Consider the following 72,089-nt stretch of genomic DNA (forward strand, 5'->3'; position numbering starts at 1 on the left):
AGATTCATATTTGTCACTTTTTTTTACCATTCGAATCATTCTACATGAAGTACAAATTGCGTGCCATACTTGTCCGGAAATATCATCGACACGTACGATGGGGATGAAACTTCTTCGGAGGGCATTCCTCCAACGATAATGGCACTGCATACCCGCGAGTGTGCATGGGATGGCATTTCGGTTCGTCCCATCGGCGCTAACACATGTAAGCGTCACTGGTACGAAAACAATCGCAGAGCGCAAATTGGCAGTGTAGAATATGTCAGCCGTGCAGAGACAGTGGCAGATATGATCGGGAGACTAAATTTCTCGCGTAGTAAGGCACGGGTGCATCGTTGTCGCTGTCCCAGAAAACATCGGCGAGGTGAAAAACTGTGAAACTTTGTCCCCACGAGATACGACGCATAACTATTGAAGCACTTAACGACGCAGCACCGACAGCACTTCATGCTGTGAACCCAGCGCAACCGCACCGCTCCGACTTCAATGCGTACCGACATATATGGCGTGGTTTCGGTTTCGTTTTCTCTGAGGTTCTCACTGCCTACTTTCGGTAACAGCCGCGCGGCGGCGCGCCAGTCGCGTCGCCCGGAGTGTATAGGCGCTTCTGACGTCGTGTATCTAGATAATTTTGCGTCGTGTCGGCTACTCTGGCAGCTACGCTGCCATATAGAGTGGCTCTAGTCGCCCCTAATAAAGCCGGTCGTGCTTTTCAGTATGATACCTCCGAAGTATAAATTGGGTTGTGTGTGTGTTTATACAGCCTAGAACTTGGTCTGCCTCACAGGGGCGACGAGTCTCCCAGCTGTAGATGAGAAATTTAGCCAGTGCGGTACAGCCGCTAGCCTGGGGTCTTTAACGTGCATCACGCAGTAGTGACACACGACCGCACGCCTGTACGATGCTCATCCAGATCGAAACGGGCAGGGGTGGGGCTCGAACCCAGGATACCTGGGTTCTGCAGCGCGAGCTTTCGCTCCACGTGCTCCGAGCTGGTGTGCGGTAGACCACTCGGTCACCGATCCCCCTCCGAAGTATACAAAGCACGACAGCGGTGCCAGAATGACGTCAGCCGACCCCACCTCACACATTGGATACGAGAACTGCGTCACTCGCTCGGTCGTATGCGCTTGTTGACAATCAATTCGTCGACGAATATTTGAATTCCTGCTCGTGGTCAAGGAGTGCCCTGACGGAACTCATTATCACTTGCGAATGTCAAGTTCTATGGTGTGCTTAAAGAACACGGTGGAAGCTTGTGGTCATCGCACCGGTGCCTTAGGATGTCACGACCGCGTGATTTCGCAGTTCGCTTTTGAGTTGAGGATTGCAGCTAAGGAAGAAAAAGTTGAAAAATCGTTTAATCGCCCCTTTAACGCAGATTTGTGTGCTACACCAGATAAAAATATTGCGACTTTTTGCAGGCCAGTAAACTTCTCGACGACCACTTGGCCTTTCGGCAAGAGCACCTCATATTCGGCATCCGTCTCTTTTGATGGCGTTATCAACCATCTGGAGACCACCATGCTGTCCTTCTTGGTCGAAACCCGTTCGCTGTTCATCGCCCAAACGAGGGTGACGTCACCCCAAACGAGGGTCGTCGACCTCGCTCCTCGCCAGTCGGTGAAGCAATATCATCTTGAATGGGTGATTGGGTTTTAAAGACTTATGATGCTAAGCACACATTCGCTGACTACTGGGCAGTCGAGCAGCAGTCATGTCCCGAGGAAATCGTCCTGTCGTGGCTGGCTTAACCGAATTTTGTTCCATGGGAGTCAAGTCCGAAAGTACAAGGACGGTACGTATGCCACACGAAGCGGCCCCCATGCCGCGGCGACGCGGAAAGCCGCTCACTTTGTCCGTGCACCTATGATACCTAGCACCTCTCACCGCCCGAAAGTCCCCTGGCTGCAAATCCTCTCACTTCACAGAAGAAACAGGCACCGTTCCTCCAGAGGCCCGTGCCGTACCGCCATGCCAAGCGTCTTTTGCCACTTTTCAATGAACGAATAGAGATATCAACGAAACTAGACTAAAAAAGTTGCCGCCGTGTGTCGCTAGCAGCACGGTTACCCTGGCAACCTTCCAGGCCCAAAATGGAGATCACTACCGGCGCTTCTGACGTCATGCATCTAGATATTATTGCGTCATGTCCAACGAGGAAGAGGGAAAATAAGCGCCAAAAAAACACGGACAAAGAGTAGATTGACAACGACACAGGGCGCACTCTCAACTGAATTTATTAGGAAAAAACACAAACTTATATACCAATGGGAGCACACTATCAGACACCACACGTCACGTTAGTCTCCGCCCAGACCACGTTTCAAATATTCAAACTCATTCGTAGACAGAGCCAATGATGTATCGCTAGTGCATTTTTTACCCCTTCTCCTAATCTCAAATGCCTCGTGAAGCTCGCGTGACACTTTGTTTCTGTACCTCGCCAAGATTTTAGTGCTGTCAAATGATGGGTCGCAAGTGCATCTTTTGCAATGTACAGCCAAATGCCCTGACGGTGTAGTTCTAGTTGAAGCGGCGTGCTCGCGGACCCGATCATTAATACACCTTCCAGTCTGCCCTACATAGCTTAAACCACACGTCATTGGTATTTCATAAACGACGGCGGTTGCGCAATCAGTGTACTTATTCCTGTGCTTGGTATGGCACGGGTCAGTTATCGGTTGTGGATCATTAATTCTCCTGCATAATCGCGACATTTTGTTGGGCGCTGAAAATACGACCGGGACATCATAGCGCCCAGCCACCTTCTTAAGGTTATGGGAGACACCGTGCATATATGGTATCACCACAGGCCGTACGTTGCTCTTTTCGCGCGGTGGTTTCTGCGTCCCCTTGAACTTCTTTATCAAGCTCCCAGCCACTTCGACCAATGAGCTCATTGGGAAACCCCCTTTTCGCAGACGATCTACTTGTCTGACAAAGCCATCGTGGGCGCTAGGCAGGCAAGACTTTCTGAGAGACGCCTCCAGGAAGAGGGGCTTCGAGCGATAAACCGGGGTTCCGGTCTGCACTCGAAAGTGACCCCCATATAGCCGCTGCCATTGTACGCAAATTTGACCACTCGTCACGTGACCAAACCAAATACATGACGTCACAGGAAAGATGGCAGCGCCCAGGCAGCGGCTGGCCCCAGCTGGGCCTTAGCTGGCCCGGAGGTTGTCGGATGCTTTGTTCGTTGTCGGTCGCCTCGGCGAGTTGACTTCAGACGCGGAAGACGTCATATGAGGCCGGTCGAAAGCGACTTCAGAGTTCAGCGTGGTGTCCGACGTAGGTATAACGTGAAAATACGGAGGAACGGTCTGCATTTCGCTGGTGACTGACGGGGATGTTGCCACGAAAGAGAAAATCGGCCCTACGTTGCTCGGACCTCGGATTGATTCGGATACCGATAGCATAAATTTTAAGGCGACGTTTCTGGGCTCTCGTTGACCATCGGAATGTTCGAGGTCTGCACTGAAGCTTGGGCAATATATTTGAATACACAGTTCAGCGGCGGAAATTCTGTGAGTCGTGCTTGGCAGTGTGCAATCGTGGTGCAGCTTCGTTCAAATGACCGAAGGCTCACTTTTGGTTGTGCGATGCACCGGAGACCTGCCTTGAAGCTGGTAGTTCCTGTGCCGTGCTTTAAGTGATGCTGTGCTGCTTCCTAAATTGTTCTGGCGTGGACGTGCACTTTCGCGGAGTACAGGTGTGCGGCGCACCGAAGAGCTGCTTTCAAGCTGGTAGTTCCTGTGCCATGCTCTCTGTGATGCTGTGCTGCTTCCCCAATTGCTCCGGCGTAGACGTGCACTTCCACGGAGTACAGGTGTAGCAGTTGGTGTTGAATCCGCTGGTCTTTCGCACGTTTCGTCGACACAAAGTTTTCATCAAAAATCGTTACGCGAATTGCAAGCTGTATGGGCATTTCATGGTGCGTGTTACCTACCCAGTCCACCCATTCACGCTGCTTTGCAACGACAGCCCGCAGCGGCTCATTACGAGAAAAGTTCTCCAACATCTATTTCAGTTCAGCTCGTCCACGGCAGTCGGCAAACCCTGAAGGAGAGGATTTATTCAGACAGAATGCCACTAAAGCAATGCAGCTTCTTTAGTGGTCAGGATAGGCTCTCTGCTGTCTGTTTTGTTATATTGTCACGGATGCTTGCTGCAGTCCTATTTTTTATCAATATTTACTATTCTGAAAAGTTCCAGGCCATGCTCAGCTCTCATCGTATGTTCTGATGGAGGTGTTGCGCACTTTACCCATAGATCTTCACTCTGTGGGGACCCTGGCGGCTCCGCAGCCGAGTTGCCCAATGACAAGACACGGGTGGCAGATTATCCCGCGTCTTAAACCACCAGCGAGCCGTGATCCAAGCCCTATCCTGAGCCCGGCAGAAAAACCGTGAGACGAGCGAGTACCACAAGGACGAACCTCGGAAATACACATCTAAGAACCTGAAATCCGAGCCAGTCGCTGCTACCAGCAACAACCACCAGAATTCTGTCGTTTGCTTGAAAACCCGCAGCTGACTAAGCATACAATGACAAACCTGTAGCAGCAAACCGCGTCCGCTCCCCCCATCGTTCGCATGCCCGTCGCACCTCGCTCTCCGACGCTATTTCACGCAAGGTGTATGAAGATGTCGAGGGCTGGATTGAACAACATGACCGTGGGTGGACAGACAACCAGCTCCTGCAGAACCTATAATTCTTGTGGAAGAAACCGCCAGACACTGGTTTGAGAACCACGGATCCTCCTTAACGGCATGGGAAGTTTGCAAGGTCGAGCTGAAGAGCACGTTCATCAGCCAACGTTGACGAAAGAGAGCTGAATTCCTGATTCTGTCCAGGACATGGCACCAACGAGTGCCTCACCGCCTTCGAGGAGGATGTTTTGCCCCTGATCGCGCACCCACGCCGACCCTGATGCTACAGAAGACAAGAAGCTAAGAATCCCATGCCCCTCATGTGAGGGACAACACCTTCGGCAGCCTTGTCCGCAACCCCACGAAAACAGTCGAAGGATTAATATCACCGAGGCTTCCAACATTGAATGTACACTGCAGGCCCGAGCCTGTCACTGTCAACAAGTTCCCGGCTTCTCGACACTCAAGTCGTCCAGCTGCAACTTCGACGCCAACCCCCCAGGCATCGCGACATCATCCTCAACGGTGTCCGGGAGGAGATAAGGAAGCTAGTTCCTGCCATCAATTACCCAACTTTTATTTTTGATTGCCGAGATTGTTTTGGAACAAGTTCGACAGGCATTTTCAACTGGAGATTTCTTTAAGCGAAGCGGCATCTGACGAACAGAGGGCGACTTATGGCACAAAGTCACAACGACGACCACCGGCTACCTGTTTCTATTCAATGCCAATTCAATGAGACACCCCAACGCCGAAGCATTCCCGACATCGGGAAGAACCAGTGTAGATCCGCGCTGAACAAAGTACTCCGAGGAAAACGGAGGTGCTGCGAATGGCCAACCGAAAACCACTCTGCTACCACTGCATGAGGCCGACCATGTCTACTGGAGGTGCCCGTGCTAATGATTTGGCCTGCAAGAGTTTGTGCCGAACGAAACTTGACCACCTCTCGACGAGCGTCCGCGAAAGATTGAGGATTATCTTCGGCGGTCTTTGTCTCTGGTGCCAACATTATCCCGAAACTCGTGATCCCCTTCATCTGGACGGGAGGTAAGCACGACAAAGCAGGGGAGATGCAATGCAAGGACAGTTGATTTGGTGTCGCTTGTCGTCCAAGGACAATACCTAATAATATGCTGACACTAATTATCTGTGTCCATGCCACGAATCACACAATTTCCAACTTTGAGAGAGAATGCTGTTGAGTGGCTTGAAGGAATAGAATGGTTGGTTGCTCTCAAACGTGGACTGCAGGCATCACCAAAGTTCACTTTGCCACACGAGACTTACACAAGTTGCAGTGGTCGCGGGATGCAGAATAAATCACCATTACGAAATGGAAGTGAAATGGCTTGGATAGCAAACAAATATTGTTGCCAGCAATCAAGTCAAAGGTACAAAAAAAGGCACAATCACGAAAGCAATACATGCCCGAGCTTGCTGCATTGATGCAGAAGCTACTAGGAAATTTTGCGGATTTGTGCACTGAGGCAGCTCTGCAGCTTCAGTGCATAAGATGTCAGTGGCTGCACATGACGTATGATTACAAGATGGCATCAGTCGGTCAAAGCTGCCACCCGACCAAACTGAACACTGACGTGCCTGGAGCGTCATCCGACAACAAGGTCCACAGGTACTACGACTGAACGCCTGACACGAGGCTGTCGCAGAAAGATCTCGTTATGGAACCATTTACTAAAAATCAATAACTATGTAATCAAGTGGAAATAAACATATTTGATACGCTCACCAGACAAACATTTCCGCTTGCCTTTAGGCTTTGAGAATCTATACACCAAGAATTGTGTTCACGGCACGAGCAGGTTTTTATGAGGACACTCGCATCTGTGACCGTTCAATATCAATTAATAGTACATGCCAGACTGGCAGACATGTTGCACGGAGCTGCACTCGTTCCACCTCTCCTGAACACGTGGTGCATCCGAAAACCAACTCCCGTAATGTGAAAATGTTATTTACTAATTTATTCCCTCCAGGGTCCTTCGTAGGCATCGCAGAGAGGATACTTACAACTACACAGACGATAATAACATTAAAGCACACTGCTATAACTTGCTAATTGCATAAACAAACACACCTCTGAGCATAGAGTTTAATACTATCTGTTGATGCATTGTTACATAGCAGGACACTTCCTATACGTATGACACAATAGGCCCTTTGCAGAACCCCATCAAGCAACACAACTGTCACCATTTTTTTTCGGCGTAAAGTACATGAATGGGCCCCAGTTCACGTCAAACGCCAATGCAGCATTCGAGTCCAATAGGCGCTGGGTCGAGTTCACAGGGATGGCGGACATAACATTCTTGTCGAACAAATTCCCAAAGTATGAAAGCCTGAGGCAATTAGAGTAGTCGCTAGTGTAATTCGTTTTCGTTAAAATTTGGCAGACGATAAAGGCTACAGTCTCGGTGAGTAAATATGAACATTGAAGAGATTAACATGACAACATATCATCAGAGTGCTCGTCTGGACAGATTTGTCACACACCTTTGCTCCGTCTTTCTGATTGGCTCGAGGGGGCTGTGGCGGTTGCCCTTTTCCAAGTTACAATGACACGAAATATAGGCAGCCCACACTTTTCAAAAAAGACTTAAAAAAAAGGAATAAATCCTACGAAAGAGAAAAATGTGCAGTTAATTTATGCCTACACCAAAACAGTTGTTCTTATAGCAAGTCGAATAGCTTTGAAGTAGCTGCCTGCAACGATTTATTCATCCCCACACTCAATAAAACGTCATCCTCGTAGCTGAAAGCAAGTGTGCTCTTCGCACTCACAAAAAAGGAAGAAAGGCGATCGATCGTAAAATCGTCGATTAGCACAACAGGTTAAAGATCGCAGGAGCTTCCTCGCTAAAAGTTGCTATGGTTATTCGGTGACGCAGGGCTGAAACAACTTCCCCTAGGCCCTAACGCGACGTATACCTTTCGCTTTAATTCTCAGACATTTCAACGCTCATTGAAGCTATAAAAATGCGAATGTTTTATGCTTGAAGTTATATCGTAAAATTGTTGATAATTGCAAGACATAAAGATCGCAGGAGCGCCCTCGCTAAACATTGCTGTGATTATGCAGTTTCCTAGGGCTGAAATAAATTACCCTAGGCCTTACATCCGACGCATACATTTCGCGTCGATTCTCAGACACTTATACGTTCAAACAAAGCTAAGATAATGCGAAAATCTTATGATAAAAGTACTCAAAGTTCTATCGATCCTCGAATACATCCCGGAATCCGAGCACCGGTACGGCGATACGGTTGATGCTGTCTCGCAGGTGTTAATATCCAGTTGATCCAGAGCGATCTTGCACAAAGAGGGTATAAAGTCTCATTTATTTCATATCTTCAGCGAGCACGAAGAAGCCCGAAGTCGTCGGAAAGCAGCTGCACATCACGGCTACCGCGCACCGAACAAACTCGCATCCGCCAGCTCTGGGCGCTGCCATCTTACGTTTGACGTCACGGCTCTTGGGGGGTCACGTGACGAGTGGTCACATTTGCTTACAACATTGCGGCCACCGGGGGGCAGGGGGTGCCACTTCCGAACCTCCGGTTAATCACTCTACCCCTCTACCTCGTTGGTCGTGTCGCTACTCTGACAGCTCCGCTGCCATATACAGTGGCTCTAGCGCACACCAGTTCGGAGCACGTGGAGCGAAAGCTCGTGCTGCGGGGCCCAGGATCCTCAACTCAATCCCCACCCCTGCCTGTTTCGATCTGGATGAGCATCGTACCGGCGTGCGGTCGTGAATCACTACTGCGTGATGCACGTTAAAGACCCCAGGTTAGCGGCTGTACTGCACTGGATATATTGCTCATCTACTGCGAGTGGTTCGTCGCACTTTGAAATGGCTGATAAACTACACGCTGTACAAATATCCACACAACCCAAATATTAGTTCAGGTGCAGCTCCTCTCATGTATTTCCAATTTAGCAAAGCGACCGCGGAGGTCGCCTCGTCTCTATCGGTGAACTCTTAACCGGTCAACCACTATAGTTTCCCGAATTTATGACATCTGGCGCCTTTGAACTGATTCTTTTGAGATACTTGCAGCTTGCAGTAACAAAAACATGTTGTTTGCGTGATATTTTTGGACAGTTTTTATAATGAAGCAAGTTTTTTTCTGGCATGCCACTAACAAAGTATATTAATGGCCTTTAACGTGCCTCGCAAATGGAAGAAATAATATGTTGTACAATGCGTACTGATGTGCTAGTATGTGTATGCCCGTTCCTATAGTGTAGACTACAGTAAGAAATTATTTTATTTATGTAATAAAAATTATCTTTATTTTTTTCCTCTGCAGGTGGCGGTAAAGGGGCGACGTTGATTGCAGTGCATACAGTCTTGCTGGCTTATTTTGACAAGTACAGAGGAGTCGCAAGTGGTATTCGGTACGCGGGGGCAACCTGCTCTGGCTTAATTTTCCCGAAGCTCGTGGTCTTCTTAGAGAGAGAATACGGTTTTCGAGGGATGCTTTTGATCGTAGGAGCAATATTAATAAACGCGACTGCTTTCATTTTTCTGTTTGAAGAACCGCCCTGTTTTAGACAACCACAACTAAATAAAGACAACGCTATCTCGAACAACGAGGGCGATTCCGGTCAGTCTCAAGGTCAACGTCAGCCTACACCGAAGGGCACTGAAGGGGTGTTACAGGAATCACACTCCGTATTCCAGATCATCGCTGTTTTCCGTAGACCCATGTTCTTTATTGTCGTTCTGGCAGGGCTGAGTGTTACTTACACGCAGAACATATTTCTTTCAACCATAGTAGACTATGCCATGGCCAGAGGAATGTCTCTGGATGCCGCCTCCTCCATCATTGTCTACACTTCCCTTACTGATTTTCTCGGAGCCATGGGACTTCCTTTACTGGCCGACAGAAAGTTTTTGCGACGCAGTACGCTGGTCATGTTTTGCTACGCAATGCTCGGACTTTCCGCGATTCTTTATCCCATTGTCACCCCGGTTCCACTTTTTGTGCTGGTGTCGCTCCTCCTGGCAATGGTCGAAGCTACGCTCATGACCATGAGTACTGTGATTGCGGCGGATTATCTCGGCGTGGAAAAGGTTCCAATTTTTATCGCAGCAACTGGACTTGCAGTGATCCCGTTTTATTTTTGGAACCCTCGGATTGTGGGTAAGTGGTGACAACTGAAACATTCATATGTGAGAGTTTATTGATTAGCCAAATATTGAAACAACACCGAAGGCTAGATTAAGCGGCGTCGGGCTGCGGCTTAGATACATCTAAGGGCCGGTTGCACCAACGCCGCTTATCTTAACCCAAAGCGGCGCTTTCCTAAGCCGGCTTAGCGCCCTAAACCGAGCTTAGGTAAGCACGGGTTTAAATTCCAGTTGCACCAACGTTAAGCCGGCTTTACAGACGCGCCCCTAGCTAAACGCTGGATTTGCGTAGGGAATGTAGGGACAAACAGAGCAAACTAGGGAACGCTCAGAGCGACGAATACGATTGGCGGAGAGGAATCACGTGATGTAAACAAAAAAAAAAGAAAGAAAAACTGCCGTAGTAGTCGTCGTCGTCGTCTGCTTTTCGCTGTATTTCTTCGGTGAGTAACAAATTAAAGGTCTCCAAATTCAATCATTTTTTCGTTTAACTTTCAATAACAGAAGTCAAAGCTTCAAATAAACACGAATGCTCTTTACATCTGTGATTGTGTGTTTAATATCGGTTGATAACAGGATATTTTGACAGTGGTAGTAGTTTTCGTGCTCACATTTTGAGGCGAAGGAGCCATTGGGGGCGCCAAAACTCACCGAACGCGAGAAGGACACTCTACTCACTACATCGCTGAAGACAAAACATCATGGATATAAGTAGGCAGGTAAGATGACTACTAAAACCAAGTCAAGCCTGAGACCGATGAAGTTCAAAACAGTGACGAACTCGCCACGGCAGCTGCGAAAATGCCCGGAAATCGTCGAATAGAAGTCGTCGAGAGGTCAGGTCACGAGACCTTGCATCGACGGTACTCGTTGCTATCAGCAAGGTGAAAGAACAGCACTGTACCGTCGTTGAACATCCGCTGCAGCCTCAAACGGACTTCAGTTTCACACTGTCGAGTTCAGAAAAAAAAACAAAAAAAACTTCCACTAGTACATCACATCGCGCCGATAAGAACGGTCATCTCTTCGCATCACCTGCCCCAGCCTGCCCCGATACAGCAATGAACGAATCTAACATAGTAGTCGTTACGATTTGTCGTCGCCACGAATGAAAGATATAAAGCAAAATATTCCTAAAAAATCGCGATCACCAAAAAAGTTACGGAGGACAGAACAAGGCGCAACTTTCAACTGAATTTTATTGAAAACGTGTTCCGGTATATAGTCTCAACCATCGTCACAATGACAACAAACGACAAAAGTAAAAGGAAAACACCATCACAGAGCACAACTCGGAAACAACAGTATCTCGTTCTCGGGAAACGAATGAAAGATATAAAGCAAAGTATATATAAAAAAAAATGCGATCACCAAAAAAGTTACAGTTACGGAACGATACAGTTTTCTGAAGCCAAGATTCTACTCGCGAGATAAGGAAAATTCACTGAAGATTGTCTCAAAACTCAGAAAACGAAAGAAATTGAATTTTCGCTGTTTTATTACTTAAAAGCGCCGCAATCTAATGCAAACGGCAGAGGTGTCGACAATCAGCTGATCGCCGAGATCATGTACTGCCACTATTCAACGCGCTGATCAGATTGAAGGATATGCGCTGCAAGTGTAAATAAACAAGGTGGTAAATAACAATACGTTACAGCTATGCGAAAATTAGTAAGTACATACGAATAAGCTCGTTGACAGAAGAACCAACGGGAATACAGACGTGAGCCCCACAGCTCCGTACGTTTCTCGGTTAGGGCTAACACGCCCTGAAAGTGGAGAGCCAACTTGAAAACAGGGGTCGATAAACACTTCACGCGACAATATTTTGAATCCTTGTCACAATCGAAAGTCATTTTGTCGAGACTTTCACGCTGATGTAGCCTAAAACACTTTGCACAACCAATTTCGTCCACCGCGTCGACCGTGACAAACCAGCCGCCATGTTTTTAATCCAGGATTAAGAAACAACCAGAAGCAAAGCGCCCAATGTTGGGCGCTTAAGTTAAGCGTAGTTTAGTGCTAGGTTTAGCGATAAGCGAGTTTGGTGCAACCGAACGAAACCGAAACTAAGCTTAAGTTCCCGGCTAAGCTCCGCTTTGCGCTAAGCGACGTTGGTGCAACCGGCCCTAAGGAGATTAGTGGTTGCACATATATTTGAACAATCCTTTGCGTACTATTTTTATGCCACCAACTGACGGGGGCGACATGATGATGATCCGGTTTAGGTGCCCACGATTTGACAGATGTCTTTACTCCGTTTTATCTGAGGTTCCGAGCGGGGCCATAAGGAATAATTGCAACACAAGTACAAACTCACAGACTAAAAAACGTCATGTCACGACAGATTTTTTCTGCTTCATGTTATCATTTGGCGGTAACACACGCCCATAAACACAAAAAAATGCCGTGATCTAGCGCGTTCCATGCAGGTCGATTGGTCCCTTTGTCTAGAAGCGCTGAGCGCTTGAACTTTAGATAAAACGGAGTATCGTGCCGTGTTTTTGCTGTATAATCTAAATATAAAACGAGTGCCTCGAAACGGCTCGGATCGAGTGAAGATGTAGACAAACGAAAAGAAAGATTCACGCGAGCGACACAGGTTATGTTCGAACGGAATAGAATTCATCGTAGCATTGCCATTTTCAAAGGCGCGCGGACAATGAGCTGTGGTTGGCTGCATTCGTGCACGCGCGCTGCTTTGGCATCACCATGGTGCGCGCGTAATTCGAACGTGCGCGTGCTTTCACCGAAGCGGTTATCTGTAGCCAGTAGGACAAACGAAGAATGTGGAAAGTTTGTTTTGTCGACGTTCACGAAGCTTTTCGTGACATTTAGAACTAATTCACTTAACGTTTCGACTTAACGGGCCTCCCGCGACCAATCAACGATTGTGGCATTACCATAATTCGAATATTGCCATCTTAATATATCGATATAAGCATAATGCAAATTGAATAACATCCTTGGTAACCGGATTTCCCTGTTCGGAAGCGAACATATCACATCACATTCGCTTCGCGCATTACGGCATGCTTAATTATGGTATGCACAACTGATGTAGGTATATAACAGACGCGTGCTGCGTGCTTCCCTGGCTACCAGGAAAGTCTCGTACCCGGAAGGGCGTAGGGTTTACTCAGAAATGATATGTGTAGCATTATATTTCCCGCATTATACTTCTGTGCCCTTTAAGACCTAGCGCAGCCACTCAAGCTGCACCAAAAATGCATCGTCACCGCGCTCGTGCTTTTGTGCATTTTCTAGCACCGGCTCAATAAATAAAACAAAAAAAAAAAAACTAGGATTACGCCCTATTCCCTGCGCGTGAATGGTTTAGCAGGTGATAGCAAAGGAACAAGGGCGAGGAGCGCCGTGGCGATTCACTCATGGCGCTGTTTGATTTTCTACATCGGTTCGTAGCGTTGACTACGGTCGGACTTAATAGGGAGTTTTAGGGAACCGTTCTTGCACATCCGATACGGTCCGATGGGCCCTCCGGTGCGAACATCGTGCATACGAGTCTTCTTTTGTAGCGCATAAGCAGTTCGTTCCGGATTTCCTATCGTATCGTATCGGATGGGCAAAAACAGGTCCCTAAAACTCCCTACTGAGAAATGGAGAGTACCAGTAGCATGGCTCACGCATGGTCAGTATAAAACCGGACGCATCAAGTAGCATATTTTGTTTTCCTTGCAAGTCATCGTGCAAGGCGATGTAAATGAAAGAAGAGAGGGTTGCATGAAGCATCAAGTCCAGTTCTTCGGCCTGAAATTTAAAATAATGTTATCATTACTTCAAAGTGCCACAGCAGTTTGGCGCACACGAATATGACACATACTATATTATAAATAGAAGATTTGAAAGGAACTTATTAAGGTAACGTAAAAGGAAAGTAGGCCGAAGAATGTCAATCGCACTAATTTTTTAAAGCTTAATTATATCGAAACTTGATTACAGACACGTATTGGCGACTCCAGCAAAATCGAGGCCGCTTGGCGGCAACGCCGAGGAGCTCAGGAGAGTGGTTCGTTTCGACTTTGTGGTCTGCTATCGCTGCTTGGTTCTCGTAGGCAGCATAAAAACAAACATCGTTTCCAGTAATTATTTTTACGCTTCGGCCGTGTCATTCCTGCGCACTGACTACAAGGAGTTTTCTACCATCGGAAAATCGCTATGCTTTCTTATGTAACACCGATTTTACGTTACAGTGCAAAAAATGTATGGTGGTACGCGTGCTGAATGACGAAAACCACCTCTTCTTGTTCGCCATTTTGCCTGACACTCGCGTCCTCTATAGCTCGCTGGAGTCGCAAATAGTCCTGTCTGTGCTTTCTTCGTTGTCGGAGTCTCGTTCAAATACGGGAGGAAAAAAAAGTCTCGTCCGAATCGGTCGTGTTAATATCGACAATAGTGGGAAAATCGCGGAGTCGGTATACGGAGGAAGGGGAATGTCGCCGTATAAAAACCTGACGTTTTGTTTTATTATTTCAACTTTTGCTCATTAGCCTTATCCAGTTTACTATTGTGCCGATACCTAATTGAAACATTGCTTTTCGTTGGCACCGCCCAAATTTTATTGTCGCTATTTCCTATTCTTCTCTCGTATTCACCCTATGCAGTTTTTTTTTTTGCATCGATTAATTTTTAGTGTACTTTGTGAAAGATAATGAGCGTATTTTAGCATTAGATATACATTAGACCAATAAAAATTGGTCTAATCTATCAAATTAGATTTCTATCAAAATCTAATTCGTGCATATTTTTCGACAGGTTTCTTTAGGGATACGTTGGGGTCTTACGACAACCTCTACAGAGTGATTGGAGGAATTAACTTTTTCATGGCCCTCATCTTTTGTTGTGTGCTCCTGTGGGAGCATAGGAGTAGAAAAGGATGGACATCCTTGAATTAGTGGGGCTTTACCCCAGTAGTGTGAGGAACCATCTCCCCAAAATAAAAGAGCTGTTGGTTATATCACAGATATGTCGATCATTCCTAGAGGAGAGCCAGGGATGGGCAGTATTTTATATACAAGTATCTAAAATACCTTGAGTACTTGATGTTTTGTATTTAATTACAAATAAGAGAACTTATTTGTTAAGTCATTAGTTAAGTTAAAACGTATTTAAAATACGGCCCAAATACAAGGTAGAGGGCTGCACTTCGCATCGCACTGGGAGTGTGTGCAAACAGCATGAAACTTCACATGTTTTGCGCGAAAATAAACATAAAGAAGAGCAAGGAACGAACGAGATAGGTGATCAAATAAAATAATTTTTTTATTGACATCACACAGATGCTGGGGGCGCAGACAAAAAGCTTATTAAAGGCTGTGTTATAACTTAAATGTCATAGCTTGAAAGGGGTGTCATAACTTAAATAGATGATTACATGAAAGGTACAACATAATATTGCGAATAAAATAGAATTGTGACACAACGAGAGATTAGACAACATAATAATGATTTACAAGTTCTCACAATTATGAGAACAAAACACGATGGTAACAATAGCAATAACAGACAACACAATGATCTACATATGTTAATAAGCACTAGATTATTTTGAAAAATCGGCACGTTAAGAATAATAACTTTTTGCTCTGTAAGTGCGATAATTCTAAAATAAACATATTGTGTTGCGTAATGCTCGAATTGTACGGTTGTAATAGCGTAGCGGTGTATACCTGAGGCAGTGAAGCCTGTCAGTCGTTTCAAAAACTGGTTGTTTGTGAGCATCATATGATACTTTAGCCGTTTCTAATGGCTCGTTTCTAAATTACGTTTAGTTCGTGTATGTTAAAGATAGTCATCGTCCAGACCAAAAAATAATGACGTATGACAGACAGGAATATAAAATTATACAAGATTTTTTTTATACATTGCGGCGTAAAAAAGGAGAAGAAATTTGGATAGTATACTTACAATTTGTTTTTCTTAATGACGTGCTGATTTCATGAGAAATGTTCTTCGAAAAGTACTCCGAGGCTTCCTACTAATGAATAAATGTTAATAGGGGCTAAAGTGACTTAATGTTCAACATTGGGAACACGAGAAACTTTATTTTGTGGTCAGAAGGGTACTCTATAGGTTTTGTTTGTGTTAAATCTTGGCGAATGCGACATGGTCCAACTGTGGAGCAAGTGCAAACAATGGGAAAAAAAATACTCTGGCGTCATTGGCGTTGTTAATGTCAAATGTAGGACTAGGATCAATTAAAACAACGTCATTCATATAAAGTATAAAGAGCGTAGGTGGAGCGCTAAAGTTACCACTCGTGCAGCAGGAGCAAGGCTATCGAAGCAATAATTCGCCCGAGTGTTTTTTACGTCTTCTTACTCATCCGATTTTTCGCAGCGCAGCCCTGTGCGTGTTGCACGAAATGGTAACTTTAGCGCACTACTGCCCCGTACGAAAATGTCAGATCGGAGCAGTTCTAGTTCGGATCCGCGCGGAGCCGTGCGGTTCCAAAATTGTGGACAATTTAGATCAGCGCGGATCCGATCTGGTACCGCGCGGTTCTGGGTGTAACTAGTGCCACTAACCATGGTACGCTTCAGAGTAACGACACTTGGGCATATTGTGGTTTAAAATCATGGTTGTCAGTTATCTGAAGCTTTATCTGAAATCACAGGAAACGCTTTTCCGTCCTCCACAAATGTTTAAACAGTTCGCGACAAAGCAAAGCAAATATTACATGAGCTTCCTAACACCGAGTCTAATGCTCAGGAAGTCGCACTATTGAATAATGACGATCGGCAGTTGCGTCTGCTCTGAACAATCCCAAAAAAGGCAGCGCCCACAGCAATGTCGGCGAACGGAGTGCCAATACTCTAAGCGCAGCTCATTTAGTGGCTCTAGGTGTAACCAGTCAGATCCAGTGAGACACAACGACCTGGGTGGATTCTATCCGTTCTCCTCGGTTTCAGTAGGGTCTGCTCCTAGCCAGCGCGCGGGCACATGCGTGGCTGGAGGAGGAGGGGTGGGGAGTTGGCGGGGACCCGTACGAAAATGTCAGCTACAGGACTGAATGAAAAATTCCGGTTCCGCCTAGACCCACAATTGGGGCACCAAATTGTATCCATCCTGGAACCGCGCATTTCCAGCTCTAATTTTAGACCCAGGCGGTGCACCGTCGGAATTCCCGCTGCGCTCACCCCTGGACTCTACAAAAGAATTTCGTGCTATGCCCTTAGCCGTTACAACCGAGAGATCGTGGCGATTTCAGACCCAGGCGGACTGTGTCTGAAATAGCGACGATCTCTCGCTTGTAACGGCTAAGGGCGTCGCGCAAAATACTTTTGTAGAGTCCAGGAGGGAGCGCAGCGGTAATATCCGGCGGCCACCCGGTCGTCCAGGCGTCGTCACAAAACACGGTGCACGGAACACACACACAGCACGCACAAGCACAGTATCAAGTGTTGAGCGCATCCGGAAGTTCCGGCGGGCAAGAGGTATCCGAGTTGTCCAAGAATTGTCACCAAGCACACCAGCGCATCCAGATGCCGAGCCAAACTGCAATGGGTCGGCAGGTTCACAGTGTATAAATATTCAAAGCCGAGGTCAGTGGGTATCCATCCAGGGTAACAATAGGTGCGTCAGTATCCGTGCGCCCGCAGCGCGCACATCGCCGCCGGGTGAGCGGCGACCGACAGTCCGACGGGAGCGGAGAAGAACCTAAACTCTCGAAGCGCGGCAGCCGACTGCAACAGACAATGCAAGGCGCGCGTCGTCACCAAACACGGTGCACGGAACACACACACAGCACGCACAAGCACAGTATCCAGTGTTGAGTGCATCGGGAAGTTCCGGCGGGCAAGCGGTATCCGAGTTGTCCAAGAATTGTCACCAAGCACACCAGCGCATCCAGATGCCGAGCCAAACTGCAATGGGTCGGCAGGTTCACAGTGTATAAATATTCAAAGCCGAGGTCAGTGGGTATCCATCCAGGGTAACAATAGGTGCGTCAGTATCCGTGCGCCCGCAGCGCGCACGTCGCCGCCGGGTGAGCGGCGACCGACAGTCCGACGGGAGCGGAGAAGAACCTAAACTCTCGAAGCGCGGCAGCCGACTGCAACAGACAATGCAAGGCGCGCGTCGTCACCAAACACGGTGCACGGAACACACACACAGCACGCACAAGCACAGTATCCAGTGTTGAGTGCATCGGGAAGTTCCGGCGGGCAAGCGGTATCCGAGTTGTCCAAGAATTGTCACCAAGCACACCAGCGCATCCAGATGCCGAGCCAAACTGCAATGGGTCGGCAGGTTCACAGTGTATAAATATTCAAAGCCGAGGTCAGTGGGTATCCATCCAGGGTAACAATAGGTGCGTCAGTATCCGTGCGCCCGCAGCGCGCACGTCGCCGCCGGGTGAGCGGCGACCGACAGTCCGACGGGAGCGGAGAAGAACCTAAACTCTCGAAGCGCGGCAGCCGACTGCAACAGACAATGCAAGGCGCGCGTCGTCACCAAACACGGTGCACGGAACACACACACAGCACGCACAAGCACAGTATCCAGTGTTGAGTGCATCGGGAAGTTCCGGCGGGCAAGCGGTATCCGAGTTGTCCAAGAATTGTCACCAAGCACACCAGCGCATCCAGATGCCGAGCCAAACTGCAATGGGTCGGCAGGTTCACAGTGTATAAATATTCAAAGCCGAGGTCAGTGGGTATCCATCCAGGGTAACAATAGGTGCGTCAGTATCCGTGCGCCCGCAGCGCGCACGTCGCCGCCGGGTGAGCGGCGACCGACAGTCCGACGGGAGCGGAGAAGAACCTAAACTCTCGAAGCGCGGCAGCCGACTGCAACAGACAATGCAAGGCGCGCGTCGTCACCAAACACGGTGCACGGAACACACACACAGCACGCACAAGCACAGTATCCAGTGTTGAGTGCATCGGGAAGTTCCGGCGGGCAAGCGGTATCCGATTTGTCCAAGTATTGTCACCAAGCACACCAGCGCCAGGCGCATCCAGATGCCAAGCCAAAGTTCAATGGGTCGGCATAGGGTGCCTTCATGTGCGCTTTGCTTAGGGTGGAGACATCTGGCCATTTTGTCCCACACGTTTATTTTTCCTTTTTGTTTAGAAGCGCATGAAAGAGCGGACCCTGCACGCGTTTGTGGCGCTAGCTGTGCTATGGTTACATTTTGATTTCGTCGATTTTTTTTTTATTTCACCCGTGAGCGCGCCCTGTCAGCATCGGGTACTACAAAGGGTGGCATCACCCTAAAGAGAAGGACACCGAGGCACCCTACGTCGGCAGCCTCACACTATATAAAGATTCAAAGCCGAGGTCAGTGGGTGTCCATCCAGGGAAACGATGGGAGCGTCAGTATCCGTGCGCCCTCAGCGCGAACGTCGCCACCGGGCGAACGCCGACCGACAGCCAGAAGAGAGCGAAGAAACTGAACTGACTAAACTGTCGATTGGAGAGCTTCCGCCGACTGCAACAGACAATAGACAAAGCGAGGCGCGCGTGCGGAGAACGCCCGCTCGCAGCGCCTGCGTAGCGGATACGCCTGTCCCTAACACGTGACCTGCGAGAAGCCGCGGAAATTCCCCGCCACCCCCCACCCTACCCTTCCCTCCCCTCCTGCAGTCACACATGTGCAGACTCTATTTGAACAAGAAGAGCGGATTGGATCCAGCGAACACCGTGCGATTCCAGTGCGTTCCGTCTCCCTGGATTCAACTGGTTACACCCAGCATCGCGCGTATCGGAACTGTCCACAAGTTTAGAATCCCGCGGATCCGAACTGGAACCGCTCCGATCTGACATTTTCGTACGGGGAACTTTCGCTCTCTTCCCCGCGGTCTCTCACAGCGACGTTCGCGCTGCTGGCGTACGGATACTGACGCGCCCATCGTTTCCCTGGATGGATACCCACTGACCTCGGCTTTGAAGCTTCATATCGTATATATGAAAATAATCCCTGGAGAAGGGGAACAAGAGGGACAAGGGACAAACATAAATCTCCAAACACAGCTAGGTGACTGGTGAGCGACCGAAAAAATCCGCCTGGTCCGGGTATCGAACCCGGGACCTCTCCATTACAAGTGGAGCGCTCTACCAACTGAGCTAACCAGGGGTTAGACGTCAGTAGAGCAAACGGGTTTTATCAGCTGCCACCAGTCTAACACCAACAAGGGTGAAGCTTGCAATTTAATGTTATAATTATAATGCAATTAAATGCAAAGGGGCAAGCGAGCTGGACAATAATTATGAAAATAATCCCTGGAGAAGGGGAACAAGAGGGACAAGGGACAAACATAAATCTCCAAACACAGCTAGGTGACTGGTGAGCGACCGAAAAAATCCGCCTGGTCCGGGTATCGAACCCGGGATCTCTCCATTAAAAGTGGAGCGCTCTACCAACTGGTGGCAGCTGATAAAACCCGTTTGCTCTACTGACGTCTAACCCCTGGTTAGCTCAGTTGGTAGAGCGCTCCACTTGTAATGGAGAGGTCCCGGGTTCGATACCCGGACCAAACGGATTTTTTCGGTCGCTCACCAGTCACCTAGCTGTGTTTGGAGATTTATGTTTGTCCCTTGTCCCTCTTGTTCCCCTTCTCCAGGGATTATTTTCATAATTATTGTCCAGCTCGCTTGCCCCTTTGCATTTAATTGCATTATAAATATCGTATATGAAGTTGCCGACCAATTTCACTTTGGCTCGGCATCTAGATGCACTTGGCGCTGGTGTGCTTGGTGACAATACTTGGAGAACTCGGATAGCCCTTGCCCGCCGGAACTACCTGATGCACTGAACACAAAATACTGTGCTTCTGCGTGCTGTGTGTGTGTTCAGTGCACCGTGTTCTGTGACGACGCCTGGACGACCATGTGCGCCGCCGGAATTCCCGCTGCGCTCACCACTGGACACTAAGAAAGTATTCCTCGCGATGCCCTTAGCCGTTACAAACAAGAGGTCGTACCGATTTCAGACCCAGGCTGTTCCACCTGGGTATAAAGTCGCGACGATTTTCGTAGAGTCAGTCCAAATGGTGAGCGCGGCAGGAATTCCCGGAGGGCACCGCCTGGATCTGAAATTGGGGCACCGGTTTGTATCTCAGTCGGTATGCGCGGAACCAGTGGCTCTACAGAACTGCTGGAAGCCAGCCGGTTCCGCCTGGATCTAAAATTGGCGCACCACTTTTTATCCCACTGGAACTGCGCGGTTCCACGCTGGATAAAAAGTTGTACATCAATTTCAGATCCAGGCGGAACCGTCATTTTTATTTCCGTCCAGTATCTCACGTTTTCGTTCGGGGCGCCTCCCAGGCACTCAAATTTATAAAATGTATTGATTTGTTGATTTATTAGTTTATGGTTTAGTGTTCCGAACTGAACCGTATGTCTATTTTGACGAATAAGAAAGTTAATTAACAAAATTTTAGATAATTTAACTTACCGTAATGATTTGCCCCCTTTATTATGTCGCCCTGACCGTACAACTCACCTGCGCAAACTGCATGTGTGTAACGTTCAAGGATTTTTTTTAACAAATCTATTAAGCTTAAAAATATACACCCTGTATATTTATATTAGGTGTTCCTCGAAACGCGCGTGAATTTGACCCTGTAAAAATTACCAATTCCATTGAAAACTAATTGATGTCGCATTGGCTTTCACCAAAGGGCCTTTTTAGAATAACATTAAACATAATCAGGGCTTGAATTAATTTTGACTAATTCAGTTTTTAATCAGTACACTGAAATATATAGTCTTTATCAGATACTTCCTCGGCATAACCGAAAACGACTCTATCGGCGCACTTCGCAAAAAAGTTTGTGGCACTCGGAAAATTTTTTGGCGTTCCGACGAAACACTTGAATCGGACGCGTCTCTAAGTTCTGGTTTCCCATCGGAGCGCATCTTTGCGCTAGGAGTCCTGCATATCTGTTTCCAAGGCAAGCAACTACCGTCTCCCTTGCCTCGCAGAAGAAAAGAAAGTATAGCGCGAGCCGGCGGAACGAACGATGTGGTGTTCGCGTGGCAATTTAAGAATAAGCTTTGATCCTCGGGTTTACCTCCATCACGAGAAAGAATGCGTGGCGGCATGTTAGTTGCACCCTTCGGCCACGGCGGAGCAGGAATTGCACTCGCGCGGAGATGCGCTCTGATAGAAAACGGAAACTTCAAAACGCGTCCAAATTTTGTCAATTTTTTTTTTTTTACAGCGGAGTTTTTAAGGGTTAGTTTTCCGAGTTTTGTGTCTGTGGACAAATAAAACTCTACATAACCCTCTGAACAGCTACCGCCATCTATAAGCGACGGTGGAAACCAGACAACCAGATTGCCGGTCGTCTGGTTGCCGCTGTTGGTCATAGACGGTGGCACATAGTACAGCTCCGCTGCTGTTCCTTTTTACCAGAGTGGAAGGGCTAAAAGTTTTTCAGAACTTCGTAAAATTTGTTCTGTGCCATATATTTTGAAAAGTGCGTTGATATGGTGATTTTCGATAATGCTGCAAAAGGTTTTAAATTGAAACCACATCCTTTGAATTTACTAATTAGAAGTTAACTACTCACAGGTAGTTATGAGCCTATTTATATAGCAAACGTTATTTACTTTTCTAAATGGGGCCTTAAGCAGAAACCATTTTTTTTTCTTTGCGATACTTACGTCCTGCAGGAGTGATTTGACACGCGTTCTGAAAAACAGGTTAGGCACCTCGCTTGACACCACGTGAACCGACGTGTCAGCGCGCAATGGAGGCTGAGTCATGGCCGTTATTCGTATTATTGTAATTAATTGTCATATTATGAAAGAAAGGATCGCTTTGTTGCGCACAGGTCTGGCGGTAGTGACTCAAAATTAAAAATGGCGGCATTGCGGGGTTAGCAACTGTTCGTTGAGTGATTCGAACGGGCTCCGCGCGTCTGCCTTGTTCGAGATAGGAACTCTAGTTCGAGGTATCTTCAGGTCTACGCACTGTCCCTCGATCAGAGCCAGTCAGAGCTCGGCGTTGTTCTGGCGTCACCACAACCCCCTGTGCAAGAAGCAGACGAACTTGCACTCGGCATAGACATCGGAACAGTTTGTTTCGAACGCTTTCGTTTTCTTTTTTGTTCCGGGGTGCGTGACGGCGCGTCTCCCCGCACGAACTCTTGGCATTGACAGTGTTACAATTGCATTCTGTCATGATGATGATGATGATTAACTCTATTTTCAAAAGGGTGGCGCCATGACCTCATTGGGGGAAGGGGGACATAGGTGTAGCACAGCGTCACTAGCTGATACCAAATCAGCCTTGTCATCGGCACGGCAGCAGCGCCGCTAGGGCATACTGTATATAAGGCCTCACGGCGCGTGCAATAAGCGTTGTTAACCTCGCTACTTGCGTACCAGCCACATGGTGCCAGAAGTACTTTATCGCCCGAGTGCCGCGGTTCGATGAAGCAGCCACCGAGCGACAGAAAGTAGGCGACAGCCACACCACCCGAGAGATGGCGTCTCCGCAACAGGCCATCGTGCTGCCCTTTACAACGCTGCTACAGCCCCCGAAACCCCTGGACACGTCGGGAGACCTGTGGTGGAACTGGACAACTTAGAATTGTGAGTTTCAACTGTTTTCTACGGCCACCCTGCTCAGCCATCAACCGAAAGAAGTCCAGGCGGTGACCCTGTTAATGATAATAGGGGAAGATGCAAGGAAGTCGTTCAGTGCGTTTACGTTTGTAAACTCAGAGGAGAGACAAGACGTGACAACTATCATTGAGCAGTTTGATAGCTCGTTACAACGAGTTTGTGTTTGGTACGAGGGACCATAAAGAAGGGAAACCTTTCAACGAATGGTTAACTGACATTTGTATTTTGGCTAACAACTGCGAGATAGGGGATGTCGAAGAACGTCTTCTTAGAAGTAGAATCATTCTGGGCGTTCGGGACAAGAAACTTCAGCAAAACCTCATCTCCGACAACCCGTCATATACCGAAGCACTGGAAAGATGCAGAGCCTGGGAACAAGGCGGAGAACGATGCAATACAATACAAAGCGGAGCAAAGGAACGCGAAAAAAAAAAATCCGCTTAGTGCAAGAAATCAGATCATCGTGCCAAAGTGTGGGTTTAAGAAGCACAGAACTAAAGTTTGCCCCGCATCCGGAAAGAAATGTAACAAGTGCGTAAGCCTTAATCACTTCGCGAACGTTTTGCAAGTCAAAGCGAAAAAGGGCCCCCGTACAGCAAGAAAGCGAGGTTGTGGCTAGCGATGGCGAGACATACTTCTCGAAAGCACTTACTGCTGGTGCTGTATCTCGCGAGGATCCATAGACGGCTGCGGTGATACTAGGAAACGTTCCCGTTCATTGCAAAATAGATACCGGAGCCAATTGTTGTGTCCTCTCCAGGGCCACACTAGGCAAAGTTACGACGAAGCCAACAGTAAAGTGCAACATCACCCTGAACACGTTTTTCGGTCATGCAGAAAATGCACCAGAAAGAATTTGCCTCGATCTACGTAATCAAGATAAGAAATGTGACGCTGGTTTTTTTTGTTGTACGCCAAGAGGTTCCAGCCACCTTGAGTGGCAGTGTTGCAGAACGCCTCGGACTGATTAATCGCGTTGCAGGTGTGAGCACCGCAGAGCTATACGGCGCAGCACAACCTTTTGAAGCAATTTTTCAAGGGCTCGGCTAGCTGAAGAGTGTGTTCTACGATATGAAGCTACAACCAGGATTCAAGGACACCGTCAAGGCAGCAAGACGAATACCTATGGCCCTCCAGGATAGAGTCAAGGCAGAGTTGGACCGCATGGAAGAGGATCAAGTCGTCACGAAGGTAAGCGAACCAACGGAATGGTCGAGTCACATGGTGGTCGTCGTAAAAAAAGATAAGGTCAGAATTTGCTTGGACCCATCTGATCTTAACAAACGTCTATTACGCGAACATTATCCCATGCCGTCGCTAGATGATGTAGCTCTACATCTGCACGGCGCCAAGTTTTTTTCGACATTGGATGCGTCATCGGGCTTCTGGCAAATACAGTTGTCAGAAGCAAGTTCGCACATCTTTATCATGAGCACTCCTTATGGAAGATACAGGTTTCTGCACTTGCCGTTCGGGATCTCCACAGCCCCAGAAGTATTCCAGCACGCAATGCACGTACGGTACCTAGGCCACAATTTGGCGACTGAAGGTCTGAGCCTAGACCCAGAACGAGCTGAGGACATCCTCGCTGTTCCGGAGCCCAAAGACTGTAAAGAATTACAAATATTTCTTGGCATGACGAACTTTGTCGCAAGATTCATACCAAATATGTCTGCTCTCTCAGCACCATTACCCGAGCTGTCGAAAAAAAAAATACCGCTTGGGTTTAGACTGAGTTCCAACGAAGCAGTGTTAAAACGCTCAGAGAGTCACTTATAAAGGCGCCGGTACTTGCGTATTTTGAGAAAGGTAAACCAGTCACGTTGTCAGTGGATGCCAGCGAAACCGGCGTCGGGGCGGTGATTATTCAGAACGGACATCCCATGCATTGCCTACTCATCACAATCCCTCACCGAGACTCAACGAAAATACGCCCAAATTAAAAAAGAGGCGCTCGCTATAGTACACGGATGCAGCAAGTTTAAAGATTATATTTTAGGGCACTCATCTGTGACTGTGGAATCGGATCATAAGCCACTGGAAGCACTATTCAGGAAACCCCTCTGGGACTGCCCGCTCCGCCTACAAAGAATGAGGCTAGTACTTTAGCGGTGCCCCATTACCGTGCAGTACAAGTGAGGGAAGGAACGTTTTCTGCGGAGGCGTTGTCAAGATTCCCAACTAAAACTGTGCTAAAAGACAAAAACGCCCAGGTTTAAGTAAACATCCTTTCCACGCTATCAGTCTCAGATGCACGGCTGCACGACATCCTCCAGGCGACAGAAAACGACGCGGCTTTCATCTAGCTCCGAGAATATGCATCAGCATCCTGGCCAGCTGAGAAACGAGACGTCCCGGAAGAACTTCGAACGTACTGGAACTACAGAGACGAGATGCACGTAGAAGATGGGCTGGTCTTCAGGAGTAACGAAGTGGTAATTCCAAAGGCCAAGAGGACAGAGGTTTTGAGACTTTTGCATGTTGCACATGAGGTGAAGCACAAATTAAGATGCGTGCCAGAGAAGTGATGTATTGGCCGACCATGTCATGAGACATTGAAGCTCTTGCAAAGTCATTTGAGGTCTGCACAAAGCATAAGCCCAGAAACGCAAGATTACCATTACTGAGCCATGAACTACCCAACCTACCGTGGCAGCTGGTGGGGCTAGACTTGTTCTACCACAACAATCGGACTTTTTTGATAATTGTTGACTTCTACTCTTTCTTTTTCGAGATAAAGGAACTGCAACAGTCCACGGCAGCTTCCGTGGTATCCGCCTGTTCAGAAGTCTTCGCTACTCATAGAATACCAGCCAAATTGTGCAGTGACAACGGGCCCCCTTCGATAGTTACAACTTCAAGAACTTTGTGAGTAAGATTCGAATAATTCACGTCGTGTCAAGTCCTAACCACCCTGGCTCCAACGGAATGGTGAGCGAGCCGTACAAGAGGCAAAGAAACTGCTGACGCGGTGCACCTACAACACCCTTGACTTCTGCAGCGGCCTTCTGGAATGGCGCAACAGCCCAAAGGATAACCTGCTCAAGTCACCAGTACAGAGGCTAATGGGTCGTCAGACACGCTCACTGCTTCCGGTTCCGAACTGCTGCCTGGAACCTGCCATCGTACCGCCAAAGCAGGTGCACAGACGACTACAAAAGATCCGCAGCATGCAGCCGACCTTCTACAACAGAACAAAGACGCTTCCGGAACTACAAGATGGTCAGCAGGTGTCTAAATTTGACACCATTTCACGCACGTGGGCTCCAGCAGTCGTCATTAGGCGTGCGGGGCCTCTTCGCTCCTTTGTGATCAAAACCGATGACGGGTGTGTGCTACGCTAAACGAGAGAGCACCTGCGCGGGTTGCCACCTCGGCAGCCGCACCTCATCACCACGGTGGCTTCTGAATTGCCGCCGCGGCAACAGCAACCGGTCACCACTGCGGCTGCTGAATCCACTGGGCGCTAGGTCAGGGAAGAACCCTCAACGGGAGCACCACCATCACAAGACCTTCCAACCCAGGAGCTCAGGAGGAGTTCAAGACAGTGGCGGAATCCCGTCAGATATCCAAGACCAGAACCTTAACCGCGATCATACAAGCGTAATGTCTTCTATTCCTTCATTTGTTTGTATATTTTTCTTCTCGGTTAAATTTTATTTTGTTTGAAAAATGGAAGATGTAGCACAGCGTCACTAGCTGATACAAAACCAGCCTTGTCATCGGTACGGCAGCTGTGCCGCTAGGACATACTGTATATAATGCCTCACGGTGCATGCAATAAACGTTGTTGACCTCGCTACTTGCGTACGAGCCACAATAGGTAGGAAAAGTTTCCATTCGGCGGTGCACTCCTGTCGAGCCCGTGAACTCCCATTAAGAGAGTGGCGTCTCCTTGGCCCTAAGGTCTGTTAACGTTTTAAAAGTTGCGCAAGGTGCGTCGATGCATGAGGCACATGCAATGTGTAGCCCTTGGGAAGATCATGGCGGCACAGTGCAGCATTGAGCAAACTCTCTGCCCTTTCACTGCGATGCATCCGCGGTGCCGTAGCACGTCGCCAAAGCCACGTCGCCTATTGGCGACGTTCTTTGGTAAAGCTGCACCGCGCCTACCTTTAGAGTACCGCGATTATAAACAATAAAAAGCCGGCGAATGTTTTTCAAAAACTTTGTTAAAGAATATTTTGAGACACATTTTTGTAGCGTAATTATCAATGTGAGGGAAATTGCCGAATTTTATAATGCCCGGAGCCATTCGCTATCTGTCGTGTGGTAAACGAAGGCAAGAGAAAGAGCAAACTGCGCCTGCGTTGTCAACCCCCGTCGTCTGCTGAGGTGAGCTCGGCCGCGCGCGCTGCATGCCGGTCGTGGGGTTCCTGCTATCTGCTGAAAAACAAGGCGTCGGTGGTGATCGTCGACGTGGTTGGCATGGTGGAAATTCATTGTCCTACGTAAAGGGCTATCCTTCACTGAATTCTCGTCTTGTGTCTTAATGATAACCCACCACATCCTAGAAGGTAAGATCCACCTACTCTTACGGCAATGTTGTGGAGGAACCCTAAAGACAGCAAAAACACTCGTGCCGTCGTATTTGTTTACTTCGACTACAGTGGTGCTTTCTTGGCATTTCTGTACTCGAACATCGCAAGGATGTTTGAGGACATGAGTGGCAAACTTTACCTAAAACTTTAACCTAAAGTAAACTGTAGGGGCGATGTTTGTAACCCCAGACAATTGCAGAAGGTTACGCGTGTCCCGGTCTTTTCAATGCCATGCAAGTGTCCGTTTAGCGCTGCAAAGACTATTTTGAGCAATTAAGAGAGTCGCTCTTTCCAGATTTATCAACGAACCTTTTTGCCTCATGCAGGTGAACTAAGAATCTGTAAGTGTGAGTGCTCTTGAACCGTTCTCAACTACATTTGGAGATTGATTCGAAATAAAAATGGTAAATTGTGTCGTTTGTAAAAGAAAAAAAAAATTATCGTTTTTGTTTGGTTTTGAACGAGACCGATTGATCCATTAATTAATCTATTAAAGGACGTCAATAATTGGGTTAACACTTTAAAGCGACGCCCGGTCCAAGTTATTAGAGTTGACGATATGTTGGTATACACAAGTATGGCGCAGAAAGCAAGGCGCAGTCCTGAGACTGGAAGATCGCAAATTCTTCAAAACCTAAGAAAAAAATTACAATGTGGTGCTTGCAGATTCGTTTATCGCCATAAATCGTTCACCAAGTGTACGCTTCTTCGGGTTAATACTGGTCTATGAAATTCTTTTTTATTAATTAATTACGCCAAAATTAGGGCCATTTTATTGTTAGTGACATTTTTTATTTATCCAGGAAGTATTGCACTAGGTTCGCATAAACAACACTTCAAGTTAAAGTCCTCATGCCTAGAGGCTCACCTCGTATACTCTTCGGACCACCGGCGTCACGACGTTTGTCGGTGGCTTCTGTTTATCCCTCCCCCCTTGTATCTCGACCACTTTTTTTGTTTTTCCTATCTTCTTTCGGAAGTTTTTAGAGCCGCAATGAAAGGCACCCACACCGCGCGGCCGACGGTTTCCCGCAGTCTCCGACGTCGCGCTGTTCACACTCCATCAATCTTTTCCGGAAAGCGCGGCGCCCTCAGTAGCCGCAGCAGTTCCCCTCCCCCCCCCCCCCCCCCCCCCCCCCCCCCCCCCCCCCCCCGGCATGTAGCCACTCAGTCGAAGCCCAAGTTTTAAGTCTCAGTCAGCCAAATCCACGACCGACACAAGCTACACCTGGAGCTCTTCGCGGTGGCGGGTCAGGCAACTAAGCAAGCAAGCAGGGAGGCCGTGGAGCTTTTGGAAAAATACCATTAATCTTTGTGGTATCCAGTAAACTACGACTACGAGATGCCTGCCGCTACCAACCAACCAGACTAGTGGCGTGTTTTCGGACATCCGCAAATACAGGGAGCGGATGTGTAGACTTTTGCGCACACGTATGTACAGGGTGTCGAGACTGGGGAGTTGCGGAGCTCCCCCTCCATCCTTGCATACACGCAGACACACACCTTCCGTTTCAACTATTTGCTCTACGTGATGATGAACCGTAAAATTGGCTCTTTTCGCGCGTTCCCCCCGCGCTCCTCTGATGGCGCCTGCCTCCGTGTCGCTACAAATGCTCTTCGGAAAACACTCCTACCCTATATTGGGGTTACCGCGTCCTGGGTCACGTTCAAGGTCGGGGTTACAATGCGCTACTGTATATAAGATGGTTATGATATGTTGAATGTAGGGTACATTGAATGAATGTTGCAAATAGATGCTTGAGTTCATTTTTTTTTTCTTTTTAGAACGTGGGTTTTGGGAACAGTGTGTATATTCACGGGCAGCTAAAGTAATTCGTGGCATAGCAAGTCCTGAGCATTTTATTATCGCACTGCAGCAAATGAAATTGCTGCATTCCCAATAAAATCACCGATGAACAAATCATTAAGCAAGAGGCGGGAACGTAATGAGACACGCCCGAATTTTTTAAAGCTTTAAGTCACTATATATATAGTTAAAGGCAGGCCACACAAGAGCTTGCAGATAGTAGGAAGCATTTGGGAAATAAACCACATTTATGTCTCAGAGCGTCCAGCAGAGGAAGAAGCTAAATTTCTTTGAAAATTACGAACTGACACCCCAGGCTTCTAGAAAGTTCTTGTTGAAATATGTAGTTGCGTGTTCAAAGTTTATTTTCTGCACATATCCTCCTCACAATGATTATTGTTTTGCAATAACATTCGTGTTCCAGTAAATCAAAGCAGGAAACCCACGTTCACATTCTGGCACTTGAGGCAGATACGACGATAGTGCCGCATATGGCCAGTGAAAATGGTTTAGTGCGTGCAGCCAGCGAGCTTCCGTTCAATATACTAAGTGTTTGAAAAAATATTTTTGAATATTTTAGTGGACAGAGAAAATAGACTGTACAAGTTACAAATAAATCGAGGCAAAATGACATCGATCCCACTTGAAAGCCTTTTCTGTACGAGGGTAGAAAGTTGGGCGAGCTGGTGATTCATAATGATTAAAAAGCGCTGTGTCTGTGTCTTCTTCTGTGTCCGTTGTCCTGTCACGCTTTTTAATCTTTTCGGTACAATTATAAAATGTTGCACCTTGAGTGTGTGGTCAATGGACGAAATGCGAATGAACAGTGTCATCTCGTAGCGTGATGAGAACTACGTCTTCCGTTTTGGTAGCGGCGTGAAAACGAAACAAGCGACCGGTCTGGCGTAGAATATATGTAAACAAGCAGCCGCGATCCTTGCGGGAACAAGGTAAAGGGATCACGAAACTTGCACGGAAGACGCGAATTGTCTTATTTCTTGCGGCACCGTTTTTCTAGAGGAAGTTCATTGACGTAGCACGCGGGATGGTTTGTTGACTGCTAGATTAAAAAATCCGTTGCTCGGCTGCACAAGAAGAGCCATTCAATGAGAAATAAGCATAGTTCGGGTGTTTGAAATACGTTTGGTGAGCACTGTACTTATATTAAAAAAGTCATTTTTTTTATATTTATACTTGTTTCTTTCCGTGTATTCTGACTACAAAATTGGCGATAACGCATAAAACACATGTGGATGTTCTCGTCTCGTGCATGACTCGAACCCATTGACAACCGCTGAAGTGAGTCCCAGTCCCTTCAAAACTTTTACCATGTTTGTTTGGGAATTATCATTTATTTGTGGTGCACGTTGTAGGATCAGCTTCCTTTTGTCTTCGTGCGAAAGGAGCTCGACGAATGTAGGCGAGACCAAGCCTGTAAAGGTGAAGCAAAATCATAATACAGCTTCGAAAATCTCAGCGCCCCAATCATAATTTAAGACGCGTATGGTTAACAATGAACAATCATATCAGAAAGCACGACAAAGTCCTTCATTTTAATGTGCACAAACAAACACACATATATCTAACGATTTATGACATGCAGGAAACAATCACGTTGGGTACCTGCAATTCCTACGCCTAATTTAGTGTCGGGAAACAAGGTTTGTAAACGACACTTGTATAATAAGCAGGATGGTATGATGATTAATTAATTGTGAGCGAAATGCAGAACGTAAAATACAACATACCTTGACGGCGTGCGTGTAAACTTCCAATTCCAAGCAGAGACGAAACTTTGCTGTTAGTTTTGTCAAGCGTCATTTTCTATTGCATCATGATCGCAAAAGCTCACACTTCAACCTTGACTGCGGTAAAAAGTGCCACGAAGCTGCCGACGCCAAGTGAAGCAACACCGGCGACGCACCCTTCATTTAGAGACTTTTTATGTTTTTGATTTTCATAGCAGGAGTTCAAATTTTGTTTTAGTTCGAAGGAACTCGGCGGGTACTTTTAAAAAGGCCATGTTTTACGAAACCGATAGCGAAATTAATTTTTTTCCTGTCAGAGTTGGACAAATCCTCATTTGTCCAACTCTGACAGTTCTGACGGCGTAACCTGTGCTTCACCGAGGTTAGGCCGTCAGAACAGTCAAACGGTTTACAGGTCTCTGCAACGCCTGAAAAAATATTGCCAAGCGTGTTTTTTTGCTTTACATGTACTTGGAAGTTTTCACCGACTAAAAGCTTTCACCACTAACAACTCCCTCTCCCACTGCCCCTTTCACCCTTCCTACCCTCGCAGAAAGAAATATTAACTAGCCTTGAGTCGGATGTATTCCTTTTACTGAGAAACAGTATCTGCTCGCGCCTTCGCGTCCTAAGAAATGGGAATGCCCTGCGACTTGGATGGCACGTTGGCCTGTCTTTTGTTCACGCTGGGTGATCGGAAGTCGAGGTGCTTTGTCTTCATTCCAAAAGGCACGCTCTAAAAAAAAAACAAGAAAAAAAACAACTGAAGTACAAACACAAATTACTTTTGGCAGGTTTTGGAAAACAAACAAACGAAGTTAAAACAATGAGCTATTAATTAACTCCACCAACTAAACCTAGTAAATGTTGCTGCAGGAGCAAATAATTAAATTAACATCACGATAGAGGTGTTTTTACGTCAACAACACACAAAGGAAAAGTTCCATTTCGCACTATAATTAGGGTTTGGAGTTTTCGGTTAAAACCAATAAAAACCGAAAAAGTTCGTAGAATCCATTTTCTAAAATTCAGTTTTAACCGGAAAAGGTCACTTTGACCTTCCAGTCGTACCGCAGAGCCGTGGCGAAAAAGTGGAACGACAGTGTCTATCGAAACGTGTTCGAATGTATGGGACATAGGCGTAGACTTCGGGCAGGGGGGGGGGAGGGGCATCGGGGCTCGTGCCCCCCCCCCCCCCCCCCCCCGGGCCCGCGCCGTGATCCTTACCGAGACGCTGTTTACGTGCCATGTAACGAGCTTCTAGTAGTGGCAGGTAAACAAAATAACGCCCACGTTGCCTTTATTGACAAAATACATGGGAAATGAAATCCCAGCGTGCTTTCGTTAGCGTCGATCCCCAGTTGTGACGAAAAGGTAACGTGCAGCACCCCCCCCCCCCCCCCCCTCCAGAGAACTTCTCAGCCTGCCCCCTCCAGGAAAATGGAAAGTCTACGCCGCTGGCATGGGATACACTGATGCCATCATGACGTTTTGGTTTAATGTGCGCATCATCGATCGGAAGGTGAAGTCCGAAATAACCCATGACTTCGCCATGTACGAGCGTGTTTTCAAACTCTTTGTAAGGAAGACTGACTTGATGCAAGCTCTGCGTGTTGTGATGTGCTTCAAAACGTCACACCGTGTCTCTTTTGGTGGTCACAATTGGTTGAATGGCCGATTTTGGCTCAGGCAGCGCTCGGTCTCATCAGCCTACCAGTGTACACTGTTAGCATTGAGAGGGCATTCTCGAAGCTCAGAGTCATATCAACAGGGAAGAAAAAGTGCGGATCAACGAGGAGAATCTGGGAAAGTACATGTGTGTGTACTATAATAAGATCACGTAATCCTGATGTACAGAAGTTGAAGTTCCATGTTTTTTGGGCATAGGCTTCATATATGACTTGTCTGTACTTCTGTGTGTTTTTTTCTGTTTTTCTTTTACAGTTGCACACATTTGCCAAATAAAGTGTCCATTCCTTTTTCAATGTATCTGTGCCATTATACTTTGAGTGATGACAAATAACTGAGCTACAAGGATCATCTGATGCGGTGTCCGTTGGTGTTTATTTTATATTCACCGAAAAAAGGCGATAAACTTTTGTGGGGATAAATATATGCCGAAAAAAAACGTACGCCGAATTTTGAAAAAATAGAAACCGAAAACGCGGAACCCTAACTATAATGTAAGAACGAGATAGTTACACAAAATCTCCGGGGGTACTCGCAAAAACACCTGATTGAAGGCAGATTATCTCAGGAAAGTAAACCAGTAGGGTGCAGCGCATTCAGCATTGATACAGAGGAATTTATGTTACTTTATGCCGCATCATGATCTCATGTTGAGTGTTAAAGAGAGCATATTTTGATCACAACGACAAAAAAGAGTTAAAAACTCAAAGCAGGATTTAAGATGAACATTTAGTCGAACTTTTGTTGTTATATGAATGTTTCACTTTTATCGGATGGCAGCACAAAGTTTTTGTACAGAGATCAGGGGTATGCATAGTGGCATACTCTTGACATTGCAAGGTGGCAAGCGTACTCAGCAATATTTTTCTAGGAAAAATCGAGCGCAAAAAATTCACTAGACATTTTTTTTTAAATATGTTGACGACTATATAGTATTGTTTGAGAGTATATATTTAAAACGCTCGTGACAGTACATCAGGCGTTCACTGAACAAGGTCTAGGCCTTTGGTTCACCTGTGAGACTCCAAAGGAGAACCACGTTCAGTTTTTATATCTCCTTCTATACATGGCTTGCACGTGACGTCATTCAAAGGGCGCTCCGATGACCACCAGAGAGGAGGTCGAGAAGAAGCTCCGCTCTTATCAGGGCCCCCTTTTGTGCCGCCCGGATTTGCCCCAGTCGTCGCTATTCTCCCCCCAGAAGATTATAGAAGATTAGCCCGTCACTCAAAATTCTTACAAAAGCAGCTTCCCTCTCCTCCTCTTACATGGAGGCCAAAAATATGCGACGTGACGTCAGTGCAACCTATGTATAAGTGGAGGAAGAGCATGTATGCTGGTATACCATCTTAGAACCGCGAAGGGTTTACTCCACTATCAGTCAGTACACTCAAAACTTATCAAGAAAGGCATAGCGTACTCCTGTATCAGATCAGTCTTAACAAAAACATGCATCCACTACAAGAACATTAGATTTTCGTCTCAGATTCAGAGGATAAATGACTTGGGATTCCCAGATTCATTCATTACGTCAGCCTGCGGTAAATTAATCAAGAACCTCAAGACTGTTCCAAGGGCTACGAGAGGTGACCTAGTTAGGAAAGAAACAAAGAGGTTTCTCTCATTCTGTATATCCACCGCATTTCACACGAACTAAAAGGGGCAGCATTAAGATATAAAGTAAATGCAGTTTTTCCTTTTTCTGCCCGTAACAAAATAAGTGTGCTCGACTGTGAACGCACGCGCAGGCAAAGACACTCAATCGAGCCGTAGTTATATGTAACGTATAACGCTGTATAAAGTTACAATCCTACTCAAGAGAAGCGGTCTACAAGGTCCCGTTTGGGATCTTGTAGACCAGAAGCATACAGTATGGGCAACTGCGGTACGTCATCAGTGTATCGGATTCTTAAATTTTAACGGTCGAATGCATCACAATTAGACGACTGGCAGCGGCTATGTTTTGGGCAGGTTCGCAGTCCTCCTGCAGGGGCTAAATTTTACATCGACATCATAAATTTGAACCACCAAATAAACTATATGCCTTAAAGTAATGGTACTTTCAGTAATTACTTCAGCTACATTGTTTCTTAATATCATTAGCGCCAGTTATCTCAAACGTTATCTGAAATTGTACGCAACGTCCTCCAATTTTTTTAGAACAGCCCGAAACAGCGCAATACAATATCTCTCGAGCTTCCGGACACTTTATTTGCCACTCCAGTGACCTATAGGAGTCACCACTCTTGTACGAATATGACGGTCGAAAACAGGCCGTGTCGTGCCAGTGCCAGCTCAACTCACAACGCTCGGGATTCAGCGGACAAGCATTGGCCTCAAAATGGTTTGACTCGAGTTTTATCCACTACGTTCCAATCCTGCGGCAGGGTGTTGGCATAAGCGAGCTTCCAGAGTCTTGGCATTTTTTCTGGGAAGCGACGAAAGGACTACCTATACTTTCCCATCGCGCTAATGAACGTCGATAAACGTACAACATAGAGCCTTAGTATGGCGTACAGGAGTAAACGCAAAAGACTACGTTTGCGTTAACGTTGCGTGCTCCACACTGCGCATGCTTCATTGATCCGTAACGCAAGTGCGCTCGCTATCGATCTATTGGGTGAGTACGGAGTGGTCCTCTGCGTTCCCGTCTCGTCGCTCTCGTCGCTCAACTGAGGGTCAATAAAGATGCTTTTTCGCTCTCTCTCTCACAGTACACTGCGTGACTCCGATTGGCTTGACCGAATACTATTGTTCGGAGCCGTTTGCACGGGCACATCTAGATGGTGCTGCAACTGCTTGCGTATGCGCTTGCGTTACGCTTTACTAAAAGCGCCGGTTGGACGCGCTCCGCAGCGTTCCGCTGAGAACTTGCGTACGTCGTACGCAGTGCTAACGCGAGAGTCTTTATGTTACTCTAAAACTTTCTAATAGTAAGTTTTAGCATTGCGTAGTAATAGTGAGAGTGTCGCGTTAGCGTTGCATGTTCCACACTGAGCCTGCGTGGAGCCCCGAACTACGTCTTGGATTGGGGAGTGGTGACGACGCGCATGCGCAACGTGGAGCACGCAGTGGTAACGCAAATGCACAACGCTTGCGTTTGCTTCTATACTTGATACTAGAACTACTTATTATCAGGTTCTCGCGGTTCCGTACATTGTGGTCCGTGCGACGTATACGTAACACGCTGATACGAGAGTAGTGACAGTCACCGGGACAACTGTTTGCACTACACAGCACAAGAACAAGTAACAAGGCCCCATTAATCCTTTGGGCCATCATGAGTCATTGTTTTTCCTGCCGGTTTGTTATTGCTGCCATTATCGTTGCTTTGGACACAACGAAACTTCCCTGGCCTGTACGGCTTTCGTGCCAAATGCCGACGACATGAAATCCCGGAAGCCCAAAAAGATACCTAATTTGCTACGCTTCTGTTTAGAAACCGGCCGTAAAATGGAGCTCAACTCATTCGGTAATAACCCGCCTGCTCGGCGTGTCTCAACTTCATCCCATGCAAACGCCACAACGCCCCCTGCCCCCTGCCCCCCCATCTCATCACCACCCGCACACACACACGATCGCTGCGCAGAGAGCCATAGAGAGAGGTCCGGCGGTCTCTCTCCGACTCGCGAGGACGTACGCCGAGTCGTTCGTGCGGCGGACCACACACTGCCAGGATGAAACATTCCGACGCACCGGGATCGCGAGACCGACACAACACACGAGGTGCGATAGCCGTGCTGTCATTTTTCAGCGAAGCACCGCTCCTCCTCCTCTTTTTTATTGATCTTTTTCACGAAGAAAAGAAGAAAAAAAAAACAGTAAAAACATGGTGGCTTCAGCAGATCCGCACGCTGCGGCGGCCGGCAACCCTGTCCGTTGACTTGGTGCGAGCTTCCTGCCTGCTGGGGAAGAAGCGTCTGGGCGTCGTTATTAATGGTTGTCCCCTAGACAGCCGCGCTCCTCCGTGCCGCAGGCTCGCGGGGCTGCTTGGTCTCTCCGGATATACGCGTATTCGTGCGCACACCAGTTTGCGTGAGTGTGTTTTGAGAAATATGCGACACTTGGAGTTGCACGAGAACTGCGTGCAGTGGGCCGTTGTCGGGGCTAAACGAAGCGTCGCTCACTAAAAGACGGTTATCGCTCATTAAAGACCTGTTTACCGTCAGGCTCAAAACTTGCTTCGAATTACAATCCAACTCCACTCGACTGAGGCTTGTCGCAAATCTGTTTCTTACCTGGCTTCGGAAAATTGGGCTCGACTCTTATCTGACCAGAAGGATTCTCGGCGCGAGCCCAGCGTGCGTTGGGTTCGTTTTTTTCTTTTTAATTAGGCACCAGCCGAACCCATCTTCACCACCGCAACTAATTTTTATTTCAATACTCGCAAACTTTTGACAGAGCTGTATCAGATTCAACCCAACATCCTTGATCCAAAAATGTGATAGTTCAGAATAGTTGCGGGAGTTCCATATAATGTTCCTTCGCTGATAAAATCATCGAGCTTATACTTCTTAAACTTCCAACCACAACAAAAATGAGAGAAAAGCCCATTAACGTCACATGCTTGCCTTGCTGAACGTCGTGGCGCCGTGAACTAGTATTGTAAAAAAATCGCCTATTGTAATTTAATTAACGTTTTAAATAAAGAAAATGCGACATTAAAAATGGGAAATAAGGATAATGTAAAGTTCTTTGTTGCGCAGGCAAGCCAATGAACGATCATGGTTAAAAAAAAAACATCGAGGCAGGAAACGAATAAATAGAGACAACCACAACACCAACTTTAAACACGGCTGCAAAATTTATTTCCACATAATCCTTTTTATGGGGGCACCTCACCCACACCGCTTGCATCAACAATCATCAACGTAACAGTCAAGTCAAGTAGACCAGACCCAAGCTCCGATACAGCCTAACAATACATCGGCGACCACAGTGATCTTGAAAGCAAGATAGGAAGGAAGGACCGTATCTCCGGGTCCATCACAAGCGAGGGCATACTTATAGACGCTTTACAGCAGCTGTGTATGGGCGCCGCCATAACCGCCCTTCAGTTTTTGTTTTCGCTTATATTTTTCACTCTGCTCCATCATTACCACAGATCATTACCACAGGAGGACAGGTTACTGGCATTTTAGATACGACGGTGTCTTTTTCCCTAGCATTTGCCTTTGTGGAGGCTCGCCAAAGCCCGTTTCAGTGGTTTGATATCTCGGTAAGACAATAGAAGGTCGGCAATGGCGTCTGTAATCTGGCACGTGTGTAAAGCGTCTATACAATGACTAGCGCTAGTTATATGAACCCTCTTTTTTAACACTATTTCGAACGGTCTCTTTCTCTACCAAGAACTTTGGTCTTCGTCTAGTCAGGGGAAACATTTCGTACACTCATAAGGTGATTGACAAATTTCGAATATGGCGATTTTGACGCCGCCGCCCTTTGTGTTCTAGAATTCGGTCATTCAGGCAGCGGCCAGTTTGACCAACAAACCACACGCCATAGGAATATGATAAACCACAGCTTCTTCACACCCAGTTGAGCCCTCCCTATATATTTTTTTTTGTGACACCCTGGATGACCCCCCGAGAAAGTTGTTAACCGACCCAGTTTAAAGTCATTTTTGAACACAACACTCACTCCATGTCTTGCCGCCAAGTCCTTTAGATTATGTGAAAAAGTGTGTGAAAATGGTAAACGAACCTAATTGTCAGGCGTCTTACGCTCAAAGATATCCTTTCTCAAGTTAAGCAAAATCATCCTTACAACACTCCCCAAAACATACGGACAGTTCCGCGACTGAGCCCATCTCGACATCTGAAAAAGAACACTCTCATGCATGTGACAGAAACAAGATTTGCGTAGGACACTTCGGAAAGAGAATTGGCAACACCCGGATTCACTGCTTTTGAGTGACAACTGTAATAAGATAAAATAGGCTTCGGTGCCTCTTTTCGATAACTCTAACGCAATCCCTATTCAGAGAAAACCTTCAAATCAAGAAACTGTAGAAAGCTAGTAGTGCAAAACTTGGTTGCGAATGATAATTCTGGAGCCTGTTGCTTTACAAAATCAATCCACTTGTGAACATCACGCTCTTCCATTGCGCAAATAAAAAAGTCATCTACGTACCACCTCACTATTTCACAAGTCCGCGGCATCGACTCTAGCTTGGCGTGCATTGCATGGTTCAACACACTCAAATAAATCTCGGGACAGTATCGGTGCCAGAGAGGACCCGATGCAAACACCTTGCCTTTGTGTAAACTTTGTCGAACTTAAAAGCTGGGAAATTTAAAGGTGTTTGGGCGGAACCATGCCATGTCTTGAAGGGCAGGTGGTTCGCTTCAAGGCCTTCAAACATCGGCAAAGATGATTGCGTAGAAAATGCGGCCTGTTCGTCCCTTCACCGGGGCAAAGGTTCTCTTGTCAACCCTTCTAACGTTACCTTGTCCGACACTGTCGAAAGAGTGTTAGCTGATGGACCAAAGTTTTGCCACAATATTAGGCACTCTAAGCTTGATCTGGTGTCGCCAGTGCAAGTCATTAGTAAAAGAATCAGTAATCAGAACCAGAATTTGGGTTTTCAGAATCGGGATTGGCTCAGTGGGGTATACTGTCTGAATGTCGTGCGGAGTGCTGTGAACATGACTATGCTTAACTTGAGAAAGGATGTCTTCATGCGTAAGAAGCCTGACCATTAGGTTTCTTTACCGTTTTATAACAACATTTTCACATAATCTAAAGTTCTTGGCGGCAACACATACAGTGTTGTGTTCAAAAGGGAATTAAACTGAGTCTGTTCGCACCTTTCTCGGGTGGCAAGCGAGGGTGTCAGAAAAGGCAGAGGGAGGCGGCAACTTGGTGTGAAGAAGCTGTGGTTTATGATATTTTTATGGCGTGTGGTTTTACATATATCGGTCAAACTGGCCGGCTGCCTGAATGACCGAATTCTAGAACACAAAAGGGCGGTGGTGTCAAAATCGCTTAGTGGGGAAATTTTCGAACACCTTGATGAGTGCACGAAATGTTTCCCGGACTGGACGAAGACCGAAGTTCTTGGTAGAGAAAGAGACCCGTTCAAAAGAGTGTCCAAAGAGACGATTCGTATAACTACACCTTAATCGTGCTCCACGCAATATCCACTTAGTAAGCGGAACTTCTTTGCAAAAAAGTTCCACTTATTTCAGGTGGAACGGCGTTCCATATACTCCGAAAAATATTTGGAACCGTGTTCCGAATGTTTTCATGGCATTCTAGATGGACGAGTTTCAGCCGAACGCTGACTCAGAGCTCGAGTCCAATCTAAGCCCTACGGTCGCCTCTTTGAGTGACGCAGGGAAGCACCTAGGTTTTCGTATCTAGGAGCTGTTGGCACAGGAACAGGAACGTTTCCCTGCGAGAAAAGCAGGGCGCGGAAGTAGCCATTGTGAACACTATGGACGACCTGAGTGACTCAGCATGAGTGACTGCTGAGTGACTCAGTTGCTGAGTCACTCAGCATGAGTGACTCAGCAACTTAGACTGTTTTCATTGGCTAACGGAAAAACATGTATACTTCGTTTCACCGTAAGTCCAGACGCAGCCGACGCTACAAGCTGATGGACCAATCAGACAGCGTCAAAAGTGCACCTTCATGTTAGTCTACGTGTTGTATCATCGCTGAACCAAACCTAAACAAAAAAAGACCCAGTGACTTGAGCTTTTTTCTCAATTCGATCGGTCCCATAGCTCGTATACCGTCATTAAGTGTGGATCTAAGCTGAAATAAGGTGTAGTTCTGTCATTTCTTTTCAATAAGAGTTAAGTGAATACCTAGGCAACATAAAAAAGCAAAGTAAAAAATTTTAATGTAAACGTAGTTCTTCACAAACAAATTACTGCTGGAATTGTTATTTAACTAGTTTGGTTTCTTATATGATGTTATTATGCTTTCCGAGACTTGGTGCACCAATGGAATCGATATTGTTAAACTACCAACAGTAATGTGTTAAACCGGACCACCAGCTGAAGTAGAGTGATGTAGCTCGTAATAAAGAAAAACTTGAGCTTTGATCTATTGATTGATTCTCGTACGATGAATGAGGATTAAAGTGTTAGCTAGTATAACAAACCGCATCATTGCTGTAGTTTTTATCTCCCTCCAGAAGGAAATATTGTAAATGTTTAAGTCTCCTTTATGTATTTCTGAATTTTCTTTTAACTACAGATATATTTTCGTGTGGGGAGGCGATTTCAACATTGATATGTTTGCAGATTCAGGACACAACCGTGACCTGAAACATTTGTTGGCGGTATACGCTTTCACAAATAAAATAAAAACACCAATTCGAATAACTAAAACTTGGAAAAACTATTAGATGTTTTTATAACTCATTCTGAAACGGCATCAACGCAAGCAGGGAGTTGCGCGAGGACAATGATCACCTGCCCTTGATTGCTACTAAGACCAAAAGTGTATGATTTAAACTATAATCTAAACCTGTTTATGCCCGACCAATCACAACAGTCCAATAAGATAAATTCAGTGAAAACATTGCAAGCATAGATTGGATTGAGATTTGTGAAAAGGAACGTGCCAACCTTTACTGAAAAACCGGGGCACTTTGAGTATCTATATAATCACTTCAAAAAAATATACACTTCACCTCAATTCGTAAAGTATACTTGTTTCTTTTAATTGGCAGCAGCGGACTTCGAAGTAACATTTCATGATATTTTTAAGGCGCTTCAAGCATGCTTTTAAGTAAAAGGACATCTACTTCAATGTAAGTTTCAGTATACTCGAAGTGTTATTTTAAACGTTTTAAAGTAGTCCATTTCTGTATACTTCAAAGCAGCCTTCTAAGCGTTATAAAGTACATAAGTTTAGTGTCTTTCAAAGCATCATTCTATGCTTCTCAATGTAGATTATTTTGGTATACTCTGCGAATAATTAGACGTACGTGAGTGAATCAGTTTTATAGCTCTCGACAAATATATTTTAATAAGTTTTCTGGGCCAGTATAAGTTTATAAGATATTACTTTCGTAATTATAGTACGGTGAGCTCTCATTCACTTCCCTATAGCTACAAGTTCAAGATTATCGCATATACAACTTATGATCTAAAATATGGGCCAAGAGAATCAACACACGGTAACTGAAGTAGAACATTTTTATTAAATAGAAATGCATAAATGAGGATAAACAGACTCTTTTGAATTCTTAAAAAAAAGTGTATAAAACGTTGTCACACTGGGCCGTTCACTGGTAGATTGCCGCGTTCATGACCGGGAAGCAGGGACTCAAACTGAAAAACATAGCGTTTCGGTTATGGTTACGGTTAACGTTTCCTGTCGATTTCGGTTTTGTATCGATTTTTTACGGTTTTTATTTTTACGGTTTCGGCTACCGGTTACACGTTCCTAAAAACCGGTTAAGTTTGGTTTTGCAATAACTTATTTTATTGAGATGCTAGACAGCCGTTTTATAATAAACGGTTTCAAGTAGTCTCACATATCTAGCAACGGGAATTTCAAGGAACTTAGGAATGTCTTTGCACTTCTAATTGGTCAGAAGTTGCTCACGTTTTTAGGTCCAACGCTTGCTTACTACATCTGCTTGCATTATATAGTTTGATGCCAGAGCACACATATCAGGAATGACAATTGATGAAGCGATTAAAAATTAAACAAACTAAATGTTTAATGGCGTGAACTTGTGCCCAAAACAAGAAGGAGACATAAGATAACAATAGAGCGTCGCGGGCGTCGATGGCGGCGTAACAGCAGGACCGAACACTGGGGCGAGACTGCCTCGGGCTCGCCACGCTGAGCCCCTTTTGTACACACGTGGGCTTCTGGAGCAATTGGCGTAGAAGATTATTCCAGAAGAACAGTCGGCGTAGAAGATTGCTCCATGCGGCGTAGAAAACCTCCAACATGCAACAGAGTTCTTGAATTTACCTGAACACTATATTGCAAGAATAAATAAACGACGCGTTGCTCCCAGGAATCGAACCCCGGCTCTTCGCGTGGAAAGCAAACACGATAACCGTTAGGCAACGGCCGGGCTCTTTTTTTTTTTTATTTATTGCCTGTTTAACATCACAACACAAGACTGGGTTAAAAACACGAAGGCCACACTTGGCCAACGCGACACATTAAAATCTTTTCATTGACATTAATTCATCAAATAGCGGCATCCAATCAGGAGGTACTGGCAGTGTCCCGTATACCTCTCGCATGTAGGCTACACTTTCAATAAAATTCTCTCTGACTGAGCGCACGTTCGCATCCGCATGGCGGACGGCCATTCTTGTCGTCCATATGCTGTGTAGGCCCAGGACCATAAACATGTCATACGGGATACCGTCATCATTTTCCACAGACAAAAAGCGAATGCCTTGTGCAGTAATGGGGAGATCTTTCTTTAGGGTCCGTTGTAGGATGTCCCAGTAAAAAACGGCATCCCAACACTCGATAAAAACATGTTCAACTGTTTCAGGTTTCTTACAGAGCAGACAGTTGACTGTCCATGGCACGTATATACCTTTCTCCTCTAGCCACGCTTTAACAGGCAGAACGCCACAATGCAATGTAAAGAAAAATGATTTTACTGTTGGCTTTATTGGCATTCTTTTAACCCGTTTAAGAACGTCCAGTCCTGGGCCATCAGAGTATACAGACCTGTACATAGGGATTGGTAATAACACATCAACTAAATCTTTATACAGTTTTTTGCGTGAAACAACACTGAGATATTCCAAAGAAAAACGCACCTTCAGCAACTGAAAGGAAAGCACTACTTCCCGCGTGTAACCTTGAACAGTCCGACATATTTCGTCACTTGAAGACACGATAAACTCAGGCAGAACATTTTTCAATCGCACCTGTAGCGCTGTACGTAAAAGTTCATTACTTTGATCACGAAGGAAAATGAAACGAGAAACAATTTGCCGGATAAACAAGTGAGACAAACCGAGTCCCCCCGTCTGAACTGGTCGGAACAAATTTGTACGGCTAGAGCGCTCCCAGCTTGAGCTCCAAATAAAAACCGCGAACACGCGGTGCATCTTCTGAACATTTATGCGCGACATGGACAGTGCCTGCAGAACGTACCAAACTTTTACTATCAAAAAAAGATTACAAACAGTGGCCCGCGCGAACATTGACAAACCACGGCCTTTCCACCCTTCTGCCTTCGATCTAGCTTTTTCCGTTTCTTCACTCCAGTACTACGTTGTATCCCGGTAGCGCTGAAGCGGTACACCGAGATACTTCGCGGGCAGCGCTGTCCATTGAACGTTCATAAAAACGTCAGGCGTTTTTATGAACTAGCTACCATGCCAAAAGCCCAGCTACCATGCCAAAAACCTGCGCATTTTCCCCAGTTGATTACACTACCCGATTTTTTGCAAGAAGATGAAGCATCATTTACTACCTCACGCACGCTCTCCTGGTCCCCACAAAAAACGGCCACATCATCCGCATACGCAAGAACCTTAACCTCACAAGACTGAAGCTTGAAACCGCGGATATTTTCATTTTGAATTAATTTTAAACAAAAGGGTTCTAAGTAGATGGCGAAAAGCAAAGGTGACAATGGACAGCCCTGCCTTACAGAAGATCGAACTCTGACAATCTCGCTAACGCGTTTATTCACAATAATGCGTGTCGTACAGTCGTCATAAGCCATTTTTAGACCGTTCAAAATAACTGAGCCAACATTTACATATTCCAAGATGCTGAAAAGAGCCTGATGTGACACACGATCAAATGCCTTTTCAAGGTCCAGCTGCAACATGGCAACTCGACCATCAAAGGCGTCACAACATTCGAGAATGCTTCTGGCGACATGAATATTAGTACAAATGGTGCGACCTTTAATGCCACAGGTCTGATGCGGCCCAACTATACACTTAATAACACTTTGAAGCCGTCGGGCCATTACCTTCATATAAATTTTGTAGTCCACATTTGTTAAGCTTATTGGCCTATAAGAAGAGACTGATAAACATTTGACTGGATCATCATACTTGGGTATAAGGACAATATGGCTCTTTACAAACGACGGCGGCAGCCTATTTTTTTCGTACGCTTCAACCAGCACTTCGTACAGAGCGGTAGCTGTCTCCGTTTTGAACATTTTATAAAAGTCAGCACCTAGACCATCAGGCCCCGGTGTTTTCCCCGGGCTTAACTCATCGATAGCCTTTTCGAGTTCGCCGACGCATATCGGTGCTTCTAAACTTTCACGCGTGTCATCCTCAAGCTTTGGCATCAGGGACAAAATTCATTATAAAAACCATCCTCCGTTGGAGCACTCCGCCCTAAAAGATCCCGATAGTATTCGACAAACGCCTGCTCAATGATTTTCTTATCACGAGTGACGGTGCTTTTGTATAGGATTTGTTTTATTTCATTTCGACGCGCGTACCTTTTTTCATCACCCAGAGCTCGTTTCGTCGGCGTTTCGCCTAGCCAAAGCTTTTCCGCTAGCGCACGAACGACAGCCCCCTATATCTCTCTGCCTCGATTGCTTCTATTTGGTTCTTAACACTTCTTATCTCCTGCGCAAACTCACCCGGCTTCGCGCTCTCTTTGATCAGAAGCATGTGCAAGTTTTGACACAGTTCTTTCTCTTTTATTCTCTTTTGGTAACTAAGACTGCTACTTCTTTCGATGGCATCAAGTTTAATCTCTTCTTTAAAAAGCTCCCACTTTGCGCACCATACCATCCCTTCATTCTGAAACAATTTTTTAAAAGATTCACGAACTTTCTCGGTAAACACCTCATCTTTAACAAGAGTATTATTATGTTTCCAAAGCGCCCAATCCCACCGCGGAGTTTTCAGCCTGTTTCCTTTGCTAAACATAACCAAAGTATGATCACTGAACGATACAGGCTGGACAACGTAACATTCACATGACGGTACTAAGTCGAGCGAAATGTAAGCCCTGTCAAGACGCGCATGGCTTTGACCTTGGAAATGCGTGAACTGAACCTTGCCCGGAGATGTACATCTAGCCACATCTTCCAAGCCGTTTTCTGCAACAACAGAATTTAGATAAGAAGCACTTGCATCCCGATGGTTCATCGAAGTCGCGCGATCCTCTGGCGTACATACACAATTAAAATCACCAATGAAAATAATAGCCCTTTCGCATTTAAGGTACCCACTCAGACTTTCAAAAAAACTCTTTACGCTCGCGCTCGCGATTCGGTGCGTAGGTACAAATAACGCGCCAGTCCACATTTTCTGAAGAAAAATCACACAACACAAAGCGGCCGCCTTCGTGCGCAACTACAGCCTGCTCAACGATATCTAGTGAGCGGCGAATAAATAGACAGCAACCTCCGGACAATCCGTCCGCATGTGATATATAAGCATTGAACCGCGTTCTAAAGGGCTGCACCATGAGGTCCGCTTTTTCTTGACTTTGAACTTTATGATAAAAAAAAAACTGCTCCGACTTTACTCAACAAGATTAACAATTTAATCAAACGTTTCGTCTCCCATGCAGGAAACATCGTCAGTGAAACCTACAAGCAGGAATGAGAGAAACAACTTCAACAGTCCTATTTAAGCAAGTCCGCGTACACATCGGGGAAAGGGCCGCGGTTCGAGTTGCAAGCTGATGAGTCACTTCGGATGAACCATGATTCCACGAACCTGCGTGGACCCCACCTTTGTTCGCGCGCCAGAGTGGACGCATTCTCAAAGTCGAAACAGTGACCCGTATTCCAACAATGGTCTACGAGTTCCGTCTTCGCTCTTGTCGCATGCGTGGCCGTCGCCACGTCCCTTTTGTGTTCGTTTAAGCGAGTGCAGCGCTTCCGGCCTGTCTCCCCAATGTAGGATGCGTCACAGTCTAGACAATTCACTTTATACACAACACCGCACTGGGACTCTGGGGGGGTGTAATCTTTAGGTTTAGAAATGAGGTCACGTAGTTTACGATGGGGTTTGAAAGCAGTACGGATATTCAAAGGGGCGAGGGCCCTGCGAATAGACTCAGAAACACCTCTCAAAGAGGGTATTGTTACTTGCCCTGTCCTAAGTCGTCCATTATCCTGACTTCTTCTTTGCCCCATCTGTTTGCGCGTGTTATCAATAAAACGTTTCGGATAATTCCGCTTCATCAACAGGTCAACAATAACAGCATCTTCAGAAGCGCGCAATTGAAGATTAGAAGAAATTCGTTCGGACCGATGTAGTAAGGTTTTTACGACAGCCCTTTTATGTTCGACAGAATGGTGCGAGTTAAAGTTTAAGAGGTTGCCTGTATCGCAAGCTTTGCGGTACACTGTTGTATCTAAGCGACCGTTACTATGTCGGAACACATTAACATCCAGAAAAGGCAGCGCACCGTTCTGTACAACTTCATGTGTGAATTGGATTGATGATTCAACATTGTTTAAAGCTAAATGAAAGTCAGCAACATGGTCCTTGTTTAAAATTACAAAAGTGTCGTCCACATAACGTTTGTAAAAACCTATCGGGAGCATACCCTGTTCAAGGACAGTTTCCTCCACATACTCCATAACCAGATTTGCCATTGTAACAGAAATTGGGCTACCCATTGGACATCCTTCAATTTAGTGATAAATTTGTCCGCGAAACGTAAAATGCGATTGTTTAAGACAAAAACGCAGCAAAATTACAATATCATCCACCGTTAACGATGTGCGTGATGGGAGGCTGTCATCCCGAATCCCGGAGAAAAGCTCACCGGAGAAAAGCTCACCGGAGAAAAGCTCAACGGAGAAAAACTCACCGGAGAAAAGCTCACCGCAAAAGTGGCAGATGCGGAGAAAAGCTCACTGGTCCTGGGGCATAGGCGGAGGAAAGCTCACCACTTTTTTTTATGTATTATTTTCTTAGCGAAGCTCTTGGAACCTCCATCACATAGAGCAATTTATTACACCATTATAATGAGTCAGGTTAATAACTTGAAACTTTATCTTGTTTTTGCAGTATTTGTGGAACCGATTAGGCACATTGCTCGCAACTATATCTTACGGGCAAATGTTTTCTGTAGATTATTTAGTAGGCAAATAAAAGCCTATCTGACAATTATATGAACTTGGAGTGTAGAAAAAGCCTACAAAGCTATGCAGTACGTTTTTTGTTAATTCAACCTCTACAGGACCGTGAACTTATGTCGAATGATCTCGAAGATCGAATTAAACCATTTGGGAATACATGCGCAAATGTGTCCCGGGACTTTTCAACGCGATCGAATTATTCGAGGTCGCATTAACAAAAACTTATTGTAACGTCCGCCTAGGACAGGACAAAAGCGGGACTGTCAACAGTACGACGCCTAAAACTCTCCTGGAAGCTATTGTAAGCATCGAAAACAGAACAGAGCGGTGATTAGAATGTCAAGACTTCTTTCTTCCACGCACATGCCCGCTTTCTAGCCGTTCGTGCTTGTTTCTCCGCGCGTTGCTTTTGTGCGATAGTGCCACTGCAGGGACCTTCTATGACCTACATAGTTGCACACGGGGGTCGAAGCGTCAGATCTGTGCCGACGTTTCACTAGAGGGCCTGCTTCCGCCTTCCACGCTAATTCAGAAGCAGAGTTCACGCCTTCTGTTGCGTTCTTTCTCGTGACTGATTTTAGATATTCCTTTGTGTCTTAAAGGGACCATGAAGGCAGTTTCGAAGTTTTATTCGAGGATTTAAATGGATGTCAGGCACGTCTCAGATACTGTTGACCAAGTTCTAGCCCGAACAGAAGTTTGGGTGCCGCACCAATCGAGCAAACAGGCGCGGTAATAATAGCGCCGGGAACGATGCCTGAGACCCCACCGAGGCGGCGGCAGAAAGGTGAACTAAAGTGCGCCGAAGCGTGACGACAACGGGCACCTCGTCTGGCGATTGGTTCAAATGATAGACGCGCTCTTGGTTTCAATTTTGGTGGTGAGATGTGATGAAAAATGTTTATTTGAATGTTGGATAATCTTTTGAAGTTGCAGTTGGGAATTAATAGGTTTCACACCGTGTATAAAAGCATAATCTGAAGCGATCCCTCCGTTTGTCACTGGTTGAACGCATCCCGCACTGCTACATCGGGCGCGTAAAAAGCATCGAGCAACCATGGACAAAAAAAAAAAAGAAAAAGGTACGGGCGCCGGGGGCGGCGGACTTTTGGTTTTGGTTTCGTGCGTCGTCTCGTGTTCGCTTTGCGAACTGGTGTCTCACCAATCATGCCGCGTTTATGTGCAGTAGTACGTTGCGCGAAAGGTCGGCTAAAGACGTGCGGTCGATCGGGCGACGTTAGTTTGCATAAACTGCCGACCGATGCAGCAATGCGCAGCATTTGGTTGCGCACCGTCGTCTTGCGTAGAGCTGTGGACAGCGGTGTCAGGTAGGTCTGGGGCGCCCTCGTAAAGCGCCAATCCAGAGTTATGTGTCCTTAGCAGCATCTCCCGTTCAGTCGGCGTGAGGTCGCTGAACGGGAGCTCAAACTCGTTTGCGAGCGCGGCGTTGTCGTCCATTTCTTCCAGGTTGTCTTCACAGACCGCCGTGCACTAGAGCGAACCACGGGAACCACACTGAGTGTGCACTAAATCCTACCGATGCCGACAGTGCTCCCTGACGTCACTTCTCTTTCCAGAGGCGAAAAAGGGAAGAAATCTGAATGTTTGTTTCGGTTTCGCAAATTTATTTACAGGTACAAAAATAAGAGTCACAACGTTCTAGAAAAAATTGTGTGGCATGCCAGGACCCCAATGCGTCCGAAAACACCTTATTTAATAAAACAATTAAATTGCCTTCATGGTCCCTTTAAGCCCCTTCCATGGTAACTTCAAAGCATGGTTTACACCTTTTGTTGTGTTGTTTCTCGGGGTTGGGTTAAGAATTTTTTTTTTTTTTTTTTATTAAGCCAAGCCGGTAAGTTAAAAAGATATTTTTTGTCACTTAGCGGTTCCTTTTTGAATCGCACATTAGAAAGTTTTGCCTTTATCTTATTGGTTGATGGTGGTACAGTCGAACGCTAGTTCCTGAAGACGTTTGCTATATAAAGCAAACATTTTAGCCGCATCAGTATTCTGACTGTCATCATGGAGGTAATTCGTTCGAACAAGGGTAAGGCGAAAGTTTTGCTTAACGGTTTCGACTACGTGCAAAAGCAGTCAAAAAAGGATTGGATCCGGTGGCAGTGCCGTAAGCAGCGGACAGGCGGGTGCAAGGGAGCAATAACTACGGACCATGCTGTGAGTATAACAATCCTTGTTTTGACAGCAGAAAATAGCTACGGGCTGGGGCATATTTCTATGTTTGTGTTGCATGCTATTATGGGATCTTTAGTTTTCTTCCCATTGTTGAGCAGAATATAGAGGTTTTGCATTTATTGGGGGTAAAAATGATTTGTGGATGTGCTTAGACTCTAATGTTTTATTTATTCATTGATTCTTGACTTTTAAAAATAATGAAAGCTGCCTATTAGCAAAAATATATCTCCTGAACAACGAAGACGCACCGCACGTACGTTTCAACAAAGAGATGGAGAGAGGTAAAATTTAGGATAGAAAAATGATCAAGAAGATCAGTGTAAAGAACTGATCAGGAGTGCTCCTTCCCCAAAATACCACTTCTGTCTATCCGTTCGTCCATAACACTTCCTGGCTATTTTACAATTTTTCCTTCACGTGCAATTAGGCGTATTTTCAATTTCCAACGTGAACCGATTTTTACTATTATCCGACTTTATCTTTTTTTTTAATTTTTGGAAAGGAATATAATTTCAAAGCTGATATATTTCGATGAAAAAGTAAGAACTTGTTGAATTATGAAATTTTAAACTGCCTTGGTGTTTTCAAAAGGGAAGATGGGGCACTTCTACATTTGAGAAAAAACGCTGGAATTGCGTTCATTTGGCCTTTAGATTAACAGATATCAAAATTGTATTTCAATGCGACGCGCCGGAGAGCCATACGAGCTATTTCAAAATAGGACTGAAGCCGCGCCTCCCTAGCCTTGGGCAGCCAAAAGAGCCGTCGATGACGTCACGGACAGCGACTGTCTTTAGCGTTTTTCTCGCGTTTAACAATACTTACGCAGCAAATGGTTTGGGTATTCGGGTTCACGGGGTAAAAATACACTAGAATTCACTTCTAACTCATTTTTTCCAAGAAGCTCCGTAGCTTCCCTCTAAGTAAGCAGCGTCTCATAAGGCGGTCTTCCTTTTTCGGCATTACAGATCACTCGCTTCTGGTCAGTAACGGAGCATAACCATGCCAGCGACTTAGACGGCGTTAAGGTGACGAAGATAAGAATGGACCTGAAAAGAAAGGCGCAAGAAACGTCGGAATCACCAAGCAAGCTTTTGGCCCAGGCGTTATGTAGTTCGTCAGCTGCTGTGCGGGCAAATATTGGAAGCCTGGAGACTGTGCGTCGCGACTTGCGCCAGCAAAGAAGCCGGCTGCGCCCAGCGGAACCAGAATCCACGGCTAAGCTCGAGGTGGAGGACATCTGGGCAACGACCGGAGGAGAAGTGCCACAGCCGTTCCTCATTTATGACAACGGATCGGAGCGGCGGGACCGGATGCTCGTCTTTGCCAGCAGCGAGCAGCTCAGAGCCTTGAGCACGAGCTCAACCTGGTATATGGACGGGACGTTTTCAGTCTGCCCCGCGCTGTTCAAACAACTCTACGTGCTCAGGTGCGCAGTCGGAGAAAGCTCGGTCGCCTGCGTCTACGCTCTCCTTGCTGGCAAGAGCCTCGCGATTTATGAAGAGCTTTTTCGGGCCGTCCTTGACGCATGCGAATCAAGAGGTTACCTTCCAGACCCCAGCGTCATCGTGAGTGATTACGAGATGGCTGCAATCCGGGCAGCAAGGGAAGTCTTCGGACCTGACTTCGCATCCAGGGGGTGTTTCTTTCATCTGTGCCAGAGTACCCATCGCAAGGTAACGTGCGGTTATACAGCTTCCAGTAAACAATGATTTCTATTGAATCCTTTATAACAAAATAAATTTAATATCGTATTGAAGGCTAATTGGGATAATGTGAAATACGATAGGCAAGGAGAGTTATTAGGGTGCTAATGCGCATCATGAAATTACCAATAAAAGTGTATTGTAGCGTTTCAAATGTTATCTTACCCCTCGCTGCTCGCATTTATGTGTATGCATATGTGTTTGCTAATTTTACATTTCTGTTCAACACAGCTACGTGAGCTGGGTCTGATCAACAGGTACCGGACCGACGACGCCTTCAGGAAGGCTTGCGGGATGCTAGACGGCCTAGCCTTCGTGCCTCCCGACCTTGTGCCATCTGGACTTCAGCACATTCGTGACATGGCACCCGACGACATGGCCGAAATACTCGCGTACTTTGACTCCACGTACGTGAGCGGAACGTTTCGCACTGTTTCAAGAACGGAAGCAGATGGACGACTGACAACCACCGTGCGCCGCCGACGCCCCGAGTTTCCTCCGGAAATCTGGAACGTCATGGAAGCAACGCTGCGAGGGGAGGACCGCACAAACAACGCCTGCGAGGGCTGGAATAACACCTTTAAACACCTCGTTGGGCATTCTCATCCGAGTGTTTGGAGGCTCATCGAGTGCCTGCAGCAAGACCAAGCGGTCGCCAGTACAACCTTGCTGCAAGTCAGCCGTGGAGAGCCGCCCGCTAAGAAGACGAGAAGGGAGACAAGCCGACTGCAAGGCCGACTGCACCACCTCTGCACGGATTATTTGCAGCACAAGCAGCTCCCCGTGGTCCTCGAAGCAGTTGGGCAGTGCATTCGTTTTTGAGCCAAAATTTTGACTTAGGTAAAAGTGATGCTATCAATAAATTGTTGTCCTCTTTACAGGTGTACCGTTTCTTATTTTTTTTACCTCCGGCGGTATTATTAGACAAACTGCTGGATTCCTCACTTCCAAGAAATATGCATGATAAATTTAATAAATATTACATAAAAATGTTATTTTTCTCTATTAAACTGACGAACTCTAATATTAGTGAAAACGAAATGAGAAACACCATCTAAAAGCTTCTCTATGAAAAGAATAAAACATTCGGTGAGCTTTTCTCCACCTCGGCTCAGGGTCCGGTGAGCTTTTCTCCGCATGTGCTTGTTTTTCGGTGAGCTTTTCTCCGGTGAGCTTTTCTCCGTTGAGCTTTTCTCCGCCGCCCGTCATCCCTACGTAGACGTGTTTCGGCTATCACAACAGCCCGAGAGGTGGGGACATTCGTGAACAAGGACACAACATCAAATGAAACCATTATGTCGTCTTCGTCTAGGACGTGATCCCGAACCAGGCCCACGAATTCTTGGGAATTCCGTACTGTTAAACCATTTTTACCTGTGACCGGAGTGATGAGTTCGACCAGATATTTTGACAGATTGTACGTCGGGGACCCAATAAATGAAACAATAGGACGCAACGGGCACTCGGGTTTGTGAATTTTGGGGAGACCGTACAATTTAGGTGTAGACCCGTCAGAAGAAAAAAGACGACGGTACATGGCATCGTCTAGGCGTTTCTTCTTTTTTAGATCGCGGAGGTGATCAACAAGGGATCTCTCAGATTTAGGGGTAACCGGACAAAAGCTCACCGGACAAAAGCTCACCGGACAAAAGCTCACCCGTTTTTTGACAGACCCGGACAAAAGCTCACCCGTTTTTTGACAGACCCGGACAAAAGCTCACCTCGATTTCGTTTTTTTTTTACTATCCGGGCGAAACACGGGCTGAAATAAAGTGCGGACGCAATGGACATTGGACCATTTTTAGGAGAACTTGTACCTCATCCACCATTGAGTTGAGAATTTTTTTAAAAATACTGTGAAAGAACGGGAGTTCGGCCTTTTGGAAAAGTACAAGACAGATGACCAATTTCAAAAATTGTGCGGGATTTTAGATAGGCTCGGGTTCCTTCCACCACAGCTTGTTCCACAAGAACTGACCACCAGGAAAAAGTCTACCGGTGACATCGCTACCTACTGGACTATTTTGATTGCACGTATTTCAACGGCCGCTTCCGTTATGCTTCTGTTCCATCTGCGGCGGCACCCAGAGCGAATTCTTCCCTTCGCCTGACTCTGCACCGACGGCGACCGGAGTTTCCCCCGATACTGAGGAATATGTACAACACCACTCTTCAAGATAAATACCGGATGAGCAACACCTGCGAAAGATAGAGTACCGGGTTCCAGAAGCCCGTCGGCCACGCCCATCCAAGCGTCTTGAGGCTGATTGAAAGCCTACGGCAAAATCAGGCGCTCGTTGACACGGCATTGACAAAAGCCCGGAGAGGTGAGCCCACCGTAAAGCGGGTGCGAAAAATTACTCTGCACCTGCAGAATCGTCTTAGAAATATTTGCGAGGGCTTGCATGTACATCGAGATCTACCAAGACTGCTGGAGCTAGTGGGGCACTGCATTCGCTTCTAAACAATCGATAAATAAACTTGTTTCTACTAAAATCAACAAACCATGCGCCTGTCAGATTTAATTTATCGTTGCCTTTTTGTGTCGCACGCATGCACCTAAGTTGTCCGCACTCGTGTTAAGACCAACATAAAATTTTCTCGTGGTGAGCTTTTGTCCGGGTCTGTGAAAATATGGGTGAGCTTTTGTCCGGGTCTGTGAAAAAATGGGTGAGCTTTTGTCCGGTGAGCTTCTGTCCGGTGAGCTTTTGTCCGGGATTCGATTTAGGAGTGGGGTCCCGCGGTAACGTCACAAAATGCGCTGTGTCGTCAAGAATTACCTGCATTTTTTCATAATAACCTTCTTTATCGAGGATAACAGTGCCTTTCCCCTTGTCAGCTGTAAGAATAATAATTGATTGATCCGATTTAAGATCCCGTAGTGCCGACTGCTCCACCTTGCTCAGATTCGATGGCGTTACTTTAGCATTATTTTTGCATTCTTTGAACTTTAGTTTCCTGCACACCAATAATGTCGAGTTCATGTTCTGCAAAAAGCTTATTTAGGTGATACTGTCTGCGCCTCGCTGCCAGCCCTCGGACATTAATAGTGGCAACACGAAAGGCTGATTCTATACTTATTGCGAGTTGGAAAAGAAAATAAGGAAAGGCCCTATGGTGCCTCCCTTCGCAAGGCAGAGTTCACGGTAGCTCGCCGGGACAGTACCTTGGACAGCCTTCGGGTTAGACAGTCACGGAGGCGGCTTGGCCGCCCCTCTGTCGTCCGCGAGTCTGCTAGACTTGACAGGCAGTCTCTTCCGAAGTGGCGCTGCCTTGGGAGGCGGCTCCTCCTGGCTTGGCATGTTAGGGTTCACGTCTGGTTCGTCCCGTGGTCGCTTCATGGCGGCGACGCTTGCCAAGGCGTCCACGTCCATGAGGCCGTCACCGGCTGACTCGGCGTTGTCGATCTCGCTAGCTTTCACTTCCGCAGTCCTCGGCACACTTTTCTCAGCAGGGGGACCACAAACTTCCATCGTAAACCGGAGACACGGAAAAATAAAAAAACGGACAAAACAACAACACGTCTCAAACACAGCTAGTTTATTTGAACACCTCCGCTCTTATATATACACAACAACCCTCCTCTCCAAAGGTCGACACACCTCCTCTCCACTCCATCAACGACATCTCAAACTGAACCAATGACACATGCTACCTCCCTTCCTTTCATACCAACCAAAAACTGACCCCTTTCCAATCCAAGAAACAGGCACTCAAACCCTGCTAACAATGAAAACACCCCCCCCCCCCCCACAAAAAAAAAAAAAAAAAGAAAGAGAAGGTTTTACGGAACCGACCAGCCACAACTGATAACAGGCCTATCGAACAGACACGGTGTTAGCATTCAACCACCCCTCAAAAAAAAAAAAAAAAAAAAAAAAAAAAATTAAAGACATAGAAAGCGTTTCAGTTCACTTCCGAAACCCAAGGACGGTGTGCTGACACAATTGCCACGCTCCAAAATACATAAAGTCTCCCTCACAACTCTCCTACCATTTTCTTTCTCTTTATGCAATACCTGGGTATCCCCCCACTGAGGCTGACAGTGATTGCAGTCTACAACATGTTTAGCTATTTCTGAATTCTGCGCATTGTCTTTTACCGCCCTTTTATGTTCCAGCAACCTATCATTCAAACAGCGACCAGTTTGGCCTACATAAGACAATCCACACCGCAACGGAATGTCGTATACAACTGCTACTTGACAAGTTAAATCAGGGTTTTGGTGTTTCTTTAGGCAACCCTGACGACCACCCGAAAAGGGGGTTAAGCTTTCCAATTTATGTTGTGCCTTGAAAACTAAATTTACTCCGAACCTCTTGGCCACTGACTTCAAATTGTGAGATATTCCATGATAGTAAGGCACACAGACCACATTTTTCACAACCGGTTTTTCTACCGGAGCTGAACTGAACTTTCTTAACACCTTAAGCATAACGCTAGAAATCACATCCTGGTGATGGCCCGCTTCCACAAGACGCAACTTTTGCAACCCTATTGCCTCTCCAACGTGATGTACACATGACTTTTTACACGCGTTATCTACCACAGACGCGATTACACCCCTCTTGACTAATTTCGAGTGGCAGCTGTCAGCAGCCAACAAGGGTTTTGCCGATTCCTTACCAAACCTCCAACACAAGCCCTTTTGTGTGTGTAGTAGGAGGTCTAGATACTGAATCTTGCCCTGAAGAGTGCTTCCTTCCGTGAACGTCAAATCGTGGCACTTTTCTATTATACACTTCTTAACCGTCCCTGCTAACCCTTCCTCAAAAGAACAAATCAAAATGTCGTCTACATAGCGACGAACTACAACAGCTCCACTCAGCAAAGACCGCACAAACGCGTCGACATAAACATCCATTTCATTTAAAAAAATCTCTGATAACACTGGCGCAATTGAGGACCCGATGCACACTCCCTCTTTTTGGATAAAAAGAGCACCTTCAAAGTCTATACAGTGGACCCCAAATAAAACTCCAGAATGCTCATAAAGCTATCCACATCAATTCCAGAGGAAGACTGAAATTTTACTAGATGGTCATCACACCACCCCCTGACCCTCCTCAAAAGCTCCGACTTATTCATAGAATAATAAAGATCCTTGATGTCTAGAGTTATTACTTCGCAGCTTCTCCCGTGATGGGGATTCAGTATTTCTATTAATTCCTCAGAGTTTCTCAATGATAGCGGGCTATCGACCTCCACTCCGGTTAGACACTTTTGTATAAAAACCGACAACACCCTCTGCCAAGCACCATTTTCGTTCACAACTACTCTCAACGGGAAGCCAGGCTTGTGGTCCTTCAACAAAAATTTCAGTCTTAAGGTAGCCTGTGAAACCTCCCCTAGCCTCTTTACCACTGTCTGAAAGTCACACTCCTTAAGTACAGCTACCACATTCCTTTTCGCCTTCTTGAGGTCCCCAACATACGGCTTAAAAAGTTTATCAACCGCTTCAGCTGCCTTTGCTCTAAACATGTCATTTCCTAGGACAGCAAACCTCCCTGATTTGTCCGTCTGAAGTAAAGTAAGCTCTTTCTGTTCTCGGTCCTTCTTTACATCCCTGAACATCTTACAGGATACCTTATCCCTCGAAAAAGTCTGATCCACTATCCTTGAGACCTTCCTTATTGATTCATCAATAAAAACTTTTTTCTTGTCCTGATCAGAAATTTTCTTCGTGATTTCAAGCACATCAGATACTATATCCACCTTAGATGGCTTCACGTTAACGGAGAACTTCGGTCCCTTCCCCAGACATGCTTCTGTCTTTTTATCTAGCTGCTTTCCCGACAAGTTGAAAGGCATTCCTTGGCGATTAATTCTAACATTCGTTGCCTCACATGCAGTTCGCTTTGACACGGAAATTATAGCTTTCCTTCTGCTCCCACTCCATAGCGCCTCCCTTTTTGACGACAACAATCGCAGCCAGGTTGAATACTCAATAGTATTGCCATAACTTTCCCCACGTGTTAATGTCCAAATAGTGTCACACACCTTCCAAGCTTGCTTGAGTTGGTCCTGAAGAGAGTTCCTGTAGGCCGTCAGAACTTTTTTATTGGTCGTCCAATCACAAGTCAATGAAGAGAGGTAGGGCCATCTTGAGTCTTCGATGTACCTTTCTCTTGAGCAGAAGCCCAGAAAACACCAATCCGCCTCAAGCTCCGCCATCCGCTGTCCCAACTTGCAAAGAACTAGGAGGCTGTATACTTCCACAGAAGACGAGGGCAGTGACGATAAAAACAGAGACGAACACACTTCTAGGTGTTCGTCTCTTCGACCACAAAGCTTCTCAGCAAGGTGCCCGTCACCTCCTCCTCGAGCCGCGTCATTATTGCTCGGCGTCTCGTCGCTCCCTGTTCTAGACGCAATATCTTCCGGTGTAGTTGACTTGAATGCCGAATTCGCAGTGGCTTCCTCAGAGTCGGCCTCATCCATGAGAAACTCCGATTTCTCGTCGCTCCCCACGGGGGCTGTGGCCGCCGCATACGTCCGGACGCACTCGGTTCCCTCGTGGCCAACCTTCCGGCAAACGCTGCACTTAGGAGCGGGACACTCTTTGCGGATGTGGCCCGTTTTTTGACACCTCAGACAGAGAGGCGCCCTGCCGGGCACCACGACGAGGGCCACCTCACCTGCGACGCGCAGCTGGTGCGGAATGGTATCCGGGGTGACTCCCCTCTTCAGCCTCAGGACCGCCGTTCGCGTCATGGTGCTCACGCTGGCGCAACCGTCGACGCGCCACTTTTCACGAGTCACTTCGATGACAGTCCCATATGGCGCCAGGGCCACTTTCACCTCGTCGTTAGCGACGTTAAAGAGCAGCCAGTGGAGCTTTACTTCTACGTCTTGATTGTTGGGGTCGACCACGATGCACCTCCGCCCCTTGACGACAAGCTCGGGCGTCGCGAGCATTTTCTTCTTTGCCTCCGCGTTTCTGAAGGTCACCGCCCATACCTGATTCATCTGAAAGTAAACATCTTCGACAGAAATCTCTCGGGTTTGGGGAACAATTCGAAAAAAAGAAAGCTCAAACCAAAAGTTTAGAAACAACAGTTCCCAACGTTTCCGGGTCGACTTGACTCCTTCTTCAGGGGTGACTAAAAATGGAATGGGACAGCGCGAGCTTCGACCTCTCCTTCTTCTTCTACCGAGGTGATGTTTTCTGAACGTGACGCAGGCCATGGACGTAAATAGATGGTAAGGCCCCGAGGGACCTGTTAATGTTCCCCGGTGTATTCTGGATGTGCCACGACTCCAAGAACAGGCGTCTTCGAATATGTGGTTCCGTGTCTATCACATGTGCTTTTCCGAAGTCGATCCGATGATCAAACACCTCACAATGTTCCGCGACGGCGCTACGCTCGCGATCGAAATTGCGCACATCGTTCTGGTGCTGGTGCATGCGTTCGGGAAAAGATTTAGTTTCACCGATATAGGCAGCGGGGCACTCCGCACACGGTATCTTATAGACCACGCCCTGTGCTTTCTCTTGGGGGAGGCGATCTTTCGGCCTTGGCATGAGCCGTCCTAATGTTGACACTGGCTTGTGCGCCACTTGGATCCCTTCTTTTCGGAGCACGCGCGCCAGTGTCTCGCTCGTACCTTTTACATAGGGGACGCTGATGCGCGCGATGGGGCGGGGCTGTGTGTCACCCGACGATCCATGGTTATTGCGCGTGCAGCACTGTCGACGCGCGACGCGTTGGACAAAACTCCTTGAATAGCCGTTTTTTTTGGAGGTCAGCAAGTATGGTCTGATTCTCCTTTCTTCTGTCTCTTTTCGACGAGCAGATGGTCGTTGCTCTAGACAAGAGAGTAGAGACCACCGACGTCTTGTGACTCGTTGGGTGGTTCGAGTCATAATCAAGGTAGCGTCCGGTGTGTGTTGGCTTCCTGTAGACCGTGAACCCCAGCTTGTCTCCTTGCCTTTTCACTAGACCATCGAGGAACGGCAAGACTCCATCTCTCTCGTATTCTACAGTGAACTGGATGGCCGGTTCTATGGAATTTAGGTGTGCGAGGCAGTGGTTCACCTCTGATTTCTTCACGATGCAAAAGCAGTCATCTACATAGCGCATGAACTCTTTTGGCCTGTTGGCGAAAGTGCTAAGCGCTTTCTGTTCAACCATTTCCATTGTGAGGTTTGCCGTCGTGGCCGAAATAGAGGCGCCCATTGCCGTTCCGCTAACTTGTTCGAAAAGCTCACCCTTGAAGCTGAAGTACGTACTGCCAAGGCAGAACTCGAGAAGGCGGCATAGCTCATCAACACTGAGGCTGGTTCTTGAGCCCAATGTTTCGTCTTTCTCGAGAACCTCTCTGGCTGCAGCAACTGCTAAGGGAACTTGCACGCTGGTAAAGAGCGAAACAACGTCGAAAGACACAATCGTGTCATCATCGCTGAGTCTCACTTGCAAGGCACGTTCCACGAAGTGGCCGGTGTTCAGCACATGTGTCGGCGTATTTCCAACAAGGGGAGCTATAGTCCGGTGTAGGTAATTTGATCGGAGCGGTGAGGTCGTAAAGTCCACGATAGGTCTCAAGGGGACGTTAGGTTTGTGGGTCTTGGGTAGTCCCTAGAAGCTTGGCGTAGAGCCATTCCTGCAGATGAGATGCAAGTAAAGGGCTTTCGACTCTGGATATTGCTTGAAAATGTCAGACAACATCTTGTTCATGTTCCGCTGAATTTGGGACGTTGGATCTTTCTTAAGCTTTTTATAGGCCGGACTTTCCAGAAGATCCCGTGCCTTCTGTTCGTACTCCTCCCGGTCCAGGACGACGGTAGATTTCCCATTATCTGCCGGCAGTAGCACAATCTCTGTACCTTCGCGGAGCTTCCGAAGCGCAGCAGTTTCATCGCGGGATAGATTGCGGCGTTGCCTCGGCGGACGTTTTGAAAGGATGCCTATCGCTTTAAGTCGTACACCTTCTCGGACGCTAGGGTCTAGACGCGCAATGCCGTCTTCCACAGCGGCAATCATTTTTGGTAGAGGGGGCCGGGTCGTGGTCACGTTGGAGCCGTGGCCTTTTGCCAAGACTTTAAACTCGCAGGGGAGAGTTGAAGACAGGTTCGTGACAAAACTGGCGGTGTCAGCGCCTCCCCTTTCCGGGTTTTTTTTCCTTAGCTTAGAAAGCTTCTCTTCTTGAGATGCCTGTCGTTTTTCTCTAGTAGCGGAGGCGATGCTGGAAGCGAACGACTGCAACGACGGAAGCACAACGGGGGTGCGATGTTCGAGCTGCCGACGCGTGAAGTACAGGTCCAGTCCTTTTCTCCTTAGGATGGAGTGGCACTCGTGAATCCTGGCGCTTACCAACCGGTGCTACGCCTGTGCCAAGATCTTGTTTCCCTCCTGGGTGTGTACGAGGCGCTTGAGACGGAGGCTTTTGGGAATCACGTGCAAGTCCTGGCAGGCCGTCGTGAAGTCAATATGCGTCTTGTAGGTAGCGATGCTGCGGGTGATGTTAACAAACCGCTTCGCTAGCTGGGCTGTCTCTGGTCCAAAGTCAATGGGTAATGACTTGAAAGTAAACATCTTCGACAGAAATCTGTCTGGTTTGGGGAACAATCTGAAAAAAAGAAAACTCAAACCAAAAGTTTAGAAACAACAGTTTCCAACGTTTCGGGGTCGACTTGACTCCTTCTTCAGGGGTCCCTGACACCCCTGAAGAAGGAGTCAAGTCGACCCCAAAACGTTGGGAACTGTTGTTTCTAAACTTTTAGTTTGAGTTTTCTTTTTTTCGAATGATTCATTTGATACGCCCCTAGGGCGATAACTTCGGGGAGCAAGAAATGCCGACGCAATTCATCTCGAAAATCTTCGACCCGATACGGCCGCCCCTTTATATCCGCATGCAGAAAAACAGTATTAAGAACTAATGACCCTGTAGGCAATTGTGGCAGCATGACAACGTAATCCTGTGACTCTTCCTCGGCCCTGTTCCCACGGCCCTTCTGAGCCGCTAAAGCCGCTCCTGCGGAGCCAGACATTCTGCGTCCGCTCACCACGGTGGCCGGAAGTAGAATCGACCACTCGGCAACGGCCGGGCTGCCTATTTGGCCCGCTACGGGCGCGGCACTTCCGCTACTCGGGGATCATCGCATTCTGTATAATAATAATAAAAAGTGAAAGCCGTTTACAAATCCCTGTAACGCCGAATTGGAGCGCAGCTCTTGAGGAGGAGGAGTGAAGGGTACTGAGGGGAGGGTAGACCCCTCCCCCTTCTCCTCCTCCTCCCCTCATTCTTTAATATGCTCCGGGGGGGGGTGTCACGTGACTTCGGGGAGGGGGTCACGTGACCTCGGGGAGGCGTGACCTGGGGGTGACCTCAAGGCCACGTGACCCCAAAGGTGACCCCCACGTGACCTTGGGGTCACGTGACCTGGAGGGGTCACGTGACCTCGGGGGGTCACGTGACCTCAGAGGGGTCACGTGACCTGGGGGTCACGTGGGGTCACGTGACCTGGAGATGACCTTGGAAGGGGTCACGTGACCTTGGGGGTCACGTGACCTCGGGGGTCACGTGACCTTGGGGAGGCGACCACGTGACCTCGGGGGTCACGTGACCTCAGAGGGGTCACGTGACTTGGGGGTCACGTGACCTTCAAAGGGTCACGTGGGGTCATCTTGGGGTCACGTGACCTTGAGATGACCTTGGAAGGGGTCACGTGACCTCGAGGGGTCACGTGACCTTCAGGGGGTCACGTGGGGTCACGTGACCTTGAGATGACCTTGGGAGGGTCACGTGACCTTGGGGGTCACGTGACCTTGGGATGACCTTGGTTACGCCGACGCCGACGCCGACGCCGACGCCGACGGCGACGCCAACGCCGACGGCGACGCCGCTCAAGCCGGGAACGGACCCCTAAGAGCTGCGCTCTAAAAATAAACATCCCTACTTTATTGTTCGGCAGCGTTTGTAAAGAACCTTTAAAAAGTTCCCACTGGGTGCTGGAAGGACCATTCCAACCTTCTCGTCGCTATGAGGAGAGAAAGTCGTCTGCTTCATGGCACAGGAGTTGCGGTGACGTCAGAACGACGTCGAGGTCTGATTGGCTTAGATTAAAAAAAAATGAAAGCCGTTTACAACTCCCTGTAACGCCGAATTAGAGCGCAGCTCTTGAGGAGGGGGAGGGAAGGGTACTGGGGGTGGATCAAGTGACCTCGGGGGGCGGGGAGGTCACGTGACCTTGTGGGAGTCACGTGACCTTGGGGTGTCGCGTGACGTCGGGGGGGTCACGTGACCTGGGGGTTACGTGACGATGCCGATGACGTCATCAGTGACGTCACTGATGACGTCATCAGTGATGATGACGATGACGATACAGATGCCGGTGACGTCATCCGTGGCGTCACTGATGACGTCATCAGTGATGATGCCGGTGACGATCTGGATGCCGCTTGACGTTATCAGTGACGTCACTGATGACGTCATCAGTGGCGATGACGTCAACGGGGGGTCACGTGACCTCGGGGGTATCCCCAGGTCATGTGACCCTCGTGAGGGTAACCCTAGTAACCCTTGTGACGGCAACTCTCGCGACCCTCTTGAGGGTAACTCTCGCGACCCTCGTGAGGGTAACTCTCGTGACCCTCGTGAGGGTAACTCTCGTAACCCTCGTGACCCTCGTGATGGTAACCCTCGTGACCCTCGTGAGGGTAACCCTCGTGACCCTCGTGAAGGTAACCCTTTTGAGGGTAACTAACCCTCGTAACCCTCATGAGGGTAACCCTCGTGAGATTAACCCCCTAACCCTCACGAGGGTTACGAGGGTTACTCGCGGTTACGCCGACGGCGACGGCGACGGCGACGCCGCTCAAGCCGGGAACGGGCGCCTGAGAGCTGCGCTCTAAAAATAGTGGTAGACCTCAATGCTAGACGCCTTGATATCTACCCACTATTTCTTTTCAAACAGCCACTAAAAGCTCCGCGTACTGACATCATCGCAACCCCTGCAAAGAAGCAGACGAACTCTCGCTCCGTATTGTTTGTTGCAACCAAAGATATGCAGAAGAGGCTTCGCCCACACCGAAGGATGGAACAAAACTATAGCCCTCCTCTAGTAAATATTGCTAAGCGTAATAAAGCAATAAAATTGAGAGCTGGGCTAATCGATGAACGTTAAAAATAATGTAAATACAATAGCGCGAACCAAGGAAGACCAAGGAGAGGAACGAACAACACAGAAATCTCTAAAAGTATGTCCTGAATAGGGTGTCTCAATAGAGAGTTTTAGTAGATCGTTCCCATGACTCCGATAACGATACCCGATACTCCGCCACCGCCTCCCTTGTGCGTGCATAGTATCGTTATCGGGGCTATCGGAGGTATCGGAACGATCTACTAAAACTCTCTAATGTCCTTCTGTTTAGGGTGATGCCACCCTTTGTAGTATCCGATGCCGACAGCACGCGCTCACGGGTAAAATACAAAGAAATCGACGAAAACAAAATGTCGCCATAGCACAATCAGCGCCACGAGCGCGTGCAGGGACACGTTCATTCACGCGCTTCTGAAGAAAAAATAAAAATAAAAGTGTGAGACAAAATGGCCTAGTCCTGAACTGTTCTTTCCTTTCCCTAGCCTTCGTTGTCATGGGAGGTTACACCTTCCTCATGTTTGCTATTTCCAAGCAAATGTATGGGGTCATAAAAGCGCACGTCTCCCGCTGGCCGATTTTTTGACGCTAGAAGAATTGTGAAATTATATATAAAAAATAAATAAAAGAGGTGCGGAAGCGTTTTATTTAATATATATATATATATAGGGCATTTTTATTGCTTAGGGAGTCAAGTGATAAAAAAAGTGAAAGCCGTTTACAACTCCCTGTAACGCCGAATTGGAGCGCAGCTCTTGAGGAGGAGGAGTGAAGGGTACTGAGGGGAGGGTAGACCCCTCCTCCTTCTCCTCCTCCTCCCCTCATTCTTTTATATGCTCCGGGGGGGGGTCACGTGACCTCGGGAAGGGGGGTGTCACGTGACTTCGGGGAAGGGGGTCACGTGACCTCGGGGAGGCGTGACCTGGGGGGTCACGTGACCTTGGGGTGACCTTGGGAGGGGTCACCTGACCTTAGGGGTCACGTGACCTTGGGGTGACTTTGGGGTGACCTTGGGAGGGGTCACGTGGGGCCACCTTGGGGTCACGTGACCTTGAGGTGACCTTGGGAGGGGTCACGTGACCTTGGGGAGGGGGCCACGTGACCTTGAAGGGTGCCACGTGACCTGGGGGTCCCGTGACCTTGGGGTGATCTTGGGGGCCACGTGGGGGTCACCTTGGGGGTCACGTGACCTTGAGGTGACCTTGGGAGGGGTCACGTGACCTCGGGGGTCACGTGTCCTTGGGGGTCACCTGACCCCAAGGTCCCCTTGGGGGTCCCGTAACCTTGGGATGACCTTAAATACGCCGACGGCGACGGCGACGGCGACGCCGACGGCGACGGGGCTCAAGCCGGAAACGGGCGCCTAAGAGCTGCGCTCTAAAACGTCAATGCAAGCGAAATGTTCTGCAAGTTTAGACTAGAAGACGGAATTACAGGCGGCCTTCGCTGCCGCTGAAGCTCAATCAACTCAACAGCTATTTATTAAACAACGTGCGCGACCTGCTCGAAAAACGAAACCGAACGAAGATGAGTCGGGAGAGCGAAAGCTTTCTCCCGTCTGCCTGGAGAAGGAGAAAAACGTTCCGTTCCTCCCCTTTTCTCTTGTCCGCTTGGGGGCGGTTCAGTAGAAGGGAGGAAGACGCGCCGTTGCTACTTTTTTCCTCCACGTTTTCGTAGAGTGTAGGTGTCGAACGGGTCGTCATCGCCGTGGGGCTCGGTGACACTGTCGGTCCTGCTAATCAACTCCAGCATTAGCTCGGCTGCAGTGGCCGTCTAGTGGGTGGATCATTTTCTTCGGTCCAAGGCCATGCACGGGTAAGTTCAGCCGAGACGCCAGTCTCACGAAACGAGTGGGCGAGGACGTCCTCGATCTGAAAAACCTCCAAGACCGTCGAGGAGACGACTGTGTCGTTGATGATGGCACTTGTGGATGTCGAACACCCAGGGTAGCTGCAGGACTGAGTTAGGGTTTGGGAGGCCTCTTTGACTTCGTGCATTTGCGGTAGCTGATGTTCGCGGGGGCATGATACGTGCCGCGTCCGCGTCGAAGTTGGTTGGGTAGCTGGTCGGGGTGCTCTCTGAAGACCTCAGGTTTGAGCCTGGACGTCTGGGGTTGGATAGCCGTCTTCCAAATTCTTCTCGCGACGACGTGGAAGAGTTCCAGTAGTAGTAGCAGTAGTAGTAGGCAACCTTTAATTGCGTCCAGAAAGACTAAGCGATTGGTCGGAGACCCATCTAGGGTCCCCTCCCAATCACCCCTTAGGCGACGTAATTCCTGGGACTCCAGCGGCGTCCTCGGCCAGTCGGACGACTTATTCCTGTACCTTAAGGTCGGTGCAGAAAGAAGAGCTCCCCAGCTCTCTTGTTTGGGGATGTTTTTAGTAGTGGCTGGGCTTTACGGTCGAGCTGGCTGCATTCCCAAACAACGTGGCGAAGAGTCGCTCATGTACCGCATAGCTGGCAGTTTCCCTTCTAGCGATCCGGATACCATCGGCTGAGCTGGGCAGGACTGGGGTAGGTGCCTGCCTGTAGTCGCCTCCACGCTACCGCTTGTGTTTTGCACAGCGAGGGATGCGCCGGAAGGTAGCGCATCCTTTCGCCGGCGTAATAATCTAGGATGTCTCGGAACGTAACCAGTCTGTCGCCTCCCGTCAACGATTTGATGGAGGGGTCCGACGTTGCTCCGGCCCGGCGAGGGTGATCTCGGGCCGCGTCGTGAGCCTCCTCGTTGCCGGGGAGTGACGAGTGTGTTGGAGTCCTGGGGCCCTAATCTGGACACTTGGCGAAAAAGTCGGAGAGAAATTAGCCGGCTTTGATTGGCCGGCGCAAAGGTGAAGTGCGGCATTAGCCAATCACGGCCGCCAGATTTCTCGCCGAGTTTCTCGCCAAGTGTCCAGATTTGGGCCCCAGACGAGCTTCACCTTCGCAGTTCCGGTCTATCGAAAATGAGGTGATGGTGTTCGGGGAGCATAGGGCGGGCTGATAGTGCAGCTACCACCACCGAGCGTACCCACCGCAAAAAGGCGTCAGGCGTTTTCCGAAGCTTATGAACTGACCTAGATCTAAAGCAGGGAACACATGAGCGGCAAAAACGGGCGCCGCGCGCTGATTGCCATAGCAACGGCCTAGGACACTGTGACGGGGACCTATGAAGATGCCATGGAAACTGCCAGGCGGCGCCCGTTTTTGTCGCTCATGCGTTATCCGCTTAAGGACGCTGCGGAACGACGCGTCGGAAGCGTGTGTCTCAAACTGTGGTGTGCGGCAAGTCGGAGCAGCCGTCTTTCTGACAGTTCGCATGTTACGCTTTGTGACGCATGTGTCTTCCACTCAAAGGATCCCTCAAATTACTTTTCTTTTTTACGTTTGCCAAACAACTTGAACATTAAGCCTTGCAGGTTCACTGAATGCCGAACAGGCATTTGTTTTTGATTCGGTTTATTACCTTCTACACGAAAAACTAATGAAACATCAAGTTCTTCTTCCTCCCCAACTCACCGCAAATAAAGCCGCGGCGTAATTTTGACGGTCGCGACCTACATTCCTAGAACCACTCAGTTGGGAAACTGCCATAGAGCCTGCTCTGAAGAAGTAGCACGGATCCGAACTCAAGGACCAAGCTAATGGCGATCACAATGCCGCCATTTCTCCCGCAGCGGCCACTCGGCGAACTGCACGGCTGCTTGTATTGGTTCGGGAGTACCGCCTTCGATAGCGTCCGCTGTGACTGCTGTATTTTTGCTTTAATCGGCGATTATGGCGCCGAAACCTATACGGTGGAAGGGGTTTCAGGGATGCCAACCCCCCAAGCGGACGCGCCGCGTATTACTACCGAGGTTAGGAAGCGCCCAGGTCGGAACGCGCTACCTGAAATCACCGGTGAGACATGGTTGTATAAAGACAATGTTAATTGTGTCGCAAAACCTTGTAAACTAAATTTTTAGAAAACATCACGCGCCTGTCATTTTCTACTAAACTCCAATAGAAGGTTGTACAAAAAGAGTTTTTCTTTTTATTTCTGTTTGTTTTTACGCAAAAACATGCTTTCTGAAAGCTCAAGGTGACCACAGTCAAGATGAGGATCGAGCCGCCATTTGGGGCACCTCGAGCCTGGGAGTCTCAGTACTCTGGGAACATTCTGTGACTCTAGCTGTAGCCATATAAGGCAACTTTGATGTTTCAACTTGTCGCTAAAAAGTGGCGCTGTTATCGTATTTAGCTCGGTCTCGGTGGACGTCAGCGGCCCAGGTTTCAACGGTGAGTTTCCCAACTGAGTGTTCCAGTAACGTTGGTCATGACGTTCTCTGGCACCGGAATCGGAAGTTCTCTCGGCATTAGGAGAATTGGAGTCGGCGAGCTGGCGGTAGGCCACTAGATTTTACCACACAGGTTTTACTGCACTGATAGCGCCAATACCACCGACATATTTTCTGAATCGGCGCCTCTCATCACCACAATAGCCATGGACGCATCGCAGCTGAGCAAAATTCATTTAGATATGCTCCGCTACAGGGACAGCAAGGGACTGGTCCCATTCGCCGGTGCGCCTGTTGGAAAGTGCGGCGACTCATCCGACGAAGACTCCAGTTTCTCGTCGGAATCGGACAAAGAGTGGCGATTGCAACGTACGAAATGTTCCGAGCATACACGGATGACCTTAGACCTGGGGTCCCTCAAACCGATGAGCCTGCACCTCTGCACCAAGTTCTTGGACATGGTTCCTCAAGTGGGAAGTGGTGAAACAGCAGCCTTTCTTTTTGAGCTCCGAACTGCATACGTAATTCGGGCACTTGAAACGAGCGCGTCAGCTACGACTGCGGTCGTTGTGACTGGAGCGAGTGAAACAATCGCTTTGCGCCGCGCTACAGACTCATGCAACTTCTGCAATAAGCGCAGCATGTCGTCAGCACCGCCGCAGCTTCTCGGCCTCCGTCAGCTGTTTCCGGGGTGGCTCTAAAAAGAAGGGTACGCGCTGCCACTCACTGGCGTGCCAAAAAATAGACAGAGTTTTCTATCGACTCAAGATTTATCAATTTTTACTTTGTCGGATAGGCTCACAGGGCAGAGTGGATGAAAAAGGGACAAAAAAATATTAAGTAGGCCGTCTTGGACGATGAAGACTTTAACACAAGACTTTACCGGTAGTACGGATCTCGCCACACGCCTTTTCTACTATTGCAAAAGACTATGTAATGTTAGCAGAGATATAGCAACGTACAAATATGATTTCCTGATCGCAGAGACGTTGCGAGCGTTCAGAAATGCTAACACTAATCACTTTTTCTCGGATGATGAAAACTGCGTCAAAATTCGCATCCTTCATACACGCATTTAAATATGGTATGCACTAGTAATACCTTGAGCTTGAGTACACGCATGTAATGCGCAAAAATAAGAAATACGGGCAATGTTCGAGGACACAAAAGCCAAGAAAGGACCACTGTAGTCGAGGTAAACAAATACGACGGCAGGAGTATTTCTGCTGTCTTGAGAGTGCCTCCAAAAAATTGCCACACGAGTAGGTGGATCTCACCTTGGGGGGTGTGCTGGGTTATCATTGCGACACTCGACGAGAATTCAGTCAAGGATAGCGCTCTACGCGGAACGATGAGCTTCCTCCACGCCGACAACGTCGACCTTCGCTACCGACGCCTTGTTTTTCAGCAGATAGCAGGAACGGCGACCGGCGTGCAACGGGCGGCCGAGCTCTCCTCAGCAGACGACGTGGGTTCACAGCGCAGGCTATGGCTCTGGGCATTATAAAATTCGGCCATTTCCCTCACATTGCTAATTACGCTACAAAAATGCGTATCAGCATAATACAGCGGAGCTGTTAAGGGCTAGTTTCCCCAGGATCATGTCCCGCGCAAAGAAGTGAAGACACCGAACTCTGGACACCTACCGTCATCTATGAGCCATGGCGTCAAGCCACGTATCTGGTTGCCGCCGTCGCTCATAGATGGCGGCAGCCTTTCCACTCTGGCTTGCCGACTTACGGCCGCCATTACTTTCCATTGTACAGCTCGGCTGGTCTTCCTGCTTCACCAGAGTGGAAAGGCTGAAAGTTTTTCATTAACAAAATTTTTAAGAAACATTCGCTGGCTATTTATTGCTTATAATCGCGGTATACTATTGAGGTAGGCCCGGTGCCGCGCGGTGCCAAAGCACGTCGCCAAGAGGCGACGCGGCTTTGGCACCGCGGATGCATCGCAGCGAAAAGGCTGCGATGCATCCGCGGTGATAGGGGAGCTTTAGAAGTAAAAAAATATATAAAGGAGTCCACCTTTCCTTTAAAAGTTAAATGGCGAAAATAAATTGGTTGGCTCTGTATCTTTTGTTTTGGTTTTCTTTTCACACTTTTTACAACGTGCGGTGAATGAAATTTGATTTTAAAATCGTTTCATGGTCCCTTTGAGTATCACTCGCCGACTGTCGCCTGAGGACTATGTATGACTCTACACCGACGGTTACCAGCAACCGAAAAAAGCAAGGCTTAGAATCACTGGCCGCTGAGGTCCGTCTGCAGATTGAGAATGTTGGATTAGGGATGACTTGCTGCCGACGATCGTCTGCTGCTGAGTATGCTGAGTATGACTAGCAGAAGACGGTCGCCTGAGGACCATGTATAACTCGCCTGCAACCACAAGAGTGTGACGTGTGTGCAGGGGATTCGAAATCACCCATAGCTTCTTGTAACCAAGCATAGAAAATCATAACAAACGCGTGATGCTCAAATGACAATTTCTGTGCTCCCTAGGTGTAGCAGAAGGATCAAGGCAAATGTAATATTTTTAGACAGTGTAACTAAGGTTTGCCAGAGTATGTGGCACCACCGTTACACGTTAGAAATGAGAGCAATATTTATAAATAAATATTCATTTTATTTATTTATTTATTTATTTATTTGCTTGAAATAATATCGGTCCTACACGGAATCAATGTAGGTGTGACAGTTACACAACACAAGGAAACACACAAAATGCACACATCAATACACTATATTACAGTACATTTCAATTAAAAAAAAAAGAAGTTGACATTAAGCATGGCGAAAACCCCGAGACTGCGGGAAAAAACGACACATGCACTGAAAGGTCTCAATCGAGACCTTTTAGTGCATGTGTCGCTTTTACCCGCAGTGTTGGGATTTTTGTCATGTAGTCACCAGCTCGTTTGCGCTCTTACGTTCAGTTCAGAAGCTGACATCTTCAGGTGCCCCTGATCGAAATGTCTGAGACAAGGGAAGCAAATTCGTCCCCCGCTTTCGCCAGCCACAAAGTGTGCTGGAAGTATGTTTTATATCTGCGCTGCTTGCAAAAAGAATGAGTGTCTGTTGTACTTGGTTTAGATGACGTAAAGCAAACGAAGGAAAGAAGTTAATAAAGGGAGCCAACAAAAACACTAATTAGTTCGATCATGCTGACAAAAGCCAAGAGCACAAAATTTGTTGTCAATGAGCTGGTCACATGCTGTATATGTGTGCGACGTAACATGACGTCACATGGCATCATGACATCTCGTTACTCTGTGACCTAACTCTGTCACGTGACGTATAGTGTCATATGACGTCACGGCGTCACATAAAGTCAGGATATCACATGGCATCACGCTCTCACGTGCCATCATGATGTCAAATGACACTATGATGTCACGTGATGATATAGATTTTTGTCAGAGATATACCGGGTGATTAAAGGAGACGGCAGGCTCTTTAAATCGACCGGAAAATTCGGTTACTTAACCTATCGCGCTACGACTTTGTGCAGCGTTGCCCACAGATGGTGCATTTTTTTTTTTTTGTAAAATTTGCAAAAAGCGAACTTACCTAAGGAAAAAGTAGAGAAAGAAAGAGGCTAAGTTT

General features: G+C 47.4%; 2 protein-coding genes and 2 pseudogenes across 2 annotated transcripts; all 4 read left to right on the forward strand.

The window, feature by feature from the left end:
- Positions 1–8,897: 8,897 nt before the first annotated feature.
- LOC120850680 lies at positions 8,898–23,372 on the forward strand. The gene is made up of 3 exons (XM_040223292.1): positions 8,898–8,901; positions 8,987–9,823; positions 23,170–23,372. Exons 1-3 carry the CDS (start codon positions 8,898–8,900, stop codon positions 23,370–23,372), a joined length of 1,044 nt encoding a protein of 347 aa, XP_040079226.1.
- Positions 23,373–25,802: 2,430 nt separating this feature from the next.
- Positions 25,803–26,647, forward strand: LOC115309873 (annotated as a pseudogene).
- Positions 26,648–52,323: 25,676 nt separating this feature from the next.
- LOC115327049 lies at positions 52,324–52,950 on the forward strand. Its single transcript, XM_040223293.1, has one exon. The coding sequence runs from the start codon at positions 52,324–52,326 to the stop codon at positions 52,948–52,950; it is 627 nt and encodes a 208-aa protein (XP_040079227.1).
- A 1,043-nt stretch (positions 52,951–53,993) lies between these two features.
- Positions 53,994–54,592, forward strand: LOC115309869 (annotated as a pseudogene).
- The last annotated feature ends 17,497 nt before the right edge of the window (positions 54,593–72,089 follow it).

Source organism: Ixodes scapularis, unplaced genomic scaffold (assembly GCF_016920785.2).
Source record: "Ixodes scapularis isolate PalLabHiFi unplaced genomic scaffold, ASM1692078v2 PGA_scaffold1__304_contigs__length_218370807, whole genome shotgun sequence".
NCBI classification, from domain to species: Eukaryota; Metazoa; Arthropoda; class Arachnida; order Ixodida; family Ixodidae; genus Ixodes; species Ixodes scapularis.

Coding starts and splice junctions, on each gene's coding strand:
- LOC120850680 (XM_040223292.1), top strand. Junction 9,824..23,169: donor TTGGAACCCTCGGATTGTGG/GTAAGTGGTGAC, acceptor CTTGCGTACCAG/CCACATGGTGCCAGAAGTAC.
- LOC115327049 (XM_040223293.1), top strand. CDS start 52,324: ATGTGTTTGCTAATTTTACATTTCTGTTCAACACAGCTACGTGAGCTG.